The sequence below is a fragment of the Balaenoptera acutorostrata genome, chromosome X, assembly GCF_949987535.1.
Source record: "Balaenoptera acutorostrata chromosome X, mBalAcu1.1, whole genome shotgun sequence".
Classification (NCBI taxonomy): Eukaryota; Metazoa; Chordata; class Mammalia; order Artiodactyla; family Balaenopteridae; genus Balaenoptera; species Balaenoptera acutorostrata.
Window position 1 is genome coordinate 105,232,735 of NC_080085.1, and position 62,746 is coordinate 105,295,480.

At 38.0% G+C, this 62,746-nt stretch overlaps 1 protein-coding gene across 2 annotated transcripts; it reads right to left on the minus strand.

The window, feature by feature from the left end:
- Nucleotides 1-26,726: 26,726 nt before the first annotated feature.
- Nucleotides 26,727-59,976, minus strand: CUL4B (cullin 4B). 2 transcript variants are annotated; one of them, XM_057538564.1, is made up of 21 exons: nucleotides 59,840-59,976; nucleotides 58,552-59,100; nucleotides 56,286-56,401; nucleotides 47,143-47,246; nucleotides 46,076-46,145; nucleotides 45,236-45,309; nucleotides 44,273-44,435; nucleotides 43,904-43,993; nucleotides 43,521-43,603; nucleotides 42,828-42,895; nucleotides 41,779-41,897; nucleotides 40,974-41,166; nucleotides 39,532-39,636; nucleotides 38,927-39,037; nucleotides 38,387-38,472; nucleotides 37,169-37,276; nucleotides 36,182-36,295; nucleotides 35,355-35,460; nucleotides 34,070-34,242; nucleotides 31,613-31,765; nucleotides 26,727-29,474 (listed from the first exon to the last, which is right to left on the minus strand). In XM_057538564.1, exons 1-21 carry the CDS (start codon nucleotides 59,865-59,867, stop codon nucleotides 29,379-29,381), a joined length of 2,709 nt encoding a protein of 902 aa, XP_057394547.1. In that variant the 5' UTR covers nucleotides 59,868-59,976; the 3' UTR covers nucleotides 26,727-29,378. The 2 variants fall into 2 exon arrangements, with proteins under 2 accessions (XP_057394547.1, XP_057394546.1); XM_057538563.1 differs by having other exon boundaries at nucleotides 38,381-38,472; nucleotides 59,840-59,953.
- Nucleotides 59,977-62,746: the final 2,770 nt, after the last annotated feature.

Below are 62,746 nucleotides of genomic sequence, written 5' to 3' on the forward strand. Positions count from 1 at the left end.
TTTCTGTTTGGGTGATCTGTCCATTGGTGTAAGTGAGGTGTTAAAGTCCCCCACTATTACTGTGTTACTGTCGATTTCCTCTTTTATAGCTGTTAGCAGTTGCCTTATGTATTGAGGTGCTCCTATGTTGGGTGCATATATATTTATAATTGTTGTATCTTCTTGGATTGATCCCTTGATCATTATGTAGTATCCTTCCTTGTCTCTTGTAACATTCTTTATTTTAAAGTCTATTTTATCTGATATGAGTATTGCTACTCCAGCTTTCTTTTGATTTCCATTTGCATGGAATATCTTTTTCCATCCCCTCACTTTCAGTCTGTATGTGTCCCTAGGTCTGAAGTGGGTCTCTTGTACACAGCATATATATGGGTCTTGTTTTTGTATCCATTCAGCAAGATTGTGTCTTTTGGCTGGAGCATTTAATCCATTCACGTTTAAGGTAATTATCGATATGTATGTGCCTATTCCCATTTTCTTAACTGTTTTGGGTTTGTTTTTGTAGGTCCTTTTCTTCTCTTGTGTTTCCTACTTAGAGAAGTTCCTTTAGCATTTGTTGTAGAGCTGGTTTGGTGGTGCTGAATTCTCTTAGCTTTTGCTTGTCTGTAAAGCTTTTGGTTTCTCCATCGAATCTGAATGAGATCCTTGTCGGACAGAGTAATCTTGGTTGTAGGTCTTCCCTTTCATCACTTTAAGTATATCATGCCACTCCCTTCTAGCTTGTAGAGTTTCTGCTGAGAAATCAGCTGTTAACCTTATGGGAGTTCCCTTGTATGTTATTTGTCGTTTTTCCCTTGTTGCTTTCAATAATTTTTCTTTGTCTTTAATTTTTGACAATTTGATTACTATGTGTCTCGGCGTGTTTCTCCTTGGGTTTAACCTGTCTGGGACTCTCTGTGCTTCCTGGACTTGGGTGGCTATTTCCTTTCCCATGTTAGGGAAGTTTTCGACTATAATCTCTTCAAATATTTTCTCGGGTCCTTTCTCTCTCTCTTCTCCTTCTGAGACCCCTATAATGTGAATGTTGTTGCGTTTAATGTTGTCCCAGAGGTCTCTTAGGCTGTCTTCATTTCTTTTCATTCTTTTTTTTTTATTCTGTTCCGCAGCAGTGAATTCCACCATTCTGTCTTCCAGGTCACTTATCTGTTCTTCTGCCTCAGTTATTCTGCTATTAATTCCTTCTAGTGTATTTTTCATTTCAGTCATTGTATTGTTCATCTCTGTTTGTTTTTTTCTTTAATTCTTTTAGGTCTTTGTTAAACATTTCTTCTCGATCTTTGCCTCCATTCTTTTTCCGAGGTCCTGGATCATCTTCACTATCATTATTCTGAATTCTTTTTCTGGAAGGTTGCCTATCTCCACTTCATTTAGTTGTTTTTTCTGGGGTTTATCTTGTTCCTTCATCTGGTACATAGCCCTCTGCCTTTTCATCTTGTCTGTCTTTCTGTGAATGTGGTTTTTGTTCCACAGGCTGCAGGATTGTCATTCTTCTTGCTTCTGCTGTCTGCCCTCTGGTGGATGAGGGTATCTAAGAGGCTTGTGTAAGTTTCCTCAGACCTAGAGATTATTATGCTTAGTGAAATTACTCAAAGACAAATACTGTATGATATCACATATATGTGGAAATGAATAAATAAAAGAATGTATATAGCAAAACAGAAACAACTCACAGATATAGAGAACAAACTAGTGGTTACCAGTGGGAAGAGGGCAGGGGGGAGGGGCAAGAGAGAGGTATGGGATTAAGAGGTATAAACTATTATGTATAAAATAGATAAGAAGGATATATTGTACAACACAGGGAATTATATCCATTATTTTGTAATAGCTTTTATTGGAGTACAACCTATAAAAATACCGAATCACTATGTATGCTGTACACCTGAAACTAACATAATATTGTAAATCAACTATACTTCAAAAAAATAAATAAATAAGATAGTATGTTAAAAAAGGAAAAATAGGGTGGTTTACAGAAATGAGCCAGTTGAAAGCATGAACAATTTGAAATTTCTTAACCATCAAATGCAAGTTTGAAAATTATTGCAGACACTTTAAAAAATTTAAAAATAATAATACCATATTGAAAAAATACATTCTTCACGAAGATACCGATGATGCATTATAAAAGGCAGGACTAAGAAACTGATCAGATTATGTGAATATGAACCAATATTAATTACTCTACCTACGCTATTTTTATTTTTATTTATTTATTTTTTATTTTATTTTTTGGCTGCATTGGGTCTTCATTGCTGCGTGCTGGCTTTCTCTAGTTGCGGCGAGCGGGGACTACTCTTCATTGTGGTGTGTGGGCTTCTCATTGTGGTGGCTTCTTTTGTTGTGGACCACAGGCTCTAGGTGCGCAGGCTTCAGTAGTTGTGGCACGTGGGCTCAGTAGTTGTGGCTCACGGGCTCTGGAGCACAGGCTCGGTAGTTGTGGCGCATGGGATTAGTTGCTCTGAGGCATGTGGGATCTTCCCAGACCAGGGATCAAACCCGTGTCCCCTGCATTGGCAGGTGGATTCTTAACCACTGTGCCACCAGGGGAGTCCCCCTATGTTGTTTAAAAAATTTTTTTTGGGCCACGCTGTGTGGCATGCGGGATCTTAGTTCCCCCACCAGGGATCAAACTTGTGCCCCCTGCCGTGGAAGCATGGAGTTTTAACCACTGAACCGCCAGGGAAGTCTTCTTATGCTATTTTTAAATGTTCAGATAATCAATATAAATAACTTATATCTTGCTTTAATATACACAAGTAGATTTAATTTTCATTGTTTAAAAAAGGATTTTCTTTTTGACCCTGGGTTTTGCACTCCAATATAATTAAATCAGTTTGGTGAAAAACTTAATATTTCACAAATTATAAGGTTATTTTTAGAGTTCCCTTCACTCTCAAAAGTGTCTCGGTTTGGACAAGAAGTTATATTATCACCGTAACTATAGCATACTTAGCACATTTGCTTTGGCAGCAGCTGGCCAGGGCTTCAATCCCAGCTCTGCAATTTAGTAGCTTTGTGACCTTAAGTAACTTATTTGATCTCTCTCAAACTCAGTTTCCTCATCTTTACGATGGGAAAATAACAGAAACTCTTTCATTGAGCTGTTGTGAGGATAAAATGAGATAACACGTATAAGGCACTTGGCACAGTGCCTTGGCTTATCTAGCACTCAATAACCATTATTGAATTATTGATAAATATCATTATCGTTTTTGTTATTATTATTAGGAGGCTATGTTTGTGATTGTTGTCAGACTTTATCACTGACTTGGCATCCTAACATTAGCACATTGCTTGCCTGACCTTATCTTTGGTGATCAGGAAGATTCACCAAATTAAATTACTGCATAGACCAGCATTTTCAAGAATACTTTTTGTAGAATACTGGCATTGCAAGATGCTCTTCCAGCAAAGGGTTCTGCAGTCAGCTGACACTGGGAATCTATAGTCATGTCTTGCAAATTCAGAACACGTACTGTATTAGCACTGCAAAATGTGAGAACTCCTACAGTCAAGAAACACTTTTATTTTGTTTAACACCCCATTTTCCAAATTTATTTGATAATGTAGCCTCTCCTCTCTCGATTGTGTGTATGTGATACCTCAAAATTAATATTCTATAAAGCATATTCTGCGAAACATGGATCTTGTCTAACTTTTTCATTTGAAAAATGGGAGGCCTAATTGGGAGAAGGACTTTCCCAAGGTCACACAGTAATAGTTGATACATAGGTCTTGATTCCAGGTCTCCAAATCCTTGTACCTCTTCTTCTAGGAAAGTCTCTTTATATGTAATAATCTTTGTGTACGGATACAATAATGTGAACTGTAGGTTAATAAGTAGCTGTGTGATACCTTTGAAAATTCAAGGCCAAGGACAATTTTTTTAAAAAAATTATTTATTTATTTATTTATTTTTGGCTGTGTTGGGTCTTCGTTTCTGTGCAAGGGCTTTCTCTAGTCGCAGCAAGTGGGGGCCACTCTTCATCGCGGTGCGCAGGCCTCTCACTGTCGAGGCCTCTCTTGTTGCGGAGCACAGGCTCCAGACGCGCAGGCTCAGCAGTTGTGGCTCACGGGCCTAGTTGCTCCGCGGCATGTGGGATCTTCCCAGACCAGGGCTTGAACCCCTGTCCCCTGCATTGGCAGGCAGATTCTCAACCACTGTGCCACCAGGGAAGCCCCCAAGGACAATTTTATAATAGCCAGAGGTTTTGTATTATGAGGCCTGCAGCTTTCACAGCCTTCACGTTCTCTGGGACTGAGGGTTTCTGCACATAAGCAGAAACCGCAGATCACAGGGACTGCGGATCACAGTTAATGGGACATTGTCTCTTGAACTGACACAGGATGAACACCAGAGGGCGCTCGTTCCCAAGGCTATCAATTTAGATGCAAAGAGTAGGAAGACACAGAAGCAGCAAGTTTCAAAAAGACTGAGGAAGACAGAAGATACTATCACTGAAGGCATGATAATGTTTAAGATATAAAGCCATGGAAGACAAATTAGAAAAGAAAGGGAGGCCGAATAGGACTGTATCAATGTATAAAACTTCTGTTTCATAATCAACAAAACGAAGAAAAAAATGTAATGTGAAAATAGATATGTGTGTGTATGTATGTGTGTATTTATGTATATACATACATACATATATCCTATACAAATCTATGAGACCAGCAATTTTCCAACCAGCCAAAATGTGTCAAGTTCATATTAGATGAAATAAGATAGAAATAATAATTGCTAATATTTATTAAGCACATTCTATGTGTTAGGTATGTGTGCTATCTCATGAACACTTAAACAAGCCTATGAAGTATTATTAGAGCACTGTCCTCATTTTACACATGTGGAAACTGAGGCTTAAAATCTTAAATAACTTGTCCAAGTTCACACTACTATCAACAGAATAAACAGCTGAGACTCCAAGTGTCTCCCTCCAGAGCACCCAACTACTCCTCACTCCCTCCCCATGGGTTATAAGGCCCTGTGTGGCCTGGCTCTGGCTTCCCTCTGCAGCCTTTCTCATCACAATTTGCATCCAGCAGGACTGAAATACAGTTCCCTGAACAGGTCATGTTCCTTGCATAGGACCCTCTTCCCTCCATCTTTACCTGACTCAATCCTACTTGTCTTTCTGGTCTCAGCTTAGACTTCACTTCCTCCAGAAGTCTTCTCTGCTCTGCAAGTCTGGCTTAGGTGACCTTCCTCTGTGCTTCCATAGCTCCCCATCATTTCATCACACTGCATGGCAGTTGCCCACTTCCTGATCTGTGCCCTCTGTTAGATTGAGAATTTGGGGAGAGCAGACACTAGGTCTCTCTTGCTCCCGACTGCATTTCAGCTCCTGGCACAATGCCTGGCATATAGTAAAGTTCCCTATACACACAGAAACTCCTCTATTTGAGACATTTCTTAGAGCCACAAAGCTGTATGGAGGGCAAATGTCATTAACTCTGTCTGCCACCAGCAGCTTATTGACTGTCATTTTGGTCTCTGGCATTGGCATTCATTGGATGTGTTTGCTGTGATTTTGCCTAGGTTTGAGCAGTTTAATGAACATTATTAACATATATCTGATACATACAAAAGCAGTGAGAGTGTTGAAAGTCCTAGTAATAAGTGACGTAGGGTTACAATAGAAAGGAAATTAGAATATGAAAATTACAAGTGCTGCAAAAAAATATACATGAATAGTTGAAGAATAGTAAACATTCTGATGGGCAAACACTAGATCATGCAACATGTGAACAATGATGAGCCTATGGAGGCCAAAAAAGTCAAGAACTATGTATTTTGTCTGAGGAAATCAGTGTCCTAAGCTAGTTCCTAGAGCACCTTATTTTGGGGATAGCTAGAGGTCTTTGCCCACTTTCTGGAAGTCATTTTTCCATCCTTTTATGACACTACTATCAGAGTTTCTCTGAAAACTATTATTGTGAAACCTTGAATTTAAAGATGGTATGGGAAAAAAAGACATTATGGCAAAGAACCAGGATAATCAATCTTTATGAAGAAGGGCTACATCCTTTAAAAAAAAAAAGCAAGTTCCTCCCATTGCATATCTCCTTGTTCCATTTGTATAGAATTTTACAAAATATTATCTAGATTTTGTAATTTATTATCATTTCTTGAGTGCCTTTTAGAGGTCAGGCACTTTTGAACTCACTTAATCCTCACAATGTCCCTGTGAGACAGATATTATCCCATTCTACAGATTCGGAAACTATGGCTCTGAAAGGTTGAGTAACTTCCCTAAAGTCACACAACTATAAAGTGTTTATATTGGAATTGGAAGCATAATTTTGTTGAATCCAACATGCTCTTTACACTACACCAACAAGTTTTCCCTATTATCTAATTTCATCCTCACAACAATCATGCAAATGAAGGTAAGAAAATTATTTTCCCCATCTTCAGATGAAGACAGGGAAGCCCAGAAATGCTCAAGGTCCCACCATTAGGTAGTGATAGAGAAGTAAACTCAAATCTTGTTTTTTTTTTTTTTTGCTGCACCTCGCAGCTTGTGGGATCTCAGTTCCCTGACCAGGGATTGAACCCAGACCATGGCAGTGAAAGCCTGGAATCCTAACTGCTAGGCCACCCCTAGGGAACTCCCTAAACTCAAATCTTTTATTTCTAAGTGCAGTGCTCTTTCCAGCTCACCATAATTTTACTTCTTCACAGATTGGTTAAACGCTAATGGTTGGAGCCTTTGCAAGGGTTGGACATTCTTAATGGCCAAGGAGCGTGTGCCTGAGGGGAGGTGGGGGAGGGGCTGGTGTGCTCTTTTGGTGGGATGAGGAAGGGAAGCAGCAGCAGCAGAGGCCCTGGCCATTGGATTTTGTCCCCCAGCTACTAGGCACTTCCCACTGCACTGGCCTTTTGGTGACATTCCTAATCTGTCCAGTGAAAACTGTCCATCGCTGACCTGTACTCTTCAAATGCAATCCTGGCCAGGCTATGTGGGAGCATGATAGATTTCGTGTGTCCTTTCAAAACATTGTGTTCTGGATTATGAGGCCTTTGGACAATTGAGTTGATGACAAATTTGTCTTATATGATTAATAGCCAGCTTGTGTCTTTAGGGAAATAGAACAGAATGACCCATTTGTGGATTAACTCTTTATATGCTATCCTGGAACCCAGGGCTAGCTGGGAGGGTCCCAGGGCACTGGGGCAGATATTAAACCCTGAGGACAGATTCTGGTCAAATTTCTTGAAATGATTTCCCTGAGAGTTATATGTTTTGCATTTTAATGAGATTGTACCCATTTCTGATGTATGTGTTTATCCCTAAGAATTCCAAATATTACTATTAGTTTAGTTTGCCATTAATCTGATATTGAACTCTTTCTTATGCAGTTGCATAATACTTATGTACAATACTAATGCATAATACTCAAGATAAATGTATGGAAATGTAGAAGACTTCTGCCTCCAGCCAAGATGGAGTAACAAGGACTGAATTCACCCTCTGCCTGAAACAAGCAAAAAAGAGAGAGAAAAAAAAACATAAAATTCATGAAACAATAATTTTTTAAGATACATCAGGCAATGAAGAAAAAGTGATCCCTGAAAGATGGTTAAAAAATAAGGTGAGTCCTCTGATCGAGACTGGTTACATAAGCTGCAGAGCCCAGTACAAAATGAAAAAGTAAAAGCCCTTATTCAAAAGGCAGGAAAAGGGCTTCCCTGGTGGTGCAGTGGTTAAGAATCTGCCTGCCAATGCAGGGGAGACGGGTTCAAGCCCTGGTCCAGGAAGATCCCACATGCTGCGGAGCAACTAAGCCCATGCGCCACAACTACTGAGCCTGCGCTCTAGAGCCCACCAGCCACAACTACTGAAGCCCATGTGCCTAGAGCCTGTGCTCCACATCAAGAGAAGCCACCGCAATGAGAAGCCCGCGCACCGCAACAAAGAGTAGCCCCCACTTGCCGCAACTAGAGAAAGCCCGTGCACAGCAACAAAGACCCAACTCAGCCAAAGATAAATAAATAAATAAATAAATAATTTTTTTTTTTTAAAAAGGAAAAATGTTTTCCTTTCTTCCACATTCTCTCTCTTAAGCCATCATGGTGGTTTTTATGTGCTATTTAATGTTACATTCCCTCAGACATGGGATACTTGCAGGGCAAGTGCAGACCCTCAGAGGTACCCAGAAGCTGTGCCCTCTGACAAGGCATGCACACACATGCTTGCAGCAAACCAGCTGTTGGCTTCTCCCTCATGCCACCAGCTGAATCAGTGCCCCCAGGAAGATGAGCCAGAAATCCCCACTTCCCATGGGTCTGACACCCCAAACCACTGTGGATAGGCAGCCCCAAAGAGTATTACAACTTCTGTGCCAGGACGGGTAGGTAACTGGAAGAAAGTAGGCAAGAGGTTCATCCTGGCTGAATCTCCTGTTGAATGTACTGTGGAACTGCCAGCTTGGGGCAGGGATGGTTGCCACCATGCCCCACCCTGAGATTCCACAGAAACAGTCATCTGATTCTGACTCTCCCTGTGCCCATGCCCAAGCCCCCACTGGAGAGAGAGGGTATCACTAGTTGCTGGGCGGGGGACGAGGGAGGAAGCTGAGGTGCCAGAGATAGGAGAGTGGTTAGCAAGAACCTATCCAAAGAGGCAGTGAGACAGAGAGAGGAAAGGCCACATGTGAACCCTGGCTCCAAGCCCCCAGTGTATGCTCTGTTGTCCCACAGGATTTCACTTACAAAACACAAAGATAAGATTATTATGAATTTCAAGATGGTGGCCACAGAGCATTAAATCCAAACATGGGCCCTTTTGGAGCTTGGGGCCCTGCACTACTGTCACACGTCCATGAAGCCAGCCTGTCTACCAAAAAGGGGAAACCAAGGCAGCCTGGCAGACTTCCTAGATTGAGTAGGCACAGCTAAGCATCTGGAGACTCCAAGGCAACTAGAGCACATACAAAAGCATACCAGAGAGGAGAGAACTGCACAGAGGCAGACCTCCAAAGGTCTGCAGATGGTGCCCCTCAAGTGTTAAGCAGAAAACTAAGCAGTGCATTCACGTGAGGAAAATAACTCACACAGAAAAGATCTGAAAGAATTTGAAGAAAGAATGCCCAGTGCTCATATAAGGCCAGGAATAGTGCCTGTTCCCACCAGCCAGAATAGAAAACCTCAAGATTCACAGGGCACTGAGTAGAGTAAACAGATAGGTCTTGCTGGAGTAGCAGAAAATAATCAACACTAGGAAGCTCAAGAAGATTCACAGAAGTACAAAAATATCCAAGACCCAAATGGTAAAATTGACAGTGCCTGGCATCCAATTAAAATAACTAGACGTGCAAATAGGCAAAGAAACACAACCCATAATAAGGAGAATAATCAATTGATCAAAAACAAAGAAGAAATGTTAGAATTAGCAGAGAATATTAAACCAGTTATAACTATATTCTACATGTTCAAAAAATTAAGTAGACACATGGAAGATATAGAAAAGACACAAAATGAACTCATAGAGATAAAAACTACAATATGTAATATGAAATATATACTGGATGGAATTAACAGCAAATTAGATGTTACCAAAGAACATATTAGTGATTTGGAAGGCATAGCAATTGAAACTACCTGACCAAAAAAAAAAAAAGAATGAAACTGGACCCCTATCTTATACCATGCACAAAAATCAACTCGAAATGGATTAAATACTTTAACGTAAGACCTAGAACCATAAAATATATAAAGAACACATACAACTCAATAGAAACAAAACAAAAAAGAAACAAACAAAAAATCCAATCAAGGGACTTCCCTGGTGGTCCAGCAGTTGGAGTCTGCCTTCCAACACAGGGGACGTGGGTTCGATCTCTGGCTGGGGAACTAGGATCCCACATGCCGCAGGGCAACTAAGCCCATGCGCCGCTCAACTACTGCACCCACACGCCACAACTAGAGAGAAGACCGTGCACCACAATGAAAGATCCTGCATGCCGCAACAAAGAACCCACGTGCCACAACTAAGACCCGATGCAGCCAAATAAATAAATAAATACTTTTTAAAAATCCAGTCAGGACTTCCCTGGTGGCACAGTGGTTAAGAATCCGCCTGCCAATGCAGGGGACACGGGTTCAAGCCCTGGTCTGGGAAGATCCCACATGCCGCGGAGCAGCTAAGCCTGTGCACCACAACTACTGAGCCTGTGCTCTGGAACCCACAAGCCACAACTACTGAAGCCCGCGCACCTAGAGCCGGTGCTCTGCAACAAGAGAAGCCACTGCAATGAGAAGCCCGTGCACCACAACGAAGAGTAGCCCCCACTCGCCACAACTAGGGAAAGCCCACACGCAGCAACAAAGACCCAATGCAGCCAAAAATAAATAAATTAATTAATTAATTAATTTAAAAATCCAATCAAAAAATGGGCAGAGGAACTGAACAGATATTTTTCTACAAAAGACATGCAAATGGCCAATAGGTACATTAAAAGATGCTCAACACCATTAATTATCAAGGAAACACAAATCAAAACAATGAGGTATCACCTCACACCTGTCAAAATGACTATCATCAAAAAGTCTACAAATAACAAATGCTGGTGAGGATGTGGAGAAGAGGGAACACTTATGTGCTGTTGGTGGGAATGCAAATTGGTGCAGCCACTGTGAAAAACAGTATAAGGGTTCCTCAAAAACTTAAAAATAGCCCTTCCATATGATTCAGCAATTCCACTTCTGGGTTTACATCCAATGGAAATGAAAACAGGATCTCGAGGAGATATCTGCCCTCCCATATTCATTGCAGCATTGCTCACAACAGCCAAGGTATGGAAACAACCTAGGTGTCCATCAACAGATGAATGAATAAAGAAGATGTGGTGTGTGTGTGTGTGTGTGTGTGTATAAACAAACATAACAGTTATGATTAAGAAGTAAATCTTTCCATTTGTGACAACATGGATGGAGCTGAAGGCATTATGCTATGAGAAATAAGCCAAACAAAGAAAGATAAATACTGTATGGTATCACTAACATGTAGAATAAAAAAAAAGTCAAACTCATAGAAACAGAGAGCAGAAAAATTGTTGCCAGGGGCTGGGACAGGGGTGGGGAAAATAGGGACAGGTTGGAAAAGGGATACAAACTTTTAGCTATAAGATGAATATGGTCTGAGAATCTAATATAAAACATGGTCCCTATAGTACTTCCCTGGTGGTCCAGTGGTTAAGAATCCACATGCCAGTGCAAGGGACACAGGTTTGATCCCTGGTCTGGGAAGACCCCACATGCCGCAGAGCAACTAAGCCCATGCACCACAACTACTGAGCCTGTGCACCATAACTACTAAAGTCCGTGCACCACAACTACTGAGCCCACATGCTGCAACTACTGAAGCCCGCATGCTCTGGGGCCTGTGTGCCACAACTACTGAGCCTGCATGCTGCAACTACTGAAACCTGCGTGCCTAGAGCCCATGCTCCACAACAAGAGAAGCCACCGCAAAGAGAAGCCTGCGCACCACAATGAAGAGTAGCCCCCACTTGCTGTAACTAGAGAAAGCCCATGTGCAACAGCAAAGACCCAGCGCAGCCAAAAATAAATAAATAAACAAACAAAACCATGGTCACTATAGTTAACACTGTATTGTATAATTAAAATTTGCTAAGAAGGTAGAACTTAAATGTTCTCAAAAATAAATAAATGAGGTGATGGATGTGTTAATTAATTAGATGGTGGAAATTCTTTCACAGTATACATATATATACCCATATCAAATCACCACAGTGCACTTTAAATATCTTACAATTTTGCCAACTATACCTAATTTTAAAAAATTAGTTATTTTAAGAGGATATCATTTGGGAATATGTCTTTCATTTTGACTGAGGACCAATCTGAATATGAAGATCAACACATGCGTAGTGAACATTTCAAGGCTGACTGTACAACTTTTAAAATTTCTCATCCTATTTGTAGTATAAAATATACAAATAAAAAAAGGGTTAGAGTTTTTATGAAGATTTCTTTGTAAAGTATGTGGCCATACTATGTATCATGAAGGGAGGGGGTTGGGGTAGGGAGGGGAGAGGTGGATGAGTTGGTAACTCCTTCACCTCAAGCTTCCTTGGGATAGTTACTTCCATTGAGATGACTTGAAAGTTTGAAGTGTGTTTAGGGCAATTCAGCACCCTTAGAGCTGGTGTCTGCCATATGTCTGAAAACTAAAGAGACCTATGGCAACAGGATGGAGGGATTTGTGTGGGAAGCAAATATACTTTCTCTGATTGTAGGGGTGACAGAAAGATGGCTACATTCTTACTGACCTGAAGAGTTTATTGTCATAACACTAAATATGTTAAAGATAATATCATTCATCTAACATTTCTAAGTATCATGTTTGCTATAACACTGGAAATTGAAGATTTATGTTACTTTATAGATATGTAGCTTACTAATATCTTGCTTGAAACACATCAAAGTGGTTCATATTTAATATGGTTTGCCTTTTCTTTTACCAAAAAATTATTTAATGTAGTGCACCCTCCCTCTTATTGTTGGTGTATTTATCCTAGAAAACAGACAGGAGATTTAGAAAAGCAGAAAAAATTAAAACAATAAACATTGCATGTTCCAAAGCTTGAGAAATCTTACACAATGATTTATTCATGGTTCCTAATTTATAACTTCTGATTTCTTGATAATATACTACTTAGAGAACTGAAACTATTAACTGAAAGACTTAAAATAGTATAAAATTGTATCCAGAAAATTAATTTTATTGGTTTTTTTAAAAAAAATTTTTGTCTGCGTTGGGTCTTTGTTGCTGCACGCGGGCTTTCTCTAGCTGCTGCGAGCGAGGGCTACTCTTCACTGCGGTGTGGGGGCTTCTCATTGCGGTGGCTTCTCTTGTTGCTGAGCACGGGCGGGCTTCATTAGCTGTGGCACGTGGGCTCAGTAGTTGTGGCTCGCGGGCTTAGTTGCTCCGCGGCATGTGGGATCTTCCCGGATCAGGGCTCGAACCCGTGTCCCCTGCATTGGCAGGTGGATTCTTAACCACTGCGCCACCAGGGAAGCCCTTATTGGCTTACTTTATAATTGTTCATATATCAGAAACATTCTTCTCAGTAACAAGGGACAAGGGATCTATACATAAAAAATATAGCCATTAAGTAAGAACTCTTATTAAACTTGAGTTGCGGAGATTATTTTCTTGTCATCAGCTGTTTAGTTTGTGACCTAGATAAATGCTACTTGCATTAATGACTTAAAGGAGGAAATAAATAATCTATTCTATTAAATATTTGCCCTGTCCTTGAATACTTGTACAGAACAAGGTAGTTTATAATAACAGTTAAATATCAGACGTATATGATCACTAAATCATTTAGTTTTGATTAATATTAAGATATATCAATTTGCAAATGATAGCAGAGATGTTTAACCCAAGTCTTTAAGAGCTCATTTATTTTTGACCCATTTTGAGGTATAAATTGAAAATTCTTATAATAATAAAAACTGCTTTTCAAAACAATCAAATAAGCAAACAAAACTATCCAAAAGGAAACACAGAGAGAAAAACAATACCAAAAAATGTAAAGACCATTAATGAACTGTGTGACAATTTCAAATGGCCTAATTGGAGTCCATAAAGGAGGGAGAGGGCAGAAAAAAATATTTGGAAAAAAAATAGCAAAAAACTTTCGAAACTTTATGAAAACTATAAACCCACAGATCCCAAAAGCTCAATGAACCCCAATTAGAAGAAACAGGAAGAAACAACACCATAAGGAACATCATAATGAAACAGCTCAAAACATGTGGCAAAGAGAAAAACTTAAAAGCAACCAGAGGAAAAAAAGGCATTTTGGAGGTTTGGCAGACTGCAGGAGAGGAGTGAGCACCTGTGGCTCTACTAAGTTTGGTAATCTGGAAGAAAAGAAGTGAACTGGAGACACTAAGAGGCAATGCTCCCACAGATAGCTTCATCCACCAGAGGGCAGACAGCAGAAGCAAGAAGAACTACAATCCTGCAGCCTGTAGAACAAAAACCACATTCACAGAAAGACAAGATGAAAAAGCAGAGGGCTATGTACCAGATGAAGGAACAAGATAAACCCCAGAAAAAACAACTAAATGAAGTGGAGATAGGCAACCTTCCAGAAAAAGAGTTCAGAATAATGATAGTGAAGATGATCCAGGACCTCGGAAAAAGAATGGAGGCAAAGATCGAGAAAATGCAAGAAATGTTTAATAAAGACCTAGAAGAATTAAAGAACAAACAGAGATGAACAATACAATGACTGAAATGAAAAATACACAGAAGGAATCAATAGCAGAATAACTGAGGCAGAAGAACGGATAAGTGACCTGGAAGACAGAATGGTGGAATTCACTGCTGCACAACAGAATAAAGGAAAAAGAATGAAAAGAAATGAAGACAGCCTAGGAGACCTCTGGGACAACATTAAACACAACAACATTCGCATTATATGGGTCCCAGAAGAAGAGAGAGAGAAAGGACCCGAGAAAATATTTGAAGAGATTATAGTCAAAAACTTCCTTAACATGGGAAAGGAAATAGCCACCCAAGTCCAGGAAGCGCAGAGTCCCATACAGGATAAACCCAAGGAGAAACACACCGAAACACATAGTAATCAAATTGGCAAAAATTAAAGACAAAGAAAAATGATTGAAAGCAGCAAGGGAAAAACGACAAATAACATACAAGAGAACTCCCATAAGGTTAAACAGCTGATTTCTCAGCAGAAACTCTACAAGCCAGAAGGGAGTGGCATGACATATTTAAAGTGATGAAGGGGAAGAACCTACAACCAAGATTATTCTACCCGGCAAGGATCTCATTCAGATTCGATGGAGAAATCAAAAGCTTTACAGACAAGCAAAAGCTAACAGAATTCAGCATCACCAAACCAGCTCTACAACAAAACTTCTCTAAGTGGGAAACACAAGAGAAGAAAAGGACCTACAAAAACAAACCCAAAACAATTAAGAAAATGGTCATAGGAACATACATATCGATAATTACATTAAACGTGAAAGGACTAAATGCTCCAACCAAAAGACACAGGCTCGCTGAATGGATACAAAAACAAGACCCATATATATGCTGTGTACAAGAGACCCACTTCAGACCTAGGGACACATACAGACTGAAAGTGAGGGGATGGAAAAAGATATTCCATGCAAATGGAAATCAAAAGAAAGCTGGAGTAGCAATACTCATATCAGATAAAATAGACTTTAAAATAAAGAATGTTACAAGAGACAAGGAAGGATACTACATAATGATCAAGGGATCAATCCAAGAAGATACAACAATTATAAATATATATGCACCCAACATAGGAGCACCTCAATACATAAGGCAACTGCTAACAGCTATAAAAGAGGAAATCGACAGTAACACAGTAATAGTGGGGGACTTTAACACCTCACTTACACCAATGGACAGATCACCCAAACAGAAAATTAATAAGGAAACACAAGCTTTAAATGGCACCATAGACCAGATAGATTTAATTGGTATTTATAGGACATTCCATCCAAAAACAGCAGATTACACTTTCTTCTCAAGTGCGCACGGAACATTCTCCAGGATAGATCACATCTTGGGTCACAAATCAAGCCTCAGTAAATTTAAGAAAATTGAAATCATATCAAGCATCTTTTCTGACCACAACACTATGAGATTAGAAATGAGTTACAGGTTAAAAAACATAAAAAACACAAACACATGGAGGCTAAACAATACGTTACTAAATAACCAAGAGATCACTGAAGAAACCAAAGAGGAAATTAAAAAATACCGAGAGACAAATGACAATGAAAACACGATGATCCAAAACCTATGGGATGCAGCAATAGCAGTTCTAAGAAGAAAGTTTATAGCAATACAATCCTACCTCAAGAAACAACAAACATCTCAAACAACCTAACCTTATACCTACAGGAACTAGAGAAAGAAGAACAAACAAAACCCAAAGTTAGCAGAAGGAAAGAAATCATAAAGATCAGAGCAGAAATAAATGAAATAGATACAAGACAATAGCAAAGATTAATAGAACTAAAAGCTGGTTCTTTGAGAAGATAAACAAAATTGATAAACCATTAGCCAGACTCACCAAAAAAAAAGAGGGAGAGGACTCAAATTAATAGTTAGAGATGAAAAAGGAGAAGTTACAACAGACACCGCAGAAATACAAAGCATCCTAAGAGACTACTACAAGCAACTGTATGCCAATAAAATGGACAACCTGGAAGAAATGGACAAATTCTTAGAAAGGTATAGCCTTCCAAGACTGAACCAGGAAGAAATAGAAAATATGAACAGACCAGTCACCAGTAATGAAATTGAAACTGTGATTAAAAATCTTCCAACAAACAAAAGTCCAGGACCAGATGGCTTCACAGGTGAATTCTATCAAACATTTAGAGAAGAGCTAACACCCATCCTTCTCAAACTCATCCAAAAAATCACAGAGGAAGGAACACTTCCAAACTCATTTTATGAGGCCACCATCACCCTGATACCAAAACCAGACAAAGATACTACAAAAAAAGAAAATTACAGACCAATATCACTGATGAATATCGATGCAAAAGTCCTCAACAAAATACTAGCAAACAGAATCCAACAACACATTAAAAGGATCAGACACCATGACCAAGTGGGATTTATCCCAGGGATGCAAAGATTCTTCAATATATGCAAATCAATCAATGTGATACACCATATTAACAAATTGAAGAAAAACCATATGATCATCTCAATAGATGCAGAAAAAGCTTTTGACAATATTAAACACGCATTTATGATAAAAACTCTCCAGAAAGTGGGCATAAAGGGAACCTACCTCAACGTAATAAAGGCCATATACAACAAACCAACAGCAAACATCACTCGCAGTGGTGAAAAACTGAAAGCATTTCCTCTAAGATCAGGAACAAGACAAGGATGTCCACTCTCACCATATTACTCAACATAGTTTTGGAAGTCCTAGCCACGGCAATTAGAGAAGAAAAAGAAACAAAAGGAATACAAATTGGAAAAGAAGACATAAAACTGTCACTGTTTGCAGATGACATGATACTATACATAGAAAATCCTAAAGACGCCACCAGAACTCTACTAGAACTAATCAATGAATTTGGTAAAGTTGCAGGATACAAAATTAATGCACAGAAATCTCTGGCATTCCTATACACCAACAACAAAAAATCACAAACAGAAATTAAGGAAACACTCCCATTTACCAGTGCAACAAAAAGAATAAAATACCTAGGAATAAAACTACCTAGGGAGACAAAAGACCTGTATGCAGAAGAGTGTAAGACACTGCTGAAAGAAATGAAAGATGATACCAACAGATGGAGAGATATACCATGTTATTGGATTGGAAGAATCAACATTGTGAAAAATGACTATACTACCAAAAGCAATCTACAGATTCAATGCAATCCCTATCAAATTAGCAATGGCATTTTTTACAGAACTAGAACAAAAAATCTTAAAATTTGTATGGAGACACAAAAGACCCCGAATAGCCAAAGCAGTCTTGAGGGAAAAAAACGGAGCTGGAGGAATCAGACTCCCTGACTTCAGACTATACTACAAAGCTACAGTAATCAAGACAATATGGTACTGGCACAAAAACAGAAACATAGATCAATGGAACAGGATAGAAAGCCCAGAGATAAACCCACGCACCTATGGTCAATTAATCTATGACAAAAGATGCAAGGATATACAGTGGAGAAAAGACAGTCTCTTCAGTAAGTGCTGCTGGGAAAACTGGACAGCTACATGTAAAAGAATGAAATTAGAACACTCACTAACACCATACACAAAAATAAACTCAAAATGGATTCAAGACCTAAATGTAAGACCGGAGACTATAAAACTCTTAGAGGAAAACAGAGGAAGAACACACTTTGACATAAATCACAGCAAGATCTTTTTTGGTCCACCTCCTAGAGTAATGGAAATAAAAACAAAAATAAACAAATGGGACCTAATGAAACTTAAAAGCTTTTGCAAAGCAAAGGAAACTACAAACAAGACAAAAAGACAACCCTCTGAATGGGAGAAAATATTTGTAAACGAATCAATGGACAAAGGATTAATCTCCAAAATATATAAACAGCTCATGCAGCTCAATATTTAAAAAAAAAACAACCCAATCCAAAAATGGGCTGAAGACCTAAATAGACATTTCTCCAAAGAAGACACACACATGGCCAAGAAGCACATGAAAAGCTGCTCAACATCACCAATCATTAGAGAAATATAAATCAAAACTACACTGAGGTATCACCTCACACCAGTTAGAATGGGCATCATCAGAAAATCTACAAACAACAAATGCTGGAGAGGGTGTGGAGAAAAGGGAACCCTCTTGCACTGCTGGTGGGAATGTAAGTTGATACAGCCACTATGGAGAACAGTATGGAGGTTCCTTAAAAAACTAAAAATAGAATTACCATATGACCCAGCAATCCCAGTACTGGGCATATACCCAGAGAAAACCGTAATTCAAAAAGACACACGCACCCCAATGTTCATTGCAGCACTATTTACAATAGCCAGGTTATGGAAGTAACCTAAATGCCCATCAACAGACAAATGGATAGAGAAGATGTGGTACAAATATACAATGGAATATTACTCAGCAATGAAAAGGAATGAAACTGGGTCATTTGTAGAGATGTGGATGGACCTAGAGACTGTCATACAAAGTGAAGTAAGTCAGAAAGAGAAAAACAAATATCATATAGTAATGCATATGTGTGGAATCTAGAAAAATGGTACAGATGAATTGGTGTGCAAGGCAGAAATAGAGACACAGATGTAGAGAACAAATGTATGGACACCAAAGGAGGAAAGCGGGGGGGGGAGTGATGGTGGTGGGAGGAATTGTGAGATTAGGATCGACATATATACACTACTATGTATAAAATAGATAACTAATAAGAACCTGCTATATAAAAATAAATAAATAGGGGCTTCCCTGGTGGCGCAGTGGTTAAGAATCCGCCTGCCAATGCAGGGGACACGGGTTCGAGCCCTGGTCCGGGAAGATCCCACATGCCGCGGAGCAACTAAGCCCGTGCGCCACAACTACTGAGCCTGCACTCTAGAGCCCGTGAGCCACAACTACTGAGCCCATGTGCCACAACTACTGAGACTGCGTGCCTAGAGCCCGTGCTCTGCAACGAGAAGCCACTGCCATGAGAAGCCCACGCACCGCAACGAAGAGTAGCCCCCGCTCCCTGCAACTAGAGAAAGCCCACGCGCCGCAATGAAGACCCAACACAGCCAAAAATAAATAAACAAAAAATAAATAAATTAAAAATAAATAAATAAAATAAAATTCAAATCACACACACACACACAAAAACCAAAGGTGAAATACGTTGAGACATAAAAAAGCAGAAAGAACTCATCACCAGTAGATCCCCCACTAAAAGAAATGTTAAATGATGTCCTTCAGAAGAAAAGTGATACCAGATGGAAATCTGGATCTATACAAAGGAATGAAGAGCTTTGGAAGTGATAACTCCATGGGTAAATATATAAGATTTTAAAAAATCATTTAAATCTCTTTATAAGATATTTGACTTAAAAACAAGAATAGTGTTTTGTGTGGTTTCCAACATATATAAAAACAAAATGAATAAAGATCCAGAGGGCAGAAATGGAAGAACAGTATTGTGTGATTCTTATACCGTAAGTGAAATGGTATAATATCACCCAAAGGTAGAATATGACAGGTTAAAGATATATAACTATAAAATCTAAAGCAACCTCTAAAATAACACAGTTATAGTTAATAAAACAACAAAAGTGATAAAATAAAATCATAACAATGCTCAATTAATATTAACTTTAAGTCTAATTTATCACTTTTTCCATTTATAAATATTTTTGATTTGATATCTAAGAACTTTTTATCATAAATCCCCATAGATTGTTCCCTGTTTTTTCCTAAAAGTTTTATATATTACAGTTAAGATCATGATAAAATTTGAAAAATGAAGCCAATTTAAGAGATAACATTAAGTGTACCAACATTTGCATTGTAAGGGTCCCAGGAGAAAAGAGAGAGAAGGGGATTGAAAATGTATTTAATGAAATTATGGCTGAAAATTTCCCAAACCTGAAGAAGGAAACAGATATGTATACAGGAAGCACAGAGGGTCCCAAACAAGATGAACCCGAACAGACCCACACCAAGACATATCATAATTAAAATGGCAAAAGTTAAAGATAACTAAAGAGGTCTTGGGACTTCCCTGGTGGTCCAGTGGTTAAGACTCTGGGCTTCCACTGCAGGGGGCATGGGTTGGATCCCTGGTCAGGCAAAATCCTGCATGCTGCATGGCAGGAGTTCTACAGGCAGCAAGAGAAAAACAAAATCATATACAAGGGAATCCCCATAAGGCTATCAGCTGATTTCTCTGCAGACACTTTGCAGGCCAGTAGGGAGTGGCATGATAATGTTCAAAGTGTTGAAAGGGAAAAATCTGCAACCTAGGATACTGTACCCAGCAAGATTACCATTTATAAAAGAAAAAGAGATAAAGAACAAGACAAGCAAAAACTAAAAGACTTCATCAATACTAAACCTACCCTGAAAGAAACATTAAAGGGTCTTCTCTAAGTGGATAAGAAGAATGTATAGGAAAGGGAAAATCCCACTAGGAAAGGCAAATATATAGTAAGGACTGAGAATCAACCACTTAAGCCAGTATGAACATAAAAAGACAAAAAACGGTAAAAGCAACTATAACTAAAATAAACAGTTAAGGGATAAGCATGAAGATATAAAATAGGACATCAAAAACACAAAATGGGGGGAGGGGAGTAAAAAATGTAGACCTTCTAGAATGTTTTTGAACTTAAATGACTACCAGTTTAAAATTAGTAGATACAGGATGTCCCTGGTGGCGCAGTGGTTAAGAATCCGCCTGCCAATGAAGGGGACACAGGTTCGAGCCCTGGTCTGGGAAGATCCCACATGCCGCAGAGCAACTAAGCCTGTGCGCCACAACTACTGAGCATGTGCTCTAGAGCCCGCGAGCCAAAACTACTGAGCCCGCGTGCCACAACTACTGACGCCCGCGTGCCACAACTACTGACGCCCGCGTGCCTAGAGCCCATGTTCCGCAACAAGAGAAGCCACCACAGTGAGAAGCCCGTGCACCGCAACGAAGAGTAGCGCCCGCTCGCCGCAACTAGAGAGAGCCCACACACAGCAACGAAGACCCAACACAGCCAAAAAAAATAAAATAAATCAAAAAATAAAAAAATAAAATTAGTAGATATAATTATAGGCCAACACATATGAACCCCATGGTAACCACAAATAAAAAACCAACAATAGATACACAAAAACTAAAAAGATAGGTACACAAGAAAACTACTAAGGAAAATCATCAAACCACAAGGGAAGAAACAAAAAGAAGAAGAAATGAACAGAGAAGAACTAACAAAAACAAATGGAAAACAAGTGATAAACTGGCAGTAAGTACACACCTATCAATAATTACTTTAAATGGCAATGGACTAAATGCTCCAATCAAAAGACAGAGGGTGGTTGATTTGATAAAAAAAAAATACACTTGAATATGTTGCCTACAAGAGACTCACACCATATACAAAAATAAACACAAAATGTATTAAAGCCTAAATGTAAGACCTGAAACCATAAAACTCCTAGTAGAGAACATAGGCAGAGCAGTCTTTGACATAAATCGTAGCAATATTTTTTTGGATCTGTCTCCAAAGGCAAAAGAAATAAAAGCAAATATAAACAAACGGGACCTAATTAAACTTAAAATCTTTTGCAGAGCAAAGGAAACCATCAACTAAAGGAAAAAACAACCTATGGACTGGGAGAAAGTATTTGCAAATGATATGACCGACAAGTGATTAATATCCAGAATATACATAAACAACTCAATATCAAAAAAAAAAAACCCCAAAATGGGCGGAAGACCTGAATAGACATTTTTCCAAAGAAGACATACAGATGGCTAACAGGAACATGAAAAGATACTCAACATCGCCATTAGAGAAATGCAAATCAAAACAATGAGATATCACCTCACACCTGTCAAAATGACTATCATCAATCAGTCTACAAATAACAGTTGCTGGTGAGAATGTGAAGAAAAGGGAATCCTCTGCACTGTTGGTGGGAATGTAAATTGGTACAGCCACAATCGAAAACAGTATGGAGGTTCCTCAAAAGACTAAAAATAGAACTACCATATGATTCAGCAATTCTACTCCTGGGTATATATCCACAAAAAATGAAAACACTAATTCAAAAAGATACATGCACCCCAGTGTTCACAGCAGCATTATTTACAATAGTCAAAATGTGAAAGCAACCCAAGTGTCCATCAACAGACAATTGGATTAAGAAGATGTGGTATATATATACAATGAAATATTACTCAGCCATAAGAAAAGAAATTCTGACATTTGCAGCAACATGGATGGACCTAGAGATTAGTATGCTTAGTGCAATAAGTCAGAGAAAGACAAATACTTAAATGCAGAGTTAAAAAAATAATACAATGAATGTACATAGCAAAATGGAAACAGACTAAGATATAGAGAACAAACTAGTGGTTACCAGTGGGGAGAGGGAATGGAGGACCAGCAAGTTGGAGTATGGGATTAAGAGATACAAACTATTATGTATAAACTACATAAGCGACAAGGATATACTGTATAGCACAGAGAATTATAGCCATTGTCTTATAATTTTAATGGAGTATAATCTGTAAAAATACTGAATCACTATGCTGTACACCAAAACTAATATAATATTGTAAATCAACTATACTTCAATAAAAACATAAGAAAATAAAGCTTCCAAGAAAAAAATATTCTTAAGACCTTGTGGTAGGGAAATACTTTTTCAACGAGATACAAAAAAGTTCTAAACATCAAGGAAAAGATTGATAAATTTGAGTAAATTAAGAAATTCTGTACATCATAAGTCACCTATAAGAGTGTAAAAAGTGGGACTTCCCTGGTGGCACAGTGGTTAAGAATCCGCCTGCCAATGCAGGGGATACGGGTTCGAACCCTGGTCCAGGAAGATCCCACATGCCACAGAGCAACTAAGCCCATGCGCCACAACTACTGAGCCTGCGCTCTAGAGCCCAAGAGCCACAACTACTGAGCCCATGTGCCACAACTTCTGCAGCCTGCATGCCTAGAGCCTGTGCTCTGCAACAAAGAGAAGCCACCACAATGAGAAGCCCGCACACAGCAACAAAGAGTAGCCCCTGCTCGCCACAACTAGAGAAAGCCTGAGCACAGCAACAAAGACCCAACGCAGCCAAAAAATAAATATATTTTTTAAAAAGTGTAAAAAGTCAAGCTACAGTGTATCATACAATTGTCTCTAGTCATATGCAGTTATTGAGTACATGAAATGTGACTAATCCAAATTCAGATGGGCTGGAGGTGTAAAATACAGTCTGGGTTTTGAAGACTTTGTATAAAATGTAAAATCTCTCTAATAATTTTTGTATTGATTTCATGTTGAAACAAAAATACTTTGGCTATGATGGCTGTGATGATTAACTTCATGTGTCAAGTTAACCAGGTCACAATGTATCTGGATATTTGGTCAAACACTATTTCAGGTGTTGTCTGTGAGGGTGTTTTTGGATGAGATTAATATTTGAATTGGTAGATTGAGTAAAGCAGATTGCCCTTCCTAATGTGGGTGGGCCTCATCCAATCATAGGCTTGAATCAAACAAAAAGGCTAACCCTCCCATGAGTGAGTGGGAATTTCCTTCTGCCTGACTGCTGTGGTGAGACATCAGTCTTTTTCTGCCTTTGAACTCCAATTGAAACAGCTCTTCTTGTGTCTCCAGTCTGCTGGTTTTTTGGACTGGAACTACACCATTGGCTCTACTGACTGCAGATCATGGGACTTCTCAATCTTCATTACTGTGTGAGCCAGTTCCTTAGGATAAACCTCTCTCTCTCTCTCTCCACACACACACACACACACACACACACACACACACACACACACACACACACTCACTACTTGTTCTATGTCTCTGGAGAACCTTAATAGATTGGGTTAAATAAAATATATTAAAATTATTTTCATGTTTATTTTTGGCTTTTTTAAGATGGCTACTAGAAAATTTAAAATTACACATGGCTCACATTATATTTCTATTGGCCACTGATGATCTAACATATATAAGGAACTTCTGTAAAAAAAGAAACAAATTTATATCCCCCAAGTGCTTTAGATATTGGAATTAACTGATACAGGATACAAAGCTACTAGTGTAAGAAAAATATTTACTTAAAAGAAAGAACGACAAAAATGAGCAAGCAACAGCAGATTATCAAAATGACTAGGCAGATTTATATAAGAAGCAAACAAGACTTTTAGAAATAAAAAATATAAACTGTTGAACTTAAAAGTTTGGTGGATGAATTAAAGAGAAGATTGGGCACTGAAGACAGAATTAGTTTATTGGAAAACAGTTCTAAAGAAATTACCAAGAATGCAGCCTTAGGGATGGAAAATATGAAAGAGAGATAGAGATAGAGGATAAAATAAGAAACTCTACATGTCTGACTTAGTTCCAAGCGGAGAAAAGAGAAAGAATGGAGGAGAGGCAATATTTGAAAAACAAAATAATGGTTGAGGGCTTCCCTGGTGGCGCAGTGGTTAAGAATCCACCTGCCAATGCAGGGGACACGGGTTCGATCCCTGGTCTGGGAAGATCCCACATGCCGTGGAGCAACTAAGCCCACGTGCCACAACTACTGAGCCTGTGCTCTAGAGCCCGCGAGCCACAACTACTGAGCCCACGTGCCACAACTACTGAAGCCCAAGCACCTACAGCCCATGCTGCACAACAAGAGAAGCCACCACAATGAGAAGCCCACACACTGCAACCAAGAGTAGCCCCGGCTCCCCGCAACTAGAGAAAGCCCATGTGCAGCAACGAAGACCCAACGCAGCCAAAAATAAAATAAATAATAAAACTAAATACATTTTAAAAAAACAGTAAAAAAAAAGATGTTATGGAACCAGCTTTTAACTTGGAGGAAGGGACAAAAAAACAAAAAAATAAAAATAAAATAAAGTAGAGGGAGGGGACAGGAGACAAGGAAATGTAGCTCTAGAGGGAGTGTGGCCCTGCGAACACCTTGATTTCAGCCCAGTAAAGCTGATTTCTGACTTCTGGCCTCTAGAAATGTGAGAGAATTAATTTCTGTTGTTTTAAGCCACTACATTTGTGGTAATTTGTTACAGCAGCCACAGGAATCTAATGCACCTACTATGGCTAGAAACTTCCCTAAGTGTTTGAGATATATCAATGAACAAAACAAAGGTCTCTGCCCTAATGGAGCTTAAACTCTACACTAGCGGAGTAAACAGACAATATGCCGTTAAGTATCATTAACAAGTAAATTGCATAGTATGTAAAAGGTAACAAATGATATGTAAAAAAGGAAAAAGAGCAGGGTGAGTGTGGAATTGGTAGTGTATGTGTGGTGGCATTGGTGGGCAAGTTGAAACTTTAAATAGAATGGCTATGGTAAGCTTCACTGAGAAGGTGGTGCTTGAGCAAAGACTAATGTTTTAATTTGTGGTGTTCATTTTTAAAAAGAGGACAAAACTAAAACATTGGACAACAACACTGTGTTAAGTTGGGGGAGAGGTGATCAGTATTAAAGTGTTTTAACATCTTTATATTAATTGGGAGGAAAATTTAGATATTTTTGACTTTGTTAAGCATACATGCTAACATATCAAGGGTAATCAGTAAAAGAATAGAAATAGAATATATAACTTCCAAATAAGTAGTGGGGAAAATGGAATAAAAAACAAAATAAACAAAACTCAATATATAGTTTTTAAAGCTGAGAAAGGAGAAAAAGCAAAGAAAATTAGAAGAGATAAAGAACAACCAGTAAGATGTTAGAAACAAATGCAAATGGATATAATTTTCCAGTTAAAGGACAGAAATTGTCTCCAACTACACCTCAATAAAAAAATAAATGTGTATTATGAAAAAAATGACAGAAATTGTCAGATTAGGGGAAAGATGGGAAAATCCATCTAATATGGAAGAGACACACCTAAAATATAAGAAAAGGCTGTTAAGCAATGAAGAGATATACCAAGCAAATACTAGACAAAAGTCTGGGTAGTTATTTTAAGACAAAATACTAAAACTGACTCAAGAAGAAATAGAAAATCTGAAAAAAACTATTAAGAGATTGAATCAATAATCAAAAAACTCCCCATAAAAGAAAGCCCAGGACCAGATAGCTTTGTGAATTCTAGTAAATATTTAAAGAACTAACACCAATCCTTCTCAACTTAAATCTAGACTAGTTTCATACTGACTTTACGAAACTACTTGACTTTGAGGATTTGGATAAAACAATGTTTCTACTTGTGCTTGATTTTTCTAAAATAGAACATTTAAGAATAAATACTCACCTTGAGGATTCCTGGGAATCATCCGTTACCATACCTTCCCCTCCACATTCCTACAGCATTACCATCAAACCACCACAAAAATTAAAGAGAAACTTAAAAAATAACAAAATTGACAACTGTGAATTCATTAAAGAAATCATTAGGAAGAAGATGTTAAGTTCTGTGGTTTTATAATATTCTTACAATATTTGAATTTTAAAGATCTTCTCCAGAAACTTTTTTTAAATAAAAGTTTTATTGGAGAAAAATAGAACCACCACGTACACAGGGAAAAGAGCACAAAAATTCAACTGATACAGAATTGAAAGTCACAATTATCCAATGTTGTTTGCGATTACTTCTCAATTTCTTAAACAGCTCCCCTCAATTTGTTTAATAGTCTCACCAATTTTTTCAGCTGAAATAGCATCAAGTTTTCAAAAAATTAAGAGCCTCAGGGAAGGGACCAGCTTTCAAGATAACAAAAGTAACACCAAGAGTCTCCTAATGGTACCAATTCTACCTAAAAATTCATTAAGAGTAATTATCGAGTCTGGTGGAACAGTCTACGTATCTCACAGACCATCAGGGATGAGTTAGAACACTGACTTAGATGGTCCAGTATGGAAAGAGGGCAAACAAAATAGCTGCATTTCCTTGTCAGATAAGCTCAGTTAAGGAAACCAGGGAGGCTCTAAGAAAATACAGGCAATGGCTGCTCAAAAATAGTTAGGAAGGCATTCTAAATACCACATACTGTTGGACAACAGTATGTTAAGTTTGATGCAATTATCAAGAAAACAGGCAACTTTTTTAAAAAAATAGCTGGTCACAGTTCTTTGAGAACTCAAGAAAACAATCAATAGCAAACACAAGAGCCAAAAGTCTCAGTTGAGGGTTAGGACCTAGGTATTCTTCTTAATGGTTCCAAATAGTCAAGGAAATACACTGTTGCAAAAAAGCATTAAAGCAGTTCTGATTTTTTTAAAAATCAAAACAAAATTTCTGCTTTTCCTCCAAGATCAATTCCCTTCAAAGCTTCAAGGAAAAACAAACAAGGAAGCAAAACAGAACCCCAAACCCAAAAACAAAAGACCACTGATGGTAAAAGAGAAGACTTTTACTCACATTATCAATTTGAAGAACAATACTTTTGCTATTTTCTATGTATGAACAATCCTAGGACATTCCCCTGAAAAGTAGGTGTCCAGTGGCTATGAGAACTCTTTATCTTCAAGCAATTTTGAAAGGAATAAGATCAGCATAATACAGAATTTGAAATTCCCAACTAGGGGGTGTATGGGGGAAATGAGGAAGGATCTAGTTCTATCTAGGGCTTTAGGAAGTTAAAATAAGGATGATAGGAAATGCTTATATGCCAACAAAAAGGAGAGTTGAGGTGCTTCCAAAAAAAAACCTTTGGAGGTATTTGTAGTGAGGTGGATGGAGTTAGAGTCTGTCATACAGAGTGAAGTAAGTCAGAAAGAGAAAAACAAATACAGCATGCTAACACATATATATGGAATCTAAGAAAAAATAAAAAGGTCATGAAGAACCTAGTGGCAAGACGGGAATAAAGACACAGACCTACTAGAGAATGGACTTGAGGATATGGGGAGGGGGAGGGGTAAGATGTGACAGGGTGAGAGAGTGGTATGGACATATATACACCACCAAATGTAAAATAGATAGCTAGTGGGAAGCAGCCGCATAGCACAGGGAGATCAGCTCGGTGCTTTGTGACCACCTAGAGGGGTGGGATAGGGAGGGTGGGAGGGAGGGAGACGCAAGAGGGAAGAGATATGGGAACATATGTATGTGTATAACTGATTCACTTTGTTATAAAGCAGAAACTAACACACCATTGTAAAGCAATTATACTCCAATAAAGATGTTAAAAAAAAAAAAACTTTGGTAGAGAAAATAGGAATGCTAAGTCCCAGGAAGCCTGTAACAATCTACAATTGGTCCAAGTTAAAGACAAAACTGTCCAAACAACATTAAAGTCTAAAGGAAGTTGAAAACTAGTTTATGAATTTTTGCTCTTGTAAAAAGTTACAAAACACGTGGGTTTTGGTCTCTTTTGCGATGTTCATATTATATTCATTTTTAATATGAAGAAAGAGTTGGATTTTTCTCTCCTACCATGTTCTTCTAGTACAACTGACCAGCAATTTTCTATTTCAGCTATTTTTATAAGTACCTGTTAATCAGCACAGTAAACTCAGGGCTGAACCATATACACACATCCCATGGGAACATTTTAGGATGTGTGTATACAAGACTATGTAAGCAACTGTCCCTCTGCTTGAAAACTTGTTTCCAAATAAAATTTTTAAAAACATCCCTTTCAGTGTAACAGAACATTACTTAGTAAAATATCAATAGCTATGACAACTCATTTTTCTCTTCAAGGGAAATCACAAAACAGGTGAACAACCAAGTCCAGGGTGGTTTTTCTATTTGATAAATACATCCAGAACTCTGTACAGTAAATAAAGTTTGCATGCAGTTTAAGTATCTTTAAATGACATTTTAAGCAAATAAACCTTTTGCTTCATAATTAATGGTGTATAAGAACCCCCCTCCTCTTTTTTTAATAGCCATAGGGACCTCTTCCCCAGTTCCAAATAGGAATCATGAAGACCAGGTACTTTCTTAAGAGTTTTCTGCACATCATACTAAATAACATGCAAAGAGTTCAACAACATTCTTCTTAAAGGTAAGTATTACTCTTTAAATGGGCATGTTAACCACTGAAAAGTCACTCAACTATTTCCATTACACTGCTTCATTTGGTCATTGGTAGTATAAAATAAGTCAAATAATAACAGGTTAGTTTATCCACTGGCTACTGCTTATGACACCAAATGCTCCAAGGCTAACATTTTATGCAATATAATTGTACTGGTTTGGATTTTCTTTATCTCTTTCCATGTAGTCCCGGTCAATTAAAGATTCTATTCTCTTCTTAAGATCAGCAGGCTGTAAGAGAAGGCAAATTTTCAGTGCAAAGCTCATAATCACTGGCTCAAGCCCATTTACCAATACCCCATGAAAAAAAAAAAGAACAGTTTTGGCTCATTGATTTAATGTATTTAATCTCCTTAATATTTAATTTTTATTTTTAAAATCTTAATATTTTTTAATTTTTATTTTTTAAATCTCCTTGATTTTTTAAAGAGGAAAGTATAATGAAAATAAACCAGGTTAAAAAATGTTTTTACACTATACATACACTGTCACATCTTATCATATTATTTATTTATCTGTTTATCTATTTATCTACCTATCTATATCTATCTATCTGGTTGTGCTGGGTCTTAGTTGCGGCAGCACGAGGGGTCTTTGTTGCTGCGGGCGGGATCTTTAGTTGTGGCATGTGGGATCTAGTTCCCTCACCAGGGATCGAACCTGGGCCCCCTGCACTGGGAGCAGGGAGTCTTAGCCACTGGACCACCAGGGAAGTCCCCTGTCATACTGTTATACAATACTTTACTTTTCTATTTTAAAGAGGTCTTCTAAGAACCAGCTATTCTCTGCACAAATACAAAAGACTACCATAACTTCACAAAAGGAACACATTATAGTTTAAGGAAACAGAACGCTATTTAGTTTTGCCAAGATAGTTTGAGAAAATAAGTAGACCCTAAATTTAGACAAAAGCTGGTTCTCAAAGTCAGGTTGCATTTTTATAAATTAAATAAAAAATGTACTATGGAAATCACTATTTACAAGAATACTACAACAAATGGTTTGATAAGTGACGTATCATCTCATAATTCAGATCTTCGTATTTCGGGTTTAAGGTTTAACTGTTACCTGCTATAAATGATTTGAATTTTTGAATCCTACTTGTTGAAAAATCATTGAGAAAGCTTATAGCTTGTTCTCATGATTGCATTCTTAGCTCTTGGGTAACAAAATTCCACTGTCTTCTGTATCTAGCCTATAAAGAGAATATAATCTTGCTTGCTAACAGTTTTTCAGATTGTGTAAAATGGCTACTTGATCAAGAAAGGTAAAGAGGGAAAGTAGTTTGATGGGGCAGCCAAAATTTCACCAAAGTTTGAATTCCAAGATTTGAAAATCAAAATGACTTTCTCTTAATTATGGTGAAAGACCTAGAACATCAGCACAATATTTATTACAGTGATCCCCTACCTTCCCTAGCTAGCTAGCATCAGTGATCTCTCTGGCTAGAGGTGAAATGATTGTTAAGGCAGAATATGAGGGTGAGAGTGTGGTAATGAGGAGGCAGTATTAGGTTTGGAGGAGAGAGAAAGCCTACCTTATTAGCAGTGACAGCTAATGAGCACTTATGTGCCAGGCCCAGTGCTAAGTTTTTACATATATTATCTCATTTAAGCTTCACAATAATCCTACGAGATAAGTACTATTATCATCTCCATTTTACAAAAGAGGAAACAAGCTCAAAAGGTGAAATGACTTACCTAGGCCCAAAGCTCATGAGAACCCTAACAGCCAAGAGTCTATCCAAACTTTACCAAGTGTTTATCATCACAAGAGTTTGGGAATCTTCTAAAACATGAGATACAGTCCAGTACAACACCACATTGTCTAAGGCGCTTTATTACTGGGCATTTATAATGGAACATGTCCATGTGACGACTAATTTGTTTGCCAGAACTACTGCTAAGCTTTAAAAAAGATGCCTAATGACTACTAGTTATCTGTATAGTTTTTAATGGACACTTACACAAGCTAACTAAACAGATTTAACTTAATTAAAATAACCAAATCTGTCAAATAGCTAGGTATTTCAAGGAGAAAAAGGAAATAAAAATAACAAGGAAGCTCAAAAAAATAAAGTGAATAAACTTGAAAATTTCAAAGACTCACTTAGCAGCTAAACTTTCAGGTATAGGAGCTTTTATAAATTGTTTTCCCCTTTTGTCACAACTGCCCACATATGCCAACAAAGGTTTTTTTGGAATCATATATATGAGCATAAGAAATGAAAACTTTTGTCCCTCCAAATGGTCTTGAGGTTTTATTCTATGTTTGTAAGATTTGTGTCTGAAAAATCTAATTTTTATATATAATAAACTCAATATTTTTTATATATAAGCAGCTCAATAATAAAATACAGAAGTACCTACCTTTACTGGAAATTTCAACTGGTTGTACACTTCTGAAACAAGAAGATTGTGGCTAAGTGTCTTTCTCATCTTCATAATTCGAACAATTGCAGCATCAATTTGATACTGTCTGTCTTGAAATACTCTTTCTGTGGTGCTTGCTTGTTCCTCAACCTAACAAAAAAGTTTTAAACTTAGGAACTGTACCTGAAGTGAAACTTGATTACTTATACAAATTGTACATTTTAGGGACATGACACAGTTAATGCTTTAAATATATTGAACTATCAAAAGAAACCTTATAAATACAGACAAGGACAGAAAAAACCCTACAAACATAACTCCTATCTGTCCTAATGTCCTATATCAATGAAGTAACGCCAATATTAGTTAATAGAAAAATACCATCTTTGAGCTGCTTTTCTAGAAAGAGAGACAGCTGATGCAGAATTTATCATTTTCTTTTACTCTCTTCTCAAAATCTTAATGTGTCACAAGAGGTTATTGACCAGATTTCTGTATGACATTAGCTTATCTGTAAAAGTGACTGATTCTGACATCTGACTCAAAGTATGATACCAACCAGCTAAGCTAACCAGTGTCAAACTTTTTTTTTTTAACTTTTTATTTTATTGTATTTTATTTTTTGGCTGCCTTGGGTTTTCGTTGCTGCGCAGGCTTTCTGTAGTTGTGGCGAGCGGGCGCTGCTCTTCGTTGTGGTGTGTGGGCTTCTCATTGTGGTGGCTTCTCTTGTTGTGGAGCATGGGCTCTAGAAGCGCAGGCTTCAGTAGTTGTGGCACGTGGGCTCAGTAGTTGGGGCTCGCGGGCTCTAGAGCGCAGGCTCAGTAGTTGTGGTGTGCGGGCTTAGTTGCTCCGCGGCATGTGGGATCTTCCTGGACCAGGGATCGAACCCGTGTCCCCTGCATTGGCAGGCGGATTCTTAACCACTGTGCCACCAGGGAAGTCCCAAATTTTTTTTCATTAATTTTTATTTTGTAATATATAAATCAGAAACGCACAGTTAAAAAAAGTCAGTTAACCAATTCTAATGCTAAAGGAAGAATGTTCCTCTTTAGCACCTAAATTAAAAGAGTAGTTTGGGCTTTTTTTTTTGCCTCATCACTTGGCATGCGGGATCTTTATTCCCCCCATCGAACCTGTGCCCTCTGCGGTGGAAGCACGGAGTTTTAACCAATGGATTGCCTGGGAAGTCCCTAGTTTGGGCTTTTTGCAGTTAGTTTCTTTCTGATACAGCACACGTTTTAAAATAACACAGTAATCTAAGGGAATATCACGCCTTTGATGTGAATGTTAACGAGACAGGAACTTGTTTGCGACCTTGACTTCTATCCCTATTATAAAACTTTTTCTCAAGTACTGCATTAAACCTTGTTGGAATTGAAACCAACTGGTTTCAGGAAATGCTGCAGTTGTTGGTTTCCTTAATAAAAGTCTCTTACAAATTCAAATGGTAAAAACAAACAAAATATTCACTGTTGATCAAAGAAACACTAACTAAACCTTCCAATTTTTCACCAAGCAAGCTGGCAAAGATTAAAAAAAGAAAATATAATCTTTAGTGCTGGCAAGGGCACAGTAAGACAGGCACTCACATTAGACAGTGTAAATTGGTCCAATCTTTCTAGAACACAAAATGGCATAATGTATTAAGACTCTTAAAATGTTCACACTCTTTAACCCAAAAAATCTACTTCCATGATAAATTTGTGAGGAAAGGATCAGAGAGATTAAGATTTAGGTACAGAGATGTATCTTGCTGTTTTATTTACAATACTAAGAAGTTATGAATTTAAGTGCCCAACAATGGACATTGGCTGAATAAATTATTATAGCTGTGTAAAAGAATATTGTGTGGCCATCTGCCATTTTATAAAGATGCTTAATGGCATGGAAAAATTCTAAAGACTTGGGGCTTCCCTGGTAGCACAGTGGTTAAGAATCTGCCTGCCAATGCAGGGGACACAGGTTCGAGCCCTGGTCCGGGAAGATCCCACATGCCGTGGAGGAACTAAGCCCATGCACCACAACTACTGAGCCCGCGTGCTACAACTACTGAAGCTCGCGCACCTAGAGCCCGTGCTCCGCAACAAGAGAAGCCACCGCAATGAGAAGCCTGCGCGCCGCAATGAAGAGTAGCCCCCACTCGCCACAACTAGAGAATGCCCACGCGCAGCAATGAAGACCCAACGCAGCCTAAAATAAATAAATTAAAAAAAATTCTAAAGTCTTATGTTAAACACACAAAAAGCAGGATATAAAACTATCAGGCCCAATTGTGTACACCCCCGCCCCCTCAAAACCTGCAAAATCAAATACTGAAATACACTGAGCTAGATATAGGCATAGATAATGTTAATGTTAGTGGTAGTATTCTAGGCTAAAATCTTCTTTATAAATCTTTATTATGAACAAATATAATTCCAGTACATCAGAATGAGGAGAATGCAAAAGAAATACCGTTTCTTTCATCTGAATTTGATTGATCTTTATCCTGAAAAGTTTGTGCTTGAAATCATCATTACAAATGAACTTGTCACCATCTTCGATATCTTTACCCTTTGGATTTTTCGCCAGAACTCTAGCTTTGCCACAAGCCAATGACTGCAGTGTTCTTCTTAACTCTCCATCCTCTGAAGAAGAAAGAGTGGCTTAGTTATTTGTTACTTGTTACTAACTCATCAACACGCACAGCTACATTCCACCTCAATCTAGCTTCTACCCCACCCATCTATTAAAACTGTTTCCTTTTTTCCCCAAGATCATGAACAACTTCCTCTTTGTCCTATCCAATGGCTTTTTTCCTGGTCATCCTCTAAAGGCTTCAATTATCATTCCAAGTGGATAACCACCACTTCTTCAGAAATGACATCTCATTTTCCCCAGTCCTACATTTAAAGGATACCTCCAGCTGGCTCTTTTACTATCATCAATTTCAGTATGTCCAACATTTTATTCATCATCTTCCCCATAAAACTGTCTTCTTTCCAATTGTTAGTTATGAAGCTACCAACCTCCTCTGGTGAGAAACCCTGGAATCATCTTTTAACTCTTTCCTCTCCTTCATCCTCCACATATCTAGTAGTTGCTTCCTTAGAGATACTTCGTCTCTCTTCTCATTGGCCTCATTCTAGTCTAAGCTCGTTATCACTTTACGCCTGAATTATCCCATTAGCTTCTGGACTGGAATCTCTTCATCCTTCAAGCTGCCCTACTATCTATTGATTATAGGCAAGCTGCCCAAGTAAGTCACTTCCAATATGTCACACACTTGAGATCCTACAATGTATGTTTCACTTGCTAGATTTGTAAGGCTCTCCATATCTTACCTATCTAACTTTGTATCTCACTACTCTATGCTGCAGTTAAACTTTTTATGACTCCTGCCCACACTGTGCTCATTCCTTCCTCCACGCCTTTTCTCACAGTATTTCCTCTTGCAACATATGCCTTCTCCCTAACTTAAATCTGAAGGCCCAGCTCAAGTCCTACCTCCTTCATGAAGGCTTTCCCAGTTGTGCCAGTCCAGTTATCTCTTGCTTCACTGAACTCCTAACACACTCTGTCAGCACCACAGATTGGTACTTATTGGTCGTGAAATTAAATGTCATTTCTCCCTTTCCCCATGGTTATAAGTGCTGAGGAGGGGGATTATCCCTTTATAGTCCCCCAGAGCTCTTAACCAAGTGGAGTGAACATAGTGGACACCGAATAATGCATACTAATCAAACGATTCAACACATACCTATTCCGGTAGCTTGCTTGATCTCTTCTAAACTGAACTCCTCTCCCTCATTAAACATTAGCAGCACCAGTGTTTGAAAAAGAGAGACCTGGAGTTCCTTTTTACCCTGTTGGAGAAACAACAGTGTTTAGCCATCATTTTTTTAAAAAAATGCATGAAAATTAATCAAATAACTAATCTCTTACTGGAAAAGCATTTTTCAATTAGTGGATTTAGAAACTCGGATTAACATTATCCAGAAAAGCCGGTATGTTCAGTGTAGGGTTTAGGTGTGATCCTACCTAAAATAGGAGGAAGGATTGGGTGACCTTTCTACAGGTCTTTTTTTAAGCCTTATAATTAAAACAACAAAGTAATGAAAATTAATAACTCGGTTTTATGTGTCATTACAGATATTTATCATGAGCAACAAGAAATCACTATTTCAATGCATTTTCAACTTGTCTGATTCAGATTAGTCATGAAAAGCTGTAGGATTTTTTGAAATTAGATATGAGAACTGTTCCCCTTAACGCCCACTCTATTCTCTAGCTCCCAGCAACAAGAAAAGAAGTTTCCTGTCAAGAAGTGGCAGCGTGAATTTTGTATCCACAGGTGGGGAAAGGGTGTGGGAGAAAAGGGTTATTGGTTTTGGTTTTGCAGCAGGGCCCAATCAACTGTGGAAAAGACCACATTCTTATAATATACACAGGGCTGTGACAAGCTATCACTATCTCATGCAGATATTTAGGACAAATTTATAAAACACCTTAAACCTTCAAATTAAGAGGGATGACCTCAATATCAAAGATGAAGGTGAAAACTAAGTTTGGGGAACATCCACTTACCTCTTTAAATTCTGCTTTTAGCACACAGTGTCCTAGGGTTGACTGCCACTGAAGTTTCCTGCCACTATGTTTGCCTAGGTAAAAGGTCTTGAAAATCTCCTGAAGTTTTACCATCTACAATAAATAAAACAAAGCTTTATTTAAGCTCTGTATCCAATATCACGTTCACCACTTTTTATATTTACCTCATATGTAAAAATTTCTGGAAGTTTTAAAGACTATACAGAGCAAGTCCACTGATCACTTTGATGTAAGGTAATAACCACCAAATCTAATGGCATTAATCAGTCTTTACACTCTCTGATCTGTCTGCAACATTTTATTATCCCCTCTTTTGAAACATTCATCTCCAATGTCTTTGGTGTCTCTGCAACATGCTGGTTCCTTTATCTCACTATTGCTTCTTCATTGGATTCCTTCACAGGTACCTCTTCCTACCACCTACCAAATGTGATCTTTTTTCAAAGTTCTGTCTTAGGCCTGTTCTTCCTGTTTCCACATTCTCCCTCTTAATGAGGGAGATCTGCTCCTTGGGCTTCCATGATTATCTCCATGGAGGACTCTCAGTATCTATCTCTCTAGCCTTAACCCTTTTCTAAGCTTCAGTCCTGGGTTAAGACATTTCCCCAGGAGTTAGGATGGATTTACTCAAGCATCTATCACTCAGCAGTCCAACCCCCAGGTGATATACGGGCAAGAATTTTTGAGAGCCGGGCAGAGTGATGGGTACAATCTGGGGAACTGAAGGAAGAGTCAAGGAAATTGGCCCTGAACTCAGAAACTTGGCATCTTTAGCTATGCTCTAATGATATAAGTACAAGAGTAATATAAATAAAAGAATAAAGTATTAAAAACAGTTGACATTTGGTGGTGGTGTGCTTACTGACAACAAACTTTTAAAAAAGTACATATTTTTCAATGATAAGCAAAATAGAAATGTCATGTATTTCTACGCTTATAACTCAAGTCCTAAACAGCAACTCTTACCTCTGGTGGTAAATGAACTTCCATAGGCACATATGTTGGCCAATAACCCATCGTCAGGATATTCACAGTTAATTCAATATTCCCAGGTACATTCTGGTTCTGCATATACTACAATAAGAACAACACACACTGAGATCTTAAAAAATAAAAGTGCATACATTTCATGCCATAATAATGACCCATTTAAGAAGTTCCCCATTACAAAACTACATGCGAATACTGACGATCTTTAAAATAAAAGGCAACTATTAAAAGGACTATAAATGAAGCCTATATTAAGTGCACTAGAAAAGTACACTGGGTAACATTTTGCTACAATGGCACACAAAGATCACATGACTCTGTTAGAGGCATTAACGACTTAAATAATTTCTCACATACGACCGGGCTGTTAAAGGATTTCTTCTCCATTCTTTTCCCCATACCACCTGCAGTCCCCATCTCTGGAGACCCCTATGTGGCTTGGAAAACCTGGCAGCAACCCCCATTCCTCACCCCACCAGCCAGCCCAAGTCTCCGGTTTTTCACTTGCTCCACTGCCTGTTTGCAGGGGGTGACCTGAAATGGGGAAGGAAGAAGGGGAAAGGGCAAAGCAAATAAACCCTATTCTGTAGCTACTACAGGACCCATGATCCTACTGACCCTGATCTTTCTCTTGAGTCTTCCCCTCTCATTTCCCACCGTAGCAATATAGTGGTAAAGAAGTCATTATTAAAATCCCAGGAGAGGAAAATCTACTTTGCTATCACTATTACCTATAATCTCAAATATTTCAAAACCAGCTTCTACCAACACCTGCAAAACTATGGATCTAGCTTTTCATTCCCAATGTCCCTAAAGGCCTTATACAACCACTCTATCATTCTCCTCCCTCCCCACCACCAGCTTTGAACATGCAACTCACCAACAGTGATTAGATGCTAGAAGCCCTGTTCTCACTAGCTACAGCTTTTCTTGTCCTTATTTCTGTTCAATACATTTTATTTCTATTTTTGTGTTATCTTGGGTGTATACTGAGAATAAATTTTGAAGTAGGTCAAATATACTTACATTTCATTCGTGATTTTTTTCCTCTACTGTGACTATCATCTAAGTTGCTATGAAGTATTTATAACAAATACATGTTTCTATTTATCCTCTTCAGTACAAACCAAAGTAAGGAGATAACTAAATACATTTAAGTTGGAGGAATTAAGTAAGAGTTTAACTCACTTTTACCTGTTTGAACTGAATCATGATGTCTTTAGAAAGTTCCATGTCTTTAAACATTCCTTCAAGTTTACTGGTGAAAGCAGCTCCACATTCTATTAAAGATGTTTGTACATTTACAGTATTTTAAAGTGGTAAAAACACAGAATTTAGAATTGAAAACATGAAATATAAAACTTACTTTAGCATGAAATATGATCTGTAACTATTCATAAGAACAAAAAAAATCCTTACCCCAAAGTGTATGCCCCACTAATTCAGAGTCAAATCTTTAATCCTGTAGTAACCTTATCTACTATTTAGGCATAAGATAAATGGGAAACTTTTATACAAATAATAAAAGAATAATGCTTTATTTTTAAAAAAATCACAACAGCTCTGGATATGTAAATAGGTTGGAAACCTAATGAGCTTACTCAATTTACGTTTTTATCATACGAACATACAATGATTGACAAAAGAGGCAACTGACTGAAAAAGTAAAAATTAAGCTAACATTTTCTCTCAGAAATCAAAGAAGAAAAGGAACAGAAAGAATGACAAACATACCATGTTTAAGTTTGGACAGCATTGATTTTTCAGCATCCACAGATGCACTCTTCCCAACTAACAGGCGCTTGGCTAAATCTTTCTTATAGAAGGCCTCAAAAACATCCTTGCCTATGTTAAATAATAAAACACAACTCTCATAATACTCCAATATAAGGTTTTGACAAAATTGACTCAAAGTGCTTAATAAATTGCACCATTACTCCAAGTTATTTAAATTTATAGATTTTATCCAAGTTTGCTAAATGCAAGAAACATTAGAGGTAGATTTTTGTGCCAAACCTTTCAAAAGTTCTTTGCTGTAAAGAATTAAGACTGAATTAACTTTTCTTTAGAAAAGCTTTAGTCAACTAGTAGCTTTAGCATCAATACTCTAGAGATTAAAATAAGTAGCAAAATTCAAGGCTCTTAATAGTGGAAAAGTCAAAGCACAAGGCAATTAAGTAACATTCCTCAAGTACCCCAATAAATTAAATGCAAGGAATGTAACAGAATTTTAAATAGCTAACCGCCAAATAAATATACCTTCTAGGTTGGTTATACTTGCTAGTTTCTCTGTTGAGTGCTTTGTTTTAAAAGAAAAATATTAAAACAAAAATACATACCATAGATAAATCTAAATATAATCATAATCTTATCCAACATTTTCTCAAGTTCTTCATCTGTAGCTTCTTTGTTGCCTGCGCGAAGCTTTGAATCTACATACTTAGCTAAAATGGGGGGAAAGTTTGTTGTTTAGTGATCATGGGTATCCATGAGGTACTGGTCACTATAAATACCAAATAGGAGTATGATATACTGACTTTTTCAATTTTTCACATGTATACACGCATTTTTAAAACAGTCTCCAAAGTCAGGGAGATCAAGTGACTTGTTCAATGTCACAGAGCTAAAAAATACAAGAGCCTCAACTCAAACCCAAGTCTTCTGGCTCTACATCTAACGTACTTTCTACCATACTGATGCTTACTAAAATGGGATATGCAGGATATGGGTACCCCGGGGGTGGGGGGGTGTATACAGCCCTGTGCTGGGGTCATCAAAGCCATTGAAAGACACGGCACATCTTCTGGAGTATTCACTTTACACTGATGGTAGGCAATCTTAAACCCTTTTCTATTAAAACAAACCAGATACATTACAGAGTAGGAGGCAAATTTTGCAAAAATTTTAAGGGTTAAGTAGTAAACCAACAAAATTTCATCCTTTTGGGACGTCCCTGGTGGCGCAGTGGTTAAGAATCCACCTGCCAATGCAGGGGACACGGGTTCGATCCCTGGTCTGGGAAGATCCCACACGCCGCGGAGCCACTAAGCCCGTGCGCCACAACTCCTGAGCCTGTGCTCTAGAGCCCGTGAGCCACAACTACTGAAGCCCGCGTGCCTAGAGCCCGTGCTCCGCAACAAGAGAAGCCACCGCAATGAGAAACCCACACACCGCAACGAAGAGTAACCCCCGCTCGCCACAACTAGAGAAAGCCCGTGCGCAGCAACGAAGACCCAACGCAGCCAAAAATTAAAAAAAAGAAAAAATTTCATCCTTTTGGCGAAGGACCTTCTCAGCTACCTCCTCCTCAACATTAAGGGGTACCCAGGTGGGAGAAACTGAGAACTGAAGTATACCACACCTTTTACTCTAAATGAGCCCAGATTATTAGGTTTATTTTCATCCTGGACATTCTACCTTTCTCACTGGCAACTGTAATTTTGTGCTATCCTTTCCTGTAGCCCTATGTGTGGGCCTCAAGAAATGCCACCCTGCCTCACCTCTAAATTGCAGGAGGTTTGTAAAACAGCTATCAAGCTTTTTATAAATAAAAGTAAATAGGGTCTTACAAAGAAAGACCATGTTTGACATGTGGGTTTTGAGATATTCTTTAGCATGAAGGACTTATTCCTTGCATCCAGCTTCTTAGAAACCACCAAGTATGCAACTCCAAATAAATTAGGTGTTAATATACAAAACCTTGTCAAAATTTCAGGTTAACTGGAATTTTATGAGTAAAAGAAGAACATTAAAGAACCGGGAAAAGGGACTGGAGAAATACCTATAAGTTCAGCAGGTTTGTTTGGTCTTTTGTTAATGAATGTTTCAAATGCTTCTTTCATGGCGTTGATAAATTTTTCATTCTTCAGGAAACAGATATCAATTATATGGTCAACCTTATCTTTAAAATCCAGCAATTCTTGAACCATGGTTTTATCCTTTTCAGGATTAATTACAATAGTGCTACCAAATGCCTAAAGAAACAAAAATGACTTTTTATTAGAATTTAATTATCTGCAATGAAAACAATCCCCCAAATCATATTTTAAATAGATACACATACTTTAAAATCTCAAAAAATTAAAATAAAATAAAGCTGGCTTTGAAGTCAAGACAATAAAAAAATAAAGTTATAAAACATCCAGACTGATACCATTCATCTATAGTCATAAAATAAGTAATGGCCACTGGCTATATAATATCATAATGGGGCATTATTGTAGAAGTCTCTAGGGTCTTTTTCCTACTTTTAAAGAAGTCCGGTTGAATTTTTAAAAAACAGCAATCTGCCTTCAGTGTAAGATCAAAGAAAGCAAAGAAATTTGGATCCAAAAAAAGCCCTCTTCCTTCTTCCACATTCACTGCTATAATTATTGGAGCTAGAAATCACATCAGACATCAAGAAGAGAACTGTTTTATTGCCAATTTGCCACACAGCTATCATTCTCAGGTTGACTGTTCTCAAAATGCCCATTAGTTAAAAAAAAAAAAAGGATCTAACAAATAAGAAATTCTTGCTGATATGTACTCTAGATGTATAGATTATAAGCCATGAGAGAGAAAAAAAAACAGGTTAATGTTAATACCTTAATGTATTCAATCCATTGCTGCAAGAGAACCTGAACGCCACCTCGAACTCTACTGAAGAGCTGATACAGGAGAGATAAATCTTGAATTCGGTTTTCATCAAGGAGGTTATTCAAACCTGAATTTTGAAACATTTGGTATTAAAAAAGTGAACAAAAATGTCAGATATTTTAATGAAAAATAAGGTATTGTGATACTGGTCTGAATTATGACTAGCCTGTGATTTTAATACAAAGATGTGCTTTGAATTAAACTCAAAGAAACAATCACCTTTCCAAGTGAAAACTAACTATAGGGAACTTTACTTTATATAAAAACAAAAATTGTGTAATGGTTTGTACCATTTAGCATAGTAGATGAGATGTATAAACCAACTTATAAAAATTGGTTTACATAAATACACATTATAAATACCTCATGTGTGCAATAGCCACATATTTGCATTAGTATACACATATATATATTTCAGAGTATTGGATATGGCCTGTGGTATATCAAAAACCATGCAGCAATAGGCCAAATTTAAATGAAGTTCTAAAGTATTTGATTTTCAGAATGAAATAAAAGTGTAACTGCATTAATGTACTAAAATACCTTAAACAAAAGAAAAGATGGCTGGAGAGAAAGGTAAGACTTTTTTGCCTATTTGTAGCATTGTCAAAGTAAAATTCAGGGTATACTCATACATCACTTAGGATTAATAGAAATGCTTGGTTTTATATGCTAGAAACAAAAACATTTTAGTGCAAAAAGGAATGCATTTCCTTATTACTGCAGTCTTAAAAATTAAATCAAGAATTCCCCAATTCCCACTGTTTCTTTACTGGAGTTGGTAGTCTCCTCTCATCTCACTCCCTGTACCTTTAAGTTAAGGAAACAGGCACCTCCTGAAAGTTTACTGTGATGAATAGGGAAGAGGGGTTGTGTCCCTCCTCAGAAATGCAGCCACACGCTACCAAACTTTTAAAAGGGCAATCTTTAAAAATTTTTCTACTTGTTTGCTGCTACCATTTTAAAAGTAATCTCTTATTTGTAAATTACCAAATACCTTTCTGAAGAATCGCTGTTAAGTGTTCACCTAGAAGTTGTTTTTCCACAGTAGCAATTAATGACTTTCTACAAGGAAAAAAGAAGTTTAGAATTATTGACTTTGCTGAAAATTTATAGTCTCTCCTGGGGGGGAAAAGTCAAATAGCTCATTATATGTTAATTTCAATATTCCTATTCCTATGTATAAATTTATTGTGCTCAGAGTTACTCTACTTTATGCCTAGAAGGAAAACATTGCATATTTCAGAATTTTGTTACATCATGAAATAAATATTTTAAGGGTCTTGCTATGGCTGGCTTTGCCCAAATTTCTCTGCTTTCACTAGGAAAGTAAAGAATTTATCTGTGCTGCTTACAGGAACTCCTTGGCTGGTAATATTTAGGAAAGCACAGAAATACTTTCTCCTATGAACACCCACTGAATTTTAATCGGCCTGAAGATTTCAAAGATCACATCAGCTTGTAATACTATTTTTTAATTACATCCTAAACATAGACAACCAATTATCAAATCCTTGATTAAATCTAATTAAGTAGGGAAAATAAGAACTCGAAGGTTGCATTATGAAAACAATTGTTAAAGACTCAAGACACCTGAAAATAGTTACTAACATGTTTGGGGATGCCCAAAGTGCCTTAAGTGACTCAACAACACAGGTTAAGGCTATTAGGCTGAGCATGTAATACTTACTGGGTGGTCTGATCTAAGTAAGTAATAAGTCTGTCTGCTTCTTCTTCTAGACGTTTGTTAACATGATGAAGATATTCAGGAACCTACAAAGATAGTTTTTTATATTATTGTTTTCCTCCCCATAAATCATTCAGAAAATGTCAAGTCCAAAAGATCCTGGGAGCAGCCCTGTCAAATGTGACAGGGTTGAATCATATGTAAAATTATAGGTAGAGTTTACGATCCAGAATTCTGGCCTTTAAGAAGAGAGAAAAGAAAGGAGCACCTAAGTGAGAGAAAAGCAGCATAATGTTGGGAAGATAAATGCAAAGGGCAGCTTATGTTCAATAAAGTAGGGTCTATTGTGAGACACAGTGGATTTATTAATCATGATTTTTAAATACCTCTCTTTCCTGCATTAATTTTTGGCCTTCGGCTGCGTAGAGTCGGTTAGTTTCTTCCAAAAATCGTTGTTCAAAAGAATCCTGATAAATCTGGGAAGGGGTAACAAAATAAAGGAGTTCAATTATCCAGTAAATGTTTATTGAATGCCCTTAATGGGAACAGCACTATGAGTTTGGTTTTTATTTTTTTGGTCATGCCTCGCGGCTTCTGGGATCTTAGTTCCCCAACTAGGGATTGAACCTGGGTCCTCAGCAGTGAGAGTACAGAGTCCTAACCACTGGACCACCAGGGAATTCCCTGAGCTTGCTTTTTAAACATCAAATTAGGGATAGCAATCAGCTCTGTAGAAAGTGAAGTAGTTGACTTACTTGCAAATCAGAGAGCATGCTTAAAAGGCTTCGGAGTAAACTTCTATCAATTGCTTCACCATTCCTTTCCCTCTCAATCAAAAGAAGAATGCCATCAATTGTCTTATTCTGGACTTTCTGATCACTTATAATATGAGCCCTAAATAACTCCAGTCCCATATCCCTAAAATAAAAAATATATATAATCTAAATTAATTGACGACAACACCACTTCTGGAGAGGCTTGCTTAACTTCTCACCACATGTTAATTAGGGTTCCAGGCTTTGAAGCAGCAATTGTAAAAGTATAAAATCCACACATTTAATTTTAAATAACATTATTAGATTAAAGCATACAGGAAACTCATTTTGTCTTTAATGAAAACTGAAGCTAAATTCCCATCTTCCTCCATAACTAAGTTTTATTGTATTATTTTCTTTGGTAGATTTCTTCCTTGGTCAAATCAAGAGGCAAAATTAGTTCAAAGCTATAAAATGGTCTTCACTGTACTGGTAATGAAGGCTTAATTGCTCATTTGTCATCTGGCTTCAGTACTCAAAAATCAGTAAACTCTGATAATTGCTGTAGGTAGATGCTAGGCACATGGTGGGGGGAAGAGCTCATTATACTCTTCTGTTTTTGTGTATACATGGAATTTTCCACAATAATGTTAAAAGATAATGAGTGAACTCTTGATCAGCAACAAAATGATGCACACTCAGACAATCCAGAGCAAACTTTAGTCCCCTTGGCTAACAAAGAAACTTCTTCATAAGTTATTATATGCCCAGGGAATGTTAGCTATCTCCAATATTAGCATAGGCAAAACATAATTAACAAGGTAAAACTGCTATAAACAGAAGTCTAGAAGCCAAATATGAGTTTTTAGGAGAATATTCACAGTATCACTCTCTATTAGTGTAATTAAGATTTGACTATGATTTGTTACAAATCTTTTCATAATTTTTTTCTGGTATCCTTACCAAATGGAGGGTAGCATTGAATTTTGAAGAACGTAAGTCCTATCCAGAAACAAAAAAATGCTCCTGATCATGATCTGCCAATGAAAAAAAGAAATCAAACAATTTTTTATATTTTGTGAAGCTTAAATATTTTATAAAATAAGATTGCAGGGTTTACTTGTATATATACTAGACTACTAGGATCAAACATACAGATAAACACATCTACCTGAGAATATGCCCACACCATTTTTATTAAACTATTAATAAACCTTAATTCTTGCTGCAGTTTCCAGAAAAAAAAAGACACTTAAAATGGTCTATGACTTCTTTGCAATCTGAGAAGCAACTAAAAATAAAAACAGAATCAAGGGGCATACAATTTTTCCTCAGCAACAGTCCTCAGGGTGAAACTGCCTTAAACTGTATACGTGGGATTTTGGGTGGGTGGGATGGATTTTAAGATTTTTAATTTGCAGAATATAAGGTTTAAAATAATACCAGATTAGGGAAAAAGGAAAAGGTTGTGATCCGAATAAGCTAAAATGCAGAACCATCAGGCACCTTCACAAGTAACCAAATAGCGAGTGGGATAGCCATCAAAACTGACAGGCAAAATGTAACTTTTTTAATGAGATAAATACTTTTTGCTTAAGTGTTACAAAAATAAAAATGATCATAAGGTGCAAGTCATTCTAAAATACTGGTTTACCTGTAACTTGCAGTTTTAAAATAGAAAACTCAACCAAAATTAGTTTCAGTCCCCCCATTGCAAAGCTTTTAAAACTAGCATTCCTGTATCTGAAGAAACTTATTTTAACTACAATATTTAGCTGAAATGTAATGCTTTTTCCATCTTACCATTTGTCTGCAATGGTTTTGCCAACATCTATCGATCTTCTTTAGAAAAAGAACACTATCCAATGAATCCATGAGATATACGTTAAGGATATTTTAAAAGTGCTTAGTACAAGTAATATATGCAACGTAAGAGCACATTTGTCTTAAATACGGAATGCCCTACGTACTAAATGAAACTAAACAGCACTTAATTATGAAACAAAATGCTACTTCTTAAACTGTAAAAACATGTTAGATCCCACTAAAAAAAAATACCTCTAAAAACAAGTCTTAGTGGGACTTCCCTGGTGGCATAGTGGTTAAGAATCCACCTGCCAATGTAGGGTACACGGGTTCGATCCCTGCTCCGGGAAGATCCCACATGCCGTGGAGCAACTAAGCCCGTGCACCACAACTACTGAGCCTGCGCTCTAGAGCCCGCGAGCCACAACTACTGAAGCCTGCATGCCTAGAGTCCATGCTCCGCAACAAGAGAAGCCACCGCAATGAGAAGCCCGCGCACCGCAATGAAGAGTAGCCCCCGCTCGCCACAACTAGAGAAAGCCTGCACGCAGCAACGAAGACCCAAAGCAGCAAACAAACAAACAAAAAAAACCAAACTGTCTTTTAAAAAAAATGAAACAAACAAACAAACAAAAAAAAACAAGTCTTAGGGGACTTCTCTGGAGGTCCAGTGGTTAAGACTCTGCACTTCCACTGCAGGGGGCACAGGTTCAATCCCCCATCGGGAAACTAAGATCCTGAAAGCCACTAGGCCAAAACAACAAAAAACAAGTCTTAGCCATAACTGAGCATTGTGTTTTCAGTTTATTATTTCCCAATTATCTTTCCTCAAAAAGAGTAAAGACATAAACACATTTTATTTATTTACATTAATAGTACAATGTAGATTTGGACCCTAATTAGAGATAAAAAGTCAAATTTTGCATCTTCTTACTCTAGAGGCAAGATGAACAAAAAATAAATCTACAAAGCACAGGCATTCCATTTTAAGCTGGGTTTAAAAGTGAGGGACAGAGAGGTAGGGATAGATGAAAATACAAGGTTTTTTGTTTTTAAAAGGATATTCTCTGAACTGATGAATTTGTGCTTTGATATGATCTTCACAAATCTGTCTCAGCTGTTTGTACAAGTTTGCAGAAATCTTGTAAGAACAGAGATTTTCCACAGCCTGCAAAATTAAACACATACTTTCTTATGGAGTGAATGGGGCGGGGAGGGGGGATTTCTTGATTATTTACATCAAATTCCTATTATTTGTTATTTCTACCATGTCGGCTTATTAAAAAGGATTATTCGTTCATTTAAAACACAAGGTAAAATAGCAAAATATCAACATGGGTAGTGAACTTTTTTCATAACCAGTGTACTATACTAACTCCCCCCCACACACAAATTAATACATTTATTGTGGCAGTACAGGTTAAGGATGGAGGGAATCAAGCCAAATTCTCACCTTGTGAAGACCAATTTGTAACAACTGCTACATATAAATTGTCTTGTTCTTAAAAATGTTAATTGTTTTCATAAGCAGAATTCCATTTTGAGTTTGAAAATAATTTCACCAATTGTTTATTAGATGGGTTGGGTGGTCCAACCACCACTGAAATAAAATTTATTTATACTTTCTTTGGTTTTCCTGAACAGAGCAATGCAGAATTTATTGCTAGCAGTATTATAATGAGTATGATATAATTATACACAAGGATTTTTCTCCAACATTGCAGCTTAAGAATATTTAAATAAATAGAGGTTTTAAAATTTGCACAATGGAATAAACGTTAATTACTAAAGAAATACTGAATTTTTACTTCATTCTAATAGTTGAATTGGTCTTTTATACTCAGATCCCAAAAGGACAAACTTGAGATTTCAGTGAGTTTCTTCTTATGTGCATGAAAAGACTTTCAAATTTAATACAACAGGCATGGTAAAACTCTTTGGATGAACTCTGATATAATCTACAATTCCAACTAGTAATGACTTAAGTATAACACCAGGATTTTTTTCTCACCACAACAGAAGGCAAAAATTCCATTATAATTGACTCTAAGGGACCATCCAAGTCCTGTTGGTTGGAGTGGAATTTTATAAATATGTAGTTGGAAGTCATATTCCCAGCATGCAGGTCCAGCAAATAAACTAGCAAATGAAAAGAAAGCCTAAAGGAAACCACTTATACCAAAGGAGGAAAGGCACTACACCTTACCAGGAAACAGCAGACCACTTAGTTATAGCAGCTAAGGAGGAATAAGAAGGCTAAGTCTCTGCTGGCCACCACTTTCCATGGGGCCTTGGGTCAGGCCACAAATGCCTAAGGGTGTGTTTATGTTTATTTCATGTGCCTGACTGGTTCACTTTAGTCCTCTATGGACTCTCTCCCTTCCTCCTTTAGTAGTCTTCTCATTCTATCTTGGTGTTCTTTTTGAGTGACTAATTTTCTCAGCATCTCTCGTTTTCCTGCTTAGATTCTTTGTATTTCACCTTCTCTACATTTCCCACCTGCAGTACTTTTCCGAGTCCTCCTTCACCATTCTCTTCTGCTGTGTTACTCTTTCTTCCATATATTAGTTCTCATCACATCTATTTATCTTCTTACACAAGATACCATATTCCCTTACTACCCAGCTAGGTTCCACTTCTTCCAATAAGCTTTCCTTAATTGCCTTGGCTACCAGTGACTCATTTGGCACTATCACCAATCATACGACACTGACTTGTCCCTGAGTCAATACTGTATCTCTTAATGTGTATAACCTGTCCCCCAACTCTCTTTAATGACAGAAAGAGACCATGTGCTCATGTACCTATATGTTCTTTAATACTTTTTGGGCTTTGAACCAGGTGAATATAGTAAATATTCAAAGAACTAAGGTACCTATAACTAGCAATGTGTCCTGCAAACAGAAGGGGCTTACAGCGTAAGGAGAAAACTGGTCAGAAAACATATAATTACAATACACTGTGTTGGGTGCTATGATGGAGATAAGATAGAGGTGAGGTCCCTAACCCAATCTTTAGGGCAGAGGTAAGTCAGGAAAGGCTTCCTGAGCACAAGTAAAGAGGTGGAGTCCCAAAGACCCAGGGGGAAATAGATAAAGAACTTATGGGAATAGTGAGAAAAAAGAGAATTAAGCTGGTCTTCATATGCATACAGCTTCACCTGTGTTTAGTTGGAGAGTGGTTTAAGATATGAGAAGCAACAACAGAAGGAAAGGAAAAGGCAGGAGGATCTAAGGTGAGTTTTGAAGGTCAAGATGGAAGAGAACATCCTGCTTCTCTAATTTAGCCTTGACTGCTTAACATATAGACCAGATTTAGTAATTTCCATTCCTTAAGAACTTTTCCATCAAGCTCTTCAGGTACCATTATGGAGAAATCCCATAAGTGGTATAAAAAAATACAAAGGACTGAATGGTGTGGTGCATGGTCTACTATCATTTATGTAAAAAAAAAAAAAAAGAAAATTAATTTAAAAAACCTCCACACAGTTGTTTTTACACACATGAACCATTTCTGGAATGATACCCCCAATTATGTTTGTCGAGAGGGGAATTAGCTGGGGGAGCAGGGTTGGAGGATGGAGTGGAAGTGAAACTTTTTACTACATGCTCTGTAATACTTTTGGGGCTTTGAACCAGATGAATATACTAACTATTCAAAAAACTTCAGTACTTGCCTCCCCCAATAAAACCCTATCTTCCCCACCACCATACTTTTTAGCATGGCATTCAAGGCTCAATATTACCATTATTTTACTCTCATGTCTGTCTATAATCTTCCATACACCCCGTGATCTAAATACTCTGCTTTGCTCACTTTCAAGCAAGGTTTGTTTGGAGCAATCATGTGTGCCTAAAACAGTGGCTTCCAAAAGTTTTTGACAAGCCACAGTAAGAAATACATTTTATGTCACAATCCATTATACATAAAATTTATGTAATTGAAACAAAATCTTCATGAAACTGTACTTACCATTACTATGTGTGATGTACTCCGATATTTTCTATTTTACCTTTTTTAAAAAATGCTGGTCACAAACTACTAATTTCATGAGCCTACTAGAATATAAGTGCCTTAGGGGCAAGGACTAAGTGATCTCTATATGCCCATGGCATTTGTCCAGCTGTGCACACAGTAAGCAGTCACGCAGTCACTGATTCAACAAGAATGGGGTGTTTACTAAGTACTCTGTCCTGTTAGGTGCTGGGATAGAAACATGAATAAGTGTTAAATCACTACTGAGGAGCTTGAGGTAAACTCTATTTTATTCCAGATCTTTGAAAAGCACTTTTAGAAATGTATCATTTTACATTTCACTAAACACTCTGGAAATCCCTGGAAGTTTGATCTGGTATAATTATTACTAACATAACCTTGTTTCACAGATAACTATTTGCATTAAACATTCTGGATAATTCTAGAAGTCTCTTAAATAAAACTATCTTTTTACTTAAGCTCCCAATCACTACTGGTTAAATATGCTGCCTTAAATCCTTTTTGCAGGTAGTCGGATATAAGATAAAAACATTCTAATAAGGTTTTAACTTTTATTCCTCCAAATCCCAGCCCCCTCCCTCCAAAATTCATACACTGCATCAAACACGTTTGTCTGAAGAAAAAAAAGAACTCCTAAGAAAATATAAACGTGTAGCAAATGAAATGCAAAACTATAGTTCCTGAAATTTGCAGAATATAAGATTTAGAAACAGCAAAGGCACATAAGCTTGCATTTGGGATGAGGAAAAGAGTGGAAATGAGGGTAAGAAGACTAGAATAAAAAAATGAAGAGGATTAAAATTAGGATAAAAAATACAAAGAATGCGAAAATAAATGGTAAGGGAGGAAATCTGGAAAATTTTCTGATTTAGCAACAACAGACACTTAAGAAAGATATTAAATTCCCACCAGGGTGCTTAACTCTGGTCACTGGCCTAACAGGTTGGGGCTTATTTTTCAAACCATAATGTTTAAAGAGAGAAAGAAAAGCATACCACAAAACTTTTCAACAACTGATACAACAATAAAACTCAAAATTATGTCTTTTTACATCTAGTAAAAATGCCTAAAATAAGATAATCAAAATATATCAAAAACTAAGAATTTGCAGAAAGGAAGCCAAACAATGAAACCTAAATTATTTCTCTTTTTACATCTAGTAAAAAGAGCTTAAATAAGACAAATTATCAAGGACTAAGAATTTGTAGTTGGGATAAATAGCAGGGATAGTATTAACAATTCAGTAAAAAGAGGAGTAATAGTAACGTGACAGACTAAGCTTAAACACATCAAAGGTTAAACTTACAGAACACAATACCTAGTCATCAACATAGAATATAATAGCTTGTCACCTCTGCTAAGAATCTACTACCCGCTCTCCACTGACTGCTTAAGAAACCCGATTTTACAATGGAAAATAACCTATACTCAGATGGATGCACTATTTGCTTCCAGTCTTGCGGTCATGTACTTGATGAATGAATCATTAATTGAAAGGCTCTGTTATTTAAGATTTATTTCACAAAAAGCTAACCAAACAAGAGTTCTCATTATTAATGATGAAATTATTTTCATCGGAATTGAAGTATGGACTAAGCTTACCTTCAAAGATAATAGCTAAAAATTTATACTAAGAATACATGTAACACTTTCATACAGAAACCAGCCAGCTCCAAAAAAGGTAGCTGATTTAAAAACACTACACAGCTATTCACACAAGGCTGAGAACATGAGGAAAATAATCCCATTACTTAAAATATCACTTAGTAAAAAAGTCACACGCCAAAACCAAGATTCCAACTATTAAGATACCACATATAAAAACAAGACACATTCTTGAGCAGTGTGAAGGGACACTGTTCCTAGAGAGTTCTCTTTTTCTATTATTTTTTCAATTTGGCTAATGATGTTTTCTGATGCATATTTGGGATGTAATCTATTTATCAGCCAGCTGTTCTGGCCCAGTGTGGATTTAGAATTTAAAAACATGTGTGGCTTTAGAGCTGTATAATAAAACATAATCTTAAAGATACCTTTTTTAAAGACTCAAATACTACTTATCATCATCATCAGCATCACTGATGACACGGACATACAGCAGGCAGTGTAGTAAGTACGTTTTTGCAGTATTTTATTTACAACTGAACAACCCTGCCATATAGGTAGTCTCCCCATTTTGCAAATGAGGAAACCAAGGATTAGAGAAGTAACTCACCCAAAGTTATCATGAGTGGCAGATCTCAAATCTAAGGCAGGCTGATCAACTCAAAAGTCAGTGCATTTACCATACCCCTATCTGTAGTCAATCAAAAACAAACAAGCAAACAAACAAACAAAAAAACCCAAACCAAAACAACATGAACCACTGCCTCACTCTTAACAGGATTTCAAGGTTGTGGAGGAAAGATAATTTTTAAACTCAGGTACAAGTCACACTTTAAATCACTTTTGAAAGACAACGTTTACTTATCGCAAATATACTCAGAACAGCATGTTCTTTTCTAGAAATGGACATATATACACTACCAAATGTAAAATAGATAACTAGTGGGAAGCAGCCGCATAGCACAGGGAGATCAGCTCGGTGCTTTGTGACCACCTAGAGGGGTGGAATGGGGAGGGTGGGAGGGAGGGAGATGCAAGAGGGAAGAGAAATGGGAACATATTGTGTATGTATAACTGATTCACTTTGTTATAAAGCAGAAGCTAACACACCATCGTAAGGCAATTATACTTCAATAAAGATGTTTAAAAAAAAAAACTTATGAGGTAGTATATGCAATCCACACTAGGGAAGACTTCCATGCTTAAGCCTTAAAGCAAAATGGTTTTTCATTCATAGAAAAAAGTTCTGCATAGACATATGCCAAGTTAAGTGTTTACTTCAGGGACAGGGGTGGGGGGGATGGGGGGGTGATGAGGAGTTTGGAGAACTTTTGTTTGGTACACTACATACTTCTATATTGTTTCAATTTTAGAAGAGTACTTTTAAATTACATTTCAACCTGTTAAAAATCAAACAAGCACCTGAAATCCAGATGGTATGAAATAATTTTACTCCCTTTATCCTTTTATCCTCTTTTTTGAACTTGAACACCTCAAAATAATCTTTCTGAGAACAATCCCAAGGAGCATTTATAAAATTAAGGTCAAAAACAGCAAAAGAGCTAGAAACAAATGCTTTTGAATTTATTATCACAGAAGTAGTAAAGTACTATGAAAAATGCAAAGAGTGAAAAGTTGTAACACTGACTTTAGGCTAAAGAAAGGCAACTGAACAACAGCAGGTAAAAATTCTGAAGTACAAGAAAGGAAAAACACAAAAAATGTGAGCTGTGAGCTCTTGAAACACAAAGGGATTTAACAGAATCAATTTATCAGGAAAAGTATTTTTTTTTAACCCAAAAGCTCTAGAAAAATATTCAAGGTAAAGTAAATAGGGTTCATTAGCAACTACAATCAATATGTTATAAATATGGGGACTTCCCTGTTGGCGCAGCAGTTAAGACTCTGAGCTCCCAATGCAGGGGACCCAGGTTCGATCCCTGGTCAGAGAACTAGATCCCACACGCATGCCACAACTAAAGAGCTCGTGAGCCACAACTAAGGAGCTTGCCTGCCGCAACTAAGACCTGGAGCAACCAAATAAACAAGTAAGTAAATAAAAATTTTTTAAAATGTCATAAATATGAAATATGTAAAGTAACACATTACTGAAATTAAAGACGCTGTGCGCCAGCATATCCAAAGAAACACCACATACGTGCACAAATGCAAAAAAATTACCTTTTTTTAAATTAATTAATTTATTTATTTATTTATTTTTGGCTGCGTTGGGTATTCATTGCTGCATGCGGGCTTCTTCCTAGTTGCAGCGAGCGGGGGGCTACTCTTCGCTGCGGTACGCGGGCCTCTCATTGCTGTGGCCTCTCCCGTAGTGGAGCATGGGATCCAGGCATGCGGGCTTCAGTAGTTGTGGCACGGGGTCTCAGTAGTTGTGGCTCGTGGGATGTAGAGCGCAGGCTCAGTAGTTGTGGCGCATGGGCTTAGCTGCTCCGCGGCATGTGGTATCTTCCTGGACCAGGGCTCAAACCCGTGTCCCCTGGGCTTCCCTGGTGGCGCAGTGGTTGAGAATCTGCCTGCCAATGCAGGGGACATGGGTTCGAGCCCTGGTCTGGGAAGATCCCACATGCCGCAGAGCAACTGGGCCCGTGAGCCACAACTACTGAGCCTGTGCGTCTGGAGCCTGTGCTCTGCAACAAGAGAGGCCGCGACAGAGAGAGGCCCACACACCATGATGAAGAGTGGCCCCCGCTTGCCACAACTAGAGAAAGCCCTCGCACAGAAACGAAGACCCAACACAGCCAAAAATAAATAAATAAATTAATTAATTTTTTTAAAAAAGTAAGAAGACCCAACTGTCTTTTAAAAAAAAAAAAAAAAACCCGTGTCCCCTGCACTGGCAGGTGGATTCTCAACCACTGCGCCATCAGGGAAGCCCCAAAAAATTACCTTCTTTGATGACAGAGTTTTTTTTCCTAAAGTAAGACTATTTGCTTCAAACACTGCACTACAGAGGTATGTGAAGTGCTGTGGTGTATTAGTGAAAGTGCACTGGACTAAAAACTTGGGCATCTCGGTTTAAGTCCCCTGCTCTGCCAATACGCGACTCTAGACTTTGGAGTCCCTGAGACTCCATTTCCTCATCAATAGAGTAGGGATAACTACTTCACAAAGGGTTTCTATAATGCTTAAATGAGATAATCCTACTTTGTAGGCTGTCACATAACACTATATGAAGAAAAGATACTGGACCACATAATTGCTTAAGGCCTTTCCAACTGTAATTCTTTTATTACTGTACAACTCAGGAGCCACATGTGTAATATACCAACATAGCCAAATGAGGTGGGCTTACCCTTAATACCTTAGAACTACTACTGACTACTACCTGACACTTACATAGCATTATAATGCTTATAATATTACACAGCATCATTACTATGTATTTGGCACCGTTCTGAGTGTTTGGCATGCATTGACGCATTATATTTAAACAGCAACAGAAACTGGTGATCTCAATTGACATATTACAAGTGAAAAAGTCATACTGTGCCTTATGAAAAAATTTAACTAGTGATAACATCAACTTATATTTCTATCATAGTGCTTCAAGGTGTTTTTCACAAACATCTTATTTGAGTCTTATAAGCAACACTGTGAGGTAGACAGAGCAGGAGTTCTTCCCCCATTTACAAAGGAGGAAACAGAAGCTGAGAGGTTTAGTACCTTACCCAAGACCACAAGGGTAATAGAGCCAAAACTAGATCCCTTTGTCTTTTGACTCCTAATCCACTGTTTGTCCATCACCATACTATCTCTACAACTAAAATGAATAGATGAAAACTATGAATTCTGATAAACTGAACCAACATAATTTCTTACAAAGTACTCATCAATACAAAAACTCAAGCCATTGGATTTTTTTTTTAATATGAAACTGCTGATACTATAATGGAAAGTAACTTCTTGAATTGGTTGTGGCAAAAATACAGTAGGTCAAAGTATCTTGGTAGCAAGAAGTCTAAATCAGGAATTGCCCTTAATTGTATATTTAAGTTCAACACTTCAAATACAGATCCATTTGTTAAGCAAAAGAAACAAACCTGAACCTCAGACCAAGTTGCTGAACTACAACCTGCTGATCATTTTTGGTCTAAGGTATGTCTTGTACACCAGGAGAAAAGACAAACATAAAGAACAAGAGAAAGAAATGGCAAAAGTATGCTAACAGCAAAGACGCAGAATAAAGTATATGGAGAATATCTGCATTTCTTGAGGGCTTTCCTATATAGGTAACATCACTTAGCAAGAAGTATCACAACAGAATGACATGTCACCAGAAATCATCTTTGGGATCCAGGCTATAGGATTCTATTATAGGTCAAACTTATTACAGCAAGGTACTCCTAACTGTAAATCCTAATTAGAAGGGTCCAAGATAAGCCCAATTTATACCAATAAGACTGTACCCATAGTTTATGTCAGAATATATGGTCTGATTATAAAACAGAGTGCATACATTAATCAAGAAATTGTAATTAGAAGGGAACCAAAAATCTACATAAGCGCCCATTTCAGAAAGTAAAATCCATATACATTGCACCTCAATTTACGCTAACCAAATCTGGCAATCCAAGTTAATACATACCTGATAGAGTTCTTCTAAATTGTACTTAATCGAAGTACTATTCTGGATAGCTTCCACTGCTTCTTTCAGTTTCTGCCATGTTTCATCTGTGTAGTTTTCTGGTAATTTAGGCTTATCTAGATGATATGTAAAAGGTTGATAATCAGAATAATATGTAGGAATAATATGTATTACTATTACAGAATAATTACTATACAGAATAATATGTATTACTATTAATAATATGTATTACTATTAATGAAAAGATCCATAAAATACTAGTATTACTGCTCTTTAAGGGTAAATTGTTGTAAGAATTATATCTAACTATTAAAGTAACCATTATATTTAGACTTAGTATAAAGTATAAAATTTGAAATGCCAGAATACTGTGTAAGTCATTTTGACTCACCTATTAAAACTGAAGGTGAGGGTTTTTTTCTGCTATTGACTGAATTGCTTCAAAAAATAAAAATTCAAGAATGACAAAAAAATAACAATCCTGATCCTATCCCATCATGTGTAAACCAAAGTCAACATGAATTTTGTACCTGAAATTTAAAATACTGAGTGCCTACTATGTACAAGGTACTTTATAAACATCTTAATTTTCCTAATAATGTCCTAAGGAAAGTATTATTATCCCTATTTTGCAACTGAGGCTGGAAGACTCATTTAGTAAGGCTTGCCCAAGGTCACCATGGCTAGTCAATGGTAAAACTGGGATTCTAACTCAGGTCTGTTTGACCCCCTTATTTATGTAGCATCTACAGAAATGGAGAGAAACATCTTAATTCATGTTTTAATTTAAACTGCATTTATGAGCAGAGTGAAATATAAAAAAATTAAAACATCCAAACAACTCCAGAACCTATGTAGCACTTTCAGAATGGAAAGGAACATTTTAATCCAGGCTTTAATTTAAACTTTATTGACCAGCAATGAGTATATTTTTTATTAAAACATCCAGATACCTTAATAATGTGTTTTTATTTTGGGAGGGGGAGAAAAAAACCCAAACCAAATCTCTGAAACCAGTATACAAATGCAATTAGGGTCATAGCTCATCTCTTTAAAAATCCTTGGCTATTAAATTGATATATTTTAAATAAAACAGTGAACAAATTAGTCAATTACAATTCATATTTACTTCAGAAAGGTCTACTATTAAATCAGAAAGATTACAACACTTGAGAGCCTGGAGGTGGGAGAGGAGTGATAGAAAAAAGAAAAGGTTAAAAATAAACAACACTATGCTCTACTTAAGACAAAATAGAGCATATTACTGATTTCCACACTAATGTTGAAAATACAAGCATGGAGAATCTAATTTTCTCAATACTAATATTTAGCCACAAGGCACTGATCTGGTAAATATTACTTTAGTTCATTCATTTTACTTGCCCATTTAATAAACATTTTAGCATCCACTACTTGCCAGTTAAGGGTGTCGAAAAAGTCAGAGAAACAGAAACACACTCAAGAGATTAAAAAGTAATTCCGCTCAATTACATTTTTAAAAATTGTTGATTTTACATTTGCATCAATGCATTCACAATACTCTCAAGCACGTATCTCAAAAACTTGAAATGAACAAATTTTCCTAAAAGCCGCAGGTCAGTACTTTAAGACCCATTTCAGTGATTAAAAAAAAAAAGATGTAGTAATTGTTCCTATCTTTAGACTAGTGGTACACAGAGTTACTACTGTGTATACACAGTATTTTCACTTCCAAACCCTACCTTTGGAAAGAAATGCAGAGATCATAAATACTTTTCTCCAACTATTGCTTCCACAATGAGTTTCAAGAGTGTAGTATTCAACATTATAAATCTTCTTTGAACATGAAAAAAATCACTAGTCCTACCTGCATTTCTAGGGACTAGATAACGTGGCCTACTGAAGGATAAAAATAAAAATCCCAACAGTGCCAAGGTTCACTATGCACCTGAAATAAATAAACCTTTTTAGAATACAAATTTCTCACCTGTAAAATCCGGATCAATCATATCGATTGTCAATGTTATAAGGAATAACAGATTAGATACTATAGGCTGAGACAGACCTCAAAATACTGCACAGAAACACCTGGTGTCTGCTTCAGCACAAGGATACTAACCACCCCCGGAAAATGAACCCTCCACCCAAAAAGGACCTCCCTCCACCTCACTGATTATGCATAAAACATTAGGCCACCTCTATACTGTTTAATACATTAACATAAATAGAGCACGTGACCACTCAAGTGTCAAATCCTTAGATGATTATGGATTTTGGCCTTGGTTACCTTTAAAGTTCTTGATCACTAACTTCTTAGCAGAGCCAGGCTTGCTGTTAGCAAAGCTAGAGACGGTGGTAGAAGATTTGGCTAGGCCGTTTGCGTGATGCACCGAAGCCACAGAAGAGATTAATATACTCTTATTTTTAAGTTGCTGCTGCTGAGATGTTGCAGCAGTTGGTGAAGATGAGGAGGAGGAGGAGGAGGATTCCTCAGCCATCTTCGCATCAAACCCTACAAACTCCAGGGTGTCTTCAAAACGCAGCTTCTTCTGTATCGGTACGTGGCTGGGAGCAGCCACTGAAACCCCCAGGCAGGAGAAGGACGAGGTTGAAGGGGATGCCGAATCCCTGGGTTGTAAAGGAGTGGAAGAGGAGGGAGAGGTGGAATCAAAGTCTTCTCTCTCGTTACTACTGTTACTGCCGCTACTGCTGCTGCTGCTGTTTAACTTTCTCTTCTTGGCAGAGGTGGGCGGAGTGGTGCTGGTATTACCATCAGTGGCAGATCTGACCTCCTGAGCAGCAGCAGCAGCAGCTGAGGGATTGGGGGAAGAAAAACCTGTTGGAAACATGAAAATAGCGGGGTCAACAGGCAGACGAGCATCAAAAACCTACGTTTATATGCCTGAGTGCGTGTAGGAGAGAAGGTGGCAATGCTAGAGGGGGAAGGGAAGAAAGAGAGGAGAAACACAGAGGACGAGAAGGAAAGTGAAGGGGGGGCTCCACCGGGGGAATGGGAGGGTTTGGGAAGGAGGATAGGCTGACACCAGGAGTGAGCAGAACAAGGGGGGAGAGCGAATGAGGAGGCAGACAGGTAAACGGCCGTGCCGTCCCCCTCCCCTGCTTTTCGGTCTCTCTCCCCCCTTTCTGCAGGAGCGACTCAGTAAGTCTGTGAGGCTGCAGCTCCTCCTCCTTTTCTCCCTCTCTCTGGGAGGGGAGATGCCGTGGTTGGGGGGAGGGGGGAGGGGGAGAGAACCGGAGCTTGTTATTGTCAATAGCACAAGAAGCTAAAGATGGCGCCACTTCCGGTCACGCGGCGGCGAGGGAGGGGCGGTGTTAGTCCGCGAGAGTGGGGGGTGGAGAGCAGCACTGCAGGCGGCCGGGGGGCGGGGGAGCTGGCTTGTGGGGAGGCGGCGGGAAAGGGGCCGCTGAGGCGCCCGAGACGCTCGCGCTCGCTCTCCCTCCCCCTCCCTCTCCCGCTCCCCTTCCCAGGCAGCACTCTCCGCCCCCGGCCCACCGGTTACTTCCACCCCCTCCTAAACGGTCCCGCGGGAAGCTTCGCGCCGCAACGCCCTTACCGGAAGTGACTGAGCAGACACTTTTCATAGCGCCCAGATCCCGAAGCCCCCAGGTCCGCAGGACTTGAGTGGGGGTGGGGTGGGGGAGGGAGAAGGGGGGGCAGAGAAGTGGAAAGGGAGGAGGGGGCGGGCCTTCGAGACACCTTCGGAGCTCCTGATTGGAGCTTCCCGAACGCGAGGCGGGCAGGGAGGGGTGGTGGCGGGAGAAGGAGCGGGAAGGAGCCTGAAGGGGAGGGAAGGTGGTGACGGTGAGGGGCGGGGTGAGCTAGCTGGGAAAAAAGAGGGAGGGAGTAAAAGTAAGGGAACGGAGAATGGAAACTTTGAAAGCGATAAAGGAATAAGGAGGGGTTGCAAGGCGAGAGGAATAACCCGAAATGGAGGAAAACATAATCATGCCATTATGCCTAATGCTAGGGAGGAATGTCATGATGTTAAGATAGGAAAGGAAAAGAAAAAGAGCTTATATAGAAAGAAAAATGAGTTTTTCATTTGTTTGAGCTATAAATTGTTTCTTTTATGTCAAGGACACAGCTGACCCAATACTGAGTGTTTTGATACTTGTCTCAGTGATGTAGTTGCAAATCCTTTTACCTTCCTACCAGGAGCATTTTCTAAGATGGCTGGCTAGAGTTAAGGATACATTCTTTTTTTTAAAAAAATTATTTATTTATTTCTTGGCTGCGTTGGGTCTTAATTGACGGTGGCTTCTCTTGTTGCGGAGCACGGGCTCTAGGGGACGCGGGCTTCAGTAGTTGTGGCTCACGGGCTTAGTGGGTCCATGGCATGTGGGATCTTCCCAGACCAGGGCTAAGAACTACTGTCCCCTAGCATTAGCAGGCGGATTCTTAACCACTGTACCACCAGGGAAGCCCTAGTTAGGGATGCATTCTAAGGCCAAGAAACGGGAAGGTAACTAACACTTCTCCCTAACACAATTCCCAGGACCAACCCCAACCCCCATCAGTCATTAACCCAGTAATTTACAGACTAAACAAAGCCACTTCTTTTACAAAATCCTGGTTCATACGTTTCGTCTCAAGACATTTTAGGAGAACAATATTGGCAAAAGTCAATCTTTTCTACCAATATAGTACATGAGCGCAAATTTTAAAATGAAGTAATCCTAAGAACAAACCTCTAAATTTGGTTAAATTAGCAACAATAAACCGTGTAAATCCCCTGTTGGGAATTTTTATTTAACCTGAGGGTATTGGGGGGGAGGGGAGGTAGGAGAACACAATGCCAAATAAAACTAAATTTGCCAACCTGTTGATCTTTCTAACTGCGGAAACATCAAGGAGCATGTACTGAAAGACTCTGTATGCCACACACTATACCAGGTCCTGCCATCAAGAAGCCAGAGGGAGAAGAGTCTCAAAACTAATTTCTATAACAGTACTATAACCAATGTACAAAGTGCTGCGGCAACAGGTGAAACAAGACATTTGAGAGAATTCTGGAATAGTCAGAAAGAGCTTCACAGAGGAATTGAGGTTTATGCTGGGTCTCAAAGAGGAAGTTTCCAAAAAGACAAGAGGAGAGAGGGTGAAAGGCATCCTGGGCAGTGGAAACAGGGGCAAAGCAGGGAGTTGTGAAAGGTCCTGGCCTGTTTGTGGAAAAATGGAAAATGCAGTGAGGCTGGAAAGTAGTATGTCTGGTTGAAAGTAAGAAAAATGAGGCTCAAGGATGCCTGGAACATGAAGCCAAAAATTTTGGAGTCTACCCTGTAGGCTAGGGTAGACAGTATGGAGACCAAACTGGGCTTTTAAAAGCAGGGTAGTGACAGGATTATGGATGGAGTAAAAGCAGTTTGTATTGTGTAGTTTGAGATAGACAAATCAGAACCCTAAGAATAAATCAGTTTTCTTAATTTTGTTTACACAGGTCCACTTTTTATTTTTTATTGTCTTGAAAAGTCCTTGGTTAAAAAGCAAATCCGCCTAGAAAAGGCACCAACTTGGGCCACTATCAGCTTTGTGCTGTTTGATGACAACTGGCTGAAAGCAAGGCTCTAATGGAACTAAGGCCCCAGGGCCACAGAGAAGAGAGATAAGAGGCCTCAAAGGGGGAAGATGGACTCCTACCTGTTTTGAATGTAGCGTGTTGTTGTTCCTGTTCAAAATGAGACTGTAAACTCTTAAGGCCAGGGAAGGTATCCGAAAATATTAAACCCTCTTTTATTGTGTCTCACATTTCACACGGTGCTGAACAACTGTGTAAATGCAGAGTAAATACTTACTGAGTTGAGTATTTCATTGATTGAGAATAAAATAATGCCAAGTCTTCATAAGGGAGGATTAACTGGCTAATTTTCAGGACAATGATAAAGGTCATTCTAATTCATGTACTTATATTCCTTAGAAGGGTGTATGGATGGGCCAGCTGATAACGGCCCACAGTGGTACCCTTTCTAGGAGGATTTGTATTTTAACCAGGGACTTTTCAAGACCAAAAAAAAGAAAAAAAAAAGTAGGCCTTGTTCTAATTCATGTAAGTATATTCCTTAGAAGGGTGTATGGAAGTGCTAGCTATTTTAAAAATTACAAAAATTAGTGCCATACAAAGATAAACTTTTATACTAACATACAGGATAGCTGAATCCTGTTAATATCCAACTACGTGGTAGTAATAATAGCTCCCAGTCTGACACGGTTATCTAAGCCCTTCAGTCTTCCACATTACATGTTAGCTCTAAAAGCACAGATACTTGACTCTTGAGCTCTAGCTCACTTTGAATGACCCAGTAGTCTAACCTACTAGTTAAGTTTTCCATGAAATATCCTTAAGTGAGTTTTGCAGGAAAATATTTTTTCTTTTTTTTCTTAGTGATTAATAAAAATCTCCCTTTTGAGGACTTCCCTGGTGGTGCAGTGGTTAAGAATCCGCCTGCTGATGCAGGGGACACGG

Coding starts and splice junctions, on each gene's coding strand:
- CUL4B (XM_057538563.1), bottom strand. CDS start 59,867: ATGAAAAGTGTCTGCTCAGTCACTTCCG. Junction 44,436..45,235: donor TCAATGCTACCCTCCATTTG/GTAAGGATACCA, acceptor TTTTTATTTTAG/GGATATGGGACTGGAGTTAT. Junction 37,277..38,380: donor TTCAGTTCAAACAGGTAAAA/GTGAGTTAAACT, acceptor TTCTTATTGTAG/TATATGCAGAACCAGAATGT.